The 72,089-nt window shown below is 34.3% G+C and overlaps 1 protein-coding gene and 1 non-coding gene across 3 annotated transcripts; both read left to right on the plus strand.

The window, feature by feature from the left end:
- The first annotated feature begins 27,653 nt into the window (after positions 1–27,653).
- LOC120268234 (probable auxin efflux carrier component 1b) lies at positions 27,654–30,817 on the plus strand. 2 transcript variants are annotated; one of them, XM_039275672.1, is made up of 7 exons: positions 27,654–28,999; positions 29,477–29,762; positions 29,835–29,920; positions 30,003–30,160; positions 30,258–30,334; positions 30,480–30,562; positions 30,642–30,817. In XM_039275672.1, exons 1-6 carry the CDS (start codon positions 27,895–27,897, stop codon positions 30,544–30,546), a joined length of 1,779 nt encoding a protein of 592 aa, XP_039131606.1. In that variant the 5' UTR covers positions 27,654–27,894; the 3' UTR covers positions 30,547–30,562; positions 30,642–30,817. The 2 variants fall into 2 exon arrangements, with proteins under 2 accessions (XP_039131606.1, XP_039131605.1); XM_039275671.1 differs by having other exon boundaries at positions 30,480–30,817.
- Positions 30,818–63,905: 33,088 nt separating this feature from the next.
- LOC120269709 lies at positions 63,906–64,012 on the plus strand. Its single transcript, XR_005539349.1, has one exon. It is a non-coding gene; the product is annotated as a small nucleolar RNA R71 (small nucleolar RNA).
- Positions 64,013–72,089: the final 8,077 nt, after the last annotated feature.

Below are 72,089 nucleotides of genomic sequence, written 5' to 3' on the forward strand. Positions count from 1 at the left end.
TCTCCAACACCAAGCCTAAATTGCCTTTGCTTTGTAATATAATTTTTTTACAATCTTTTTCAGTGTATGTTTAATTTTCATAACCCCCACTTTCAACTGCTAGGGAATGAAAATTTTTGCTTAGGTTTATCCCTGCTTGGTCGTTTAATTCGAGCCTTCTTTTGACATATGCATTAATTTTTTTATTGCACTTTGGAAACGAGCTTTTTGTGGGCTAAGTGCATGATTGTGCTCCAAATGAACACTAGAAATGGTAAATCGCCCATCATTTCCAACAATGACATTAATCTTTGCTGGACAATTTACTTTGGCCGATAATCTTGGGTTGAAGGAGTTTTATGAAGTAGATATTCTTTTGCCACTTTTTGCACATGCTAATGTGTAATATTTCAATTTTCCATCATCATTTAATCTTGTGCTTTTTTTGTTGACGCCAAACCCTTCACGTCGCGCATATTGTACATATAACTTATAAACTTCTTCTTCAGAATCAAGAATCATACCGGCCCTCGGCACAATATTTTCAACAAAATCCAAATCTACCGGTTTTTCTTTGGCATGCATTTCATAACTTGAACATCCAACTTCTACATTATCTTTTTCTTGCTCATTACACCCAAGTACAACTTCTTCCATGTTCTTGCTTTAGGTATATGTCTAAAAACAAATTAGACAAATATTTAAAAAACATGAAGCAAAGTAATGGTTTATAATCTAAATAACTCCAAAAAATCATAAAAAAAATATCCAGATGATGCCTAAATAACTACAATAATAATTTAGATACATTGTGTAATACCCTGAACCTGTGATTAACTGTTGAAAAATATATTCAGGGTATTACTACATGCTGAAGAATTTTTTTCTACGTAGTAACCTTGTGGAGAAACCCCAAGTGGAAATAACAAGGACCTAAGTGTAAAAAGTTTATAAAAGATTTTTGGGTTAAAGAGTAATAGAAAAAGAATTGATATAAAATGTTTCTGCATCCAAGGATCGAAAGGTAAGATGGAAGGGATCTTTTTGAAATGTTGTACTATAATCCAAGGACCATTGGATAATTTAAAAAGGATCTTTTGAGAATACTATTTTTGTAATTCAGGGATCATTCATGAGTTTTTTTCAGGGACTGTTTTGTAAGGAATTATGTTTTGAGGGACTAAATGTAAATTTCGGCTGAAAGTTAAATTTGGAGAAAAAAATCTAGAGCTTGAGTGTTGTTCATCTTCTTCTCCACCATTTTGCTACAGAACCCGAGAGTTATGAAGAAATGGGAAGAAATTTGAGGTTTTAAGGAGAGGACTTGAGCTCGTCGGGAGGATGACTTGACTTGTAGAAAGGCTTCCTCAGATTGCTTTTTGGCAAGTGTATGCATGTATGTATAAATATGTATTTTTGGTTGGATTGGATGAAAAATGATTATGGATTTGAAATGTATATTGATGAGGATGACAAAAGTAATTGTTGTGAAAATAATTTTTGTGTTGAAAAAACCTCAGTATCCACTGATAAATCAAGCTTGAATGGAGATGAGATTTTTCGGGCTTTACTCGTAGCAATTACTCGTAGCAATCGAGATTAGGGTTTGGTTTGGTTAATTAAATTGGTGATGATGATGATTAAGGTGTTAATGATGATGGTTAGATTGGAATTGGTTGAGTTAGCCAAGTTGATTTGGTTGGATCAAACCAAGTTGAAATTGAGTTGGTTGAGTTGGGCTTGATCAAATCAAGTTGAGATGGTTTGGGTTTGGTTCAGTGATTTGGGCTAGGGTTTTGGGCTGAACCAAGTTGGTTCAATGGATTTTTGAATAAGAATTGGGTTGGTTCAAGCTGGTTCAGTGAAATTGAGTTTGGTTCAGTGCAATTAAGCTTGGTTCAGTGCAATTAAGCTTAGTTCAGTGCAATTGAGCTTGGTTCAATGGAATTGAGATTGGTTCAGATTGGTTTAACTGTGTTTAGTCTAAATTGAGTTGGTTTAAGTGCAATTGAAAGCCAGTTGGATTATGCAAGGTCGGATTTTAACCGATTGGAGTGAGTGGGCCCAATAGAGAGTTGATTATTATTTTTGTATTTTCTTTTGAGTTTAAATATATTATTTATTTTTATTATATTATTGTTGTTAGATGTTGTTCTGTCTTGGGAGGGAATTCCGGTGTAGCAAGGAACCCAAGGACACCGGTGAGTTGGTATGCTATTATTTTAAATAATTGTTTAATTATTATTATTTTGAAATAATTATTTAATGGCTAGTATTTTTGAAAAATAATTGTTTAAGTATTTCTTTTTATCATGTTTAATTGGCGTATAATGTTGAGGTATACTGTATATTTATTTGTCGATTGATGTTCCCTCGACAATCGTATTGATACATTAATTTTTGTATAATTATACGTATTTATAAATAGTATAAAAATACATGTATATGTGATTTAATTATTCGGTTCATGAATTTATTTTTTTGGATGGTTATATATGCTTTGATTTGGAATGATTTGTGAAATCATGTGCGTGTATTAAAATGTTTTTACCGACAATATTTGTGGGATCGGTTTTCATTCCCCGGCATAGGAATGGTATTTTGTATTTGGACTTTTACTCGGTATTATGCATGTATCGATCGTGAATGTCCTGGATAAGGACCATGTGATATGATTTATACAGTTTGTATTATTGCTGCATCTACATGTTGGTTTGATGGTCGACGTGCTAAGGCGCCGACTCATCGCAGAGTGGGTTCCCACCGCCGACCTTTAGAGGTGGCGTGCTGGACCTCGGGTGTTGATTTGTCCGGATCAGTGGGAGCGTAGAGCCCCCGATTGATGATACATCGATCCCGAGTCACCACACGGGACCGGTGGGCCAACGTCAAGGTTATGAAGACTCATGGCTCCCAACCCTAGTCGCGACTATGCTAAGCTCTGGGGAGAGTTTTCAAAGCTATGGATTTGAGAATGGTTTTATATTATCGATTATTTTGACATTGATTTATGATGAGTTTATGTTTCAAAAGTTCTTTAAAAAATGTTTTTTTGCTAGAATTCTAGTATTTTTGGAAAAAGTTGGAAAATTATTTAAGCAGTTGGTATTTATATACTTTATATGCACTGTATTTTAGTATTTGAAATTATTAAGCCACTACCGACCAACCGAATGTGCTGAGATGCAGTGGAGCGGGACCCTAGATCGCCTCGATCGAGTATAGAGCTAGTCGGGGTTGAGTCCAGACTCAGTGGGTCCCTCTTTCTTTCTTTCTTGTTATTGGTGTCATGATCTTCAGAGCGGTTGTATCTGCAAATTAGAGTGATTATATTTATTGTATTTATGTATTTGAACATGTACTTGGTGAAAAATTGTAAATTGTGATTTGTAGGTCCGATTTTGTTTAAAAGCAGGTGTCGGCTTCAGTTAAAAGAGAATTTTTAACCGACGGGTGCCACATTTACCCTGTGAGAAGGGTGGTGACATCTTTTGTATCGAGTCGTAGGTCGAGATATCCCCTGGTTAGTAAAGATCACGGGTTGTGATCCGAGCCTAAAGTTTAGAAGTCAAGTCTAAACTTAGAGGGTTAGTAGTGATTAGATAGAAAGTTAAGGGCCCGTGAGAAATTATTGAGACTCTCCAATCGGGTTAAAACCTAAGTTGCATATTGGGAATAAGACTGATAATAGGTTTTGACATTTGAGGCAGAGAGTCGAAAGTGACACTCGTGATCCCGATCACGGGTTGAGATATTTATCGAATTGGTTTTATCCAAAAATAAGTTAACTTAAAGTTGCCAAAGAAGGGTATTTGGCATTCTCTTTGTCGATCGGCACACGTTGATTCTGCAGCTTTGATTTGAAAGATACTTTGGACATACCGTGCTTAAGAATATGAAGATTAGCCCGTGAGTAACTCAGCCTTCTTTATCACCTTCTGTTGATTCTTAAAAGGTGTGTTATGATGTGACATTGATTCGAGTTTGATTTGTCTGGACTTTGGATGAATTATGGCCAGCTCCTCTAAGTGTAGTTTAGTTGTGTTTAAATAGAGGAGAAGATCGACTTGCATTTTTCATCAGTGGAATTTTGAGTGTCTTAAGGATTTTTGAGTAATGGAACCAAGGCATTTGAGACGACTGAGACGAGGACCTCTTCCAAGGTATAATAGAGAAAGAGTAGAGAGATATTTCCTGGAAGAGCAGCAAAGAGAGGAAGAAGAACAGAGAAGAGAAGTGGAGGAACAGAGAAGGAGAGAGGAGGAACGAATGAGGGAAGAAGAGATGGAAACCCATATTACATTATGATGTAAGCCACCATTGTAAAAGTAATCAAAATTTTGATATTTTAACAAGGACCATTTAGGTAGAAAAAAAGATCGCATGAAAAATTTGAGAGTTAAAAATTTTGAAACTTGTTTGAAAGATATTATGAAAATTATTCTAACAATTTCATATGGTGTTTCTATGAATCTTTACTTATTTATTTATGCATAGAGCTTTTTTAATTCTACTATTACTTCGGAAATGAATTTTTAAACATTTGTTTTAAAAAAATTCTTCTAATTTGAAAAAATATGTAACGGGGAGCCTATTGTGGTAATTGAATACTTACAATTTTGAAATTTGGATACTCTTAGTTTACCAAATAAAATTTTGAAGTGTTCGTTTGGTGAGGAATTATTTACGCATGTATTATATTGAAAATTTTCCATGAGAATATATTTAGTACGTTGCTTATTAACTTATCAAGTTCACAAATATTTTGTTAATACTTTTTCAAATCAAAAGTAGTGGTAGCTATTAATTAATTGGTGGATTGAAAATTAACTTCTATATTATTTTTATTGAATGAAAGATTCTTTTGGTTGGCTTTAAATGTTTGATGTATTTCGTTTAATATTGGATTATAGAGAGAAATACAACTTTTATTTCCCATTTGAGGGGAGGAGTTTTGTTTGTTTATTCAAACATCTCAACTTATTTGATATTTCAATATTTTTTTGTATTATTCGTCATATTATATGTAAGTTCGTTTTTTAGGTCCTGAGTCTCATATGCTTGTGAGGTTCGCCCTATAGATATTCAATTATTTGTCATAAGATGGACTTCTAATAATTCGAGTTGGAGGGTAACAAGGCTCACTCTAAATGTGCGTTTGGTTCACTGATTAGGAATGGAAGGGGAATGGGAAAAGTAACGGTAATGATACTGTAGGAATATAAATGGAAATGAAAATTGTGTTTGGTTGAAGAAAGGGAATGGAAAAAATTTAAAAGGAGAATGTGACAAAATTACTTTTACACCCTTGATACACAAAAATCCGAATAATGATAAATAAATTTTTTATCTAAAAAATATTTTGAACATTATTATTAAAATAACTATTATAATTAAATATTCACATTGAATATCTCATTTTAATTAATTATTAGTTTAATGGCCAAAAGTATCATTTTACTTTTATTATTGTAATTATATATAATAATTTTTATTTTAATTATTATTTAATTTAATTATTATATTTACTTATTTAATTTATATAAATTTTATTTAATTAAATATTCAGAAGGGCAAAAGTGTCATTTTAAAGGCTAATACTATTCATTCATACCCAAATAATTCCATTCCTCCCAATTTTGGGGGGAATGCAGATGCCTCTACAGTACCACTATTAATTACTTACACATTCCATTCTCATTCTAACAGTTGTGCATCCAAACATAGGTATAAACTATTATTGACAATAATTCACATTCTAACAGTGTTTATTATCTCCATCCAAACACACCCTAAGCTAGTGAAGTTCAACTTGGCTTTCAAAAAAAAGTTATAATTATAAACCGAAACAAAATTTAAAAATAGCTCAAGCATTAAAATTTACTTATTGATGAAATGTTAAATGTGGAAATACCTAAATCTAAGCTCTTGTCTTCAATAGTCAGGACAATTGTCATAGAAAGTAGCTCACTAATCCTTATTTTCCAGTCGTTACTTTAAATTATTATCTTTCACACTATATATTGCATGTCAGGGATATGTACAACCACTTGTGCCCTTACTTTGTATTAGTTTTGAGATTTAATCTTAAATCCTTCCCGAAATTAGTATCCTACGTAAAAAACCTGATAAATATTTTTAAATATTTTTAAAAAATAAAAAAATAGAAAAGATTTCTACTCTCTATAGAATATCAAGTTTTATTGGAAATTCTTATTGATTTTTTAATGCAAAACTAATTTAATGTCTTTAACAAAATTAATGTCATTGAATTCTTTTTATTAATAACACCACAAAACAAATAAATGGAATTAAACATCCCCCATTACTAATACTAGGCATTCTCCCCGACTTCGCATCAGAGTTTGCATTAATAAATAAATGCAATTAAATATTTTTCAATTATTAATATCATAAGTAATATAAATAAAAACTTAAATATAATAAAAAAATTTAATTTGTTTTTTGAAACTCTCGAAGCAAATTATAAAAATAATATAATTAAACAATGGAACTATTGAATACTTTGGATTTCAAAAGTCTTATGGACATTTATTGTATAAATAAATAATTACAATTAAAGTTTTCTATTATTAATATCATAAGTAATATAAATATAAACTTAAATATAATGAAAAATTAAAATTTATTCCTTCAAACTCTCTGGGAGCAGATTAAAATAATATAATTAAACAACTCATACAATGGAAACTGTTGTATATTTTCAATTTCAAAGGTCTTATAGACAATTATTGCATAAATAAAAAAAGTGTAATTAAAGTTTTTCAATTATTAATATTATAAGTAATATATATTAAAAACTTAAATATAATAAAATAAATTTTAATTTATTTTAGATTTTTCATCTTCTTCTACAATTGTCTATTCATCTTCCCATAAACTAAATCTATATCATTTAATAAAAATGAAACTATTGGTAATTTAAAAAATAAATATAGCTTATGTTGTAATTTAATGTAATACCAAATAAATGTCATTAATTTTTTATTCATTTAATTATAATTTTTTATTAATAACACAATATTTTTTTTATTTTTCATATTTTATGTTATACCAAATAAATGTTGTTTATTATTTTCTAAACCAATAATTCTAAATAAATTCAGCAAAGATTTTCAATTTCCATAGGCCATATGTTTCCATGAGTACGTCTAATTGAATGTTTAATATAAAACTGACTTGATGCCCATGATAAATCAATTTCATTTAATCTTATGTGTTCATAATGAAATGAGGATAAATTTTTAAAAAAGAGTTTAAAAATCTTCTTTTAAACCCTCTCCAATCAGATTAATATATGTTTTCATTAAGAGATCTTATTTAATATAATAATATTATCTATTAGTCTCCTATATGCATTTTTAATATTTAATATAATACCAAATAAATATTTTTTTAAATATTTTTTTAAAACCAAAAAAACTTATGCAAAGGATTAAAACCAATTTAATGGTCATGATGAAATCTATGCCATTTTAAATATATGCAAAAAAAAATAATAATAAAAATCTTTTTTAAAACCCTCTCCAATCATATTACCATCCATTTCCATTACATTAGAACATCCTATTAAATGTCTAATATTAAACCAACTTAATGCTCATGATAAAATCAATGCCTATTATGCAATTAAAATTTTTAATTATTAATACCATATTTAATATAATAAAAATATTAAAATTATTCCTTGAATCACTTTTAGAGCACTTTATACATCTACTTTAATAGTATGTATAAATTATAATTAATACAAATAAAAACTTAAATACAATTGAACAAATTTAAAAAAAATTAAAAATTTTCCTTAGAACCATCTCGAAGCGGATTATACATCTACTTTAAAATATATGTATAGATTATAAGGCTAAGCTCAGCGCAATTCAAACCCAAGGGTTTTTAAGGTAAAAAATCAATTAAGCTCGTTAACACTTAACAGGATCTTTTAAGGCAAAATAAATTTATAATTCAAGCCAAGCCTTAAACTTATTTTAAAACCACGTGCAATATTTTTGTAATACATTATTATTAATAATCTCATAAGCAAAATTATTAATACTATAAACAATTCTATAAATTTTTATAATTACTTTCATAATGATACTATAAATTAAACAATTATATTAATGATTTTAATAAATAAGCTTGTTGGTGATATTATAAATGAACCTCTTAACGATTTTTGAATAAAGTGGATAAACCATGAATTTATTAATGAAGAAAGAAACTGGGAAAAAAAAGTACAAGTGAGAAAAATAATAGCTAGAACAAATAGAGGAAAAAGTAAATGGTTATCCTCACCAGAGATGAGGAAAATAAGGTGCAGAGAAAAAAGAAAAGGAAAAAGGCAGGGAAATCTGAAGCCGGCGAAGTCAGCCATCAGGAGATAGAGGCCAGCTGAGAGCAGCAGTAGCAATTACTCCTGAGTCGAGTTGGACGCCATATCATCGGTGAAGTCAGCGGATCTGGAGCGCAAAAAGTTTAAGGAGCGCTTTATCTTCTGAACACCTTCAGAGGCTTCTTGTTGATGAGATTCAGAATCTGCAAAAATCCAAGAAAAAATCATATAAACAGTTTTAAGAATTATAGCAGAAAAAGGTGCACATTTTTGGTTAAAAATACGATTGTTGCGTTCCGACGATTTTATAAATGAGTTGCTTACGAGTCTTAATGCAACCGACGAGTTTGGTAGTGTTTAAATCTAGCTCATTTATCTTAAGAGCTTAAAAATTGAGTTTGGTAGTCACGCATTTTTTTTAATAAACTAGTCATACTAATTCTTTAATGAGTTGAGTCTTTAATGAACCCAGCTTTGGTGCTTTTAAGTAAAACATAGATTCATTCACAACTCTAATCAGTTCGTTTGTTTTCGGTGAAGTGGAGATTAGAGCCAAACCGTGGTAGGACAAAAAAAAATTAATTTTTTATAAATACATATCAGTAATTACCATTTTCAAAGCATCAGAAAGAAAAGGATGATTTTTTGTTTTTAATTGTTAATAAAGTTGGGAAGAAGACTTACTATTACCCAAGGAACAAAGCAATGCAAAAGATAAATCTTTTTCCGAGAGGAATCAGTAAAAGCAAGAAGGTGTCCCTGGAGACCATTTGCGGGAAGCACGAGGCAGTTGTCGGCCAACCCAAGCCTGGTCTGCCCCACAAACCAAGGAATCTTTTTCTCTTCTTTGCAATATAACTCACAGCAAGGTCTCATCACCACACTTGTCAGACTCATACCAGCAATAAAAGCCATGCGTAGTACTACTATATTTATTTATTTTATACACGATGTACGTTTTATTGTTGAAGAATATATACCATCACATAATTAAAAAAACATTTATACTAATCATTCCATGAACAAATTAAACAAATATCATTAAAAAAGAAATGAATCACTTAAAGATGTATTTCTCAAATGAAGACGGGTCTTATCAGCAGTATTTCAATTATAAAAAATTTTAGATTATAAGTTCAAATTCTATTGAATGTAACGATAGTATTGATTTTTTAGTTATGGGAGCATATTTGCACTATAATTTTGAGTGAAAGTATATGACCAAACGTTTAATTTTTAACCATATATCACGCATTAGTAAAATAAATTAAGTTAAATAAATAGTTTAAATTTAAATAAATATATATATATATATATATATTAAAGAATCTATTTATTAGTGACTTTCATATGTTTTTAAGATATGGACGAGTGACCGACATAAATTTATAATATTTGTATACAACCAATGAAAAATTTTATAAATAAATTTTAATTAATATTAATATAAATTTTGGAAAAAAAATTATTCATCTCTCTTCACTGTAATGAAGTTGCGCATGGTCCTTACTGACTTTAAAATTTATTATTATTATTTTTGTAAGTTTTCTTTCATGTGTCTTTTCTACACATTTCTTTTAATGTTTCTTTCTTGGTTGCAGGCGGCGCGGCGTTGAAAAAGTCGGTGGGAGCATGACCGGTCTCTCTTTTCTTTTATGTTTTTTTTAAATGTAATTGTGATTTTTTAATTTTTTTTTATTCTTTAATTTGAAGGGCATCATCATCATCTTACCTCACTTCACCATCATTTTATGGGAAAAGGCCATCTCAAAGTGAAGCCTTCTTAAATTAAGATGAATTTTTTATATTTGATAGACCTTTAAAAAATTATATTAGTTTTAAAATTCTTCAGAATTTTACCTTTAGGTGTGTTTGTCCCTATATTATTCTATTAAATATTCTCTTAAGTAATTAAATTATGTAAATAAATGAATTTAGAAATTTAATTTTTGTATTGTAGATATGTATTATTAACTCAAAAAGAAAAGAAAAACTTTTTTTCATTTTAAAGAATATTGTTGTTAATGATATCCCAAACCAATCATCGAAATGCTTTATTTTGTATAGGGATAAACAGTTATATCAAAATAGTTAATTTTTAATAATCAAATTAAAACAGTGTTTATTCTTCATTTATTTATATTTATTTGCTATTTTTTTTAATATTTGATTTTTTTAATAAAATTAATATTTTTAAATGTAATAATAATTTGGTTTTATTGAAGTTGGTTTTTCTTACTCTTTGAAATGCTTTCTAATAAGAGTAATACTATATTGAGCGAACAAACCACACGTAACCAGACCCACACAACCCGATGTGGGTCGGTGACGTGGATTCTTTGATTTTTAATTTAAAAATTAAAAACTAAAAAAAGGGGAGAAACACCAACGTGAGTCTCTCTCTCTCTCTCTCTCTCGCTTTGGTTCTCTCTCTCTCTCGCCTGCGCTTCCTTCCCGCCTCGGCCCATCCCGGCCAGGCTTCCCTCCGCTGCCCTCCCCACTGAACCCGGTCACCACCTCCATCCGCCGCTTCCCTCCGCCCGCTCCCTCCCTCGCCTCCCTGGCCCGTCCTGCCGCCATTTCCTCCCTATCTCCCGGTCCTGCCCTCGCCCGCTGCTTTCCCTCCCGTGCTCTGGCGCCTCTCTACTCTGCTTCTTGCCTCCACTATATTAAAGGTATGATTTATTTCATGTATTGTAATAATTTGTTTAGTTTGTTTGAGTTATTTGGCCTTGTTATGGGAGCACAAACGTTTGGGAAAAATCAATTCTTTTGTTTCGTTTGGATTGTGTTTAAAAGCATTGTATACATAGTACATGAATGATTTAATAGTTTGTTGGAATGATTGTGTTTAAAAGCATTGTATACATACTACATGAATGATTTAATAGTTTGTTGGCAATGTGTCACACCCACCCCTTCTACCGAGGTAAATGTGGCACCCATCGCTTAAAAATTCTCTTTTAACTGGAAACCCGACACCTGCTTTTAAACAAAAATCGGATCTACAAATCACAATTTATAATTTTTTTCACCAAGTACATGTTCAAATACATAAATACAATAAATATAATCACTCTAATTTGCGGGTACAACCGCTACAAGATCATGACACCAATAACAAGAAAGAAAGAAAGAGGGACCCACCTGCAGCCTCCCGACTCAACCCCGACTAGCTCTATACTCGATCAGTGATCTAGGGTCCCGCCTCCGCAGCTACAACACATTCTAGCTTGGTCGGTAGTGGCTTAATAATTTCAAATACTAAAAATACAAAAGGCATATAAAGTATATAAATACCAACTCGCTTAAATAATTTTCCAACTTTTCCAAAAATACTAGAATTCTAGCAAAATACATTTTTAAAGAACTTTTTGAAAACATAAACTCATCATAAATCAATGTCAAAATAATCGATAATATAAAACCATTCTCAAATCCATAGCCCCGAAAACTCTCCCCGACTTAGCCTGGGTCGCGACTAGGGTCTGGGAGCCGCCAAGGTCTTCATAACCTCGACGTTGGCCCACCGTCCCTGTGGTGACTCCGGGATCCCGATGTATCATCCAATCAAGGCTCTACGCCTCCCACCGATCCGGACAAATCAACACCCTGTGTCCACCACGCCACCTCTAAAAGGCCGGCCCGTGGGAACCCACTCATCGCAGAGTCGGGCCTTAGCCCGCCGTCACCATCCAAAACCAACATGTAGATGCAAAGAATAATACAAACCAGAGTAAATCATATCACATGGTCCTTATCCAGGACATTCACGAGACGATACATGCATAATACCAGTAAAGTCCAAATACAAAATACCATTCCTATGCCAGGAATGAAAACCAGTCCCACAAATATTGTCGGTAAAACATTTTAATACACGCACATGATTTCACAAATCATTCCAAATCAAAGCATATATAACCATCCAAAAATAAATTCATGAACCGAATAATTAAATCACATATACATGTATTTTATACTATTTATAAATACGTATAATTATACAAAATTAATGTATCAATACGATTGTCAGGAGCATCAACGGCAAATAAATATACGTATACCTCAACATTATACGCCAATTAAACATGATAAAAAGAAATACTTAAACAATTATTTTCAAAATACTAGCCATTAAATAATTATTTCAAAATAATAATAATTAAACAATTATTTAAAATAATAGCCACTACCAACTCACCTGGTGTCCTTGGGTTCCTTGCTACACCTGGAATTCCCTACCAAGACTGAACAACACCTAACAAGAATAATATAATAAAAATAAATAATATATTTAAACTCAAAAGAAAATACAAAAATAATAATCAACTCTCTATTGGGCCCACTCACTCCAATCGGTTAAAATCCGACCTTGCATAATCCAACTGGCTTTCAATTGCACTTAAACCAACTCAATTTAGACTAAACACAGTTAAACCAATCTGAACCAATCACAATTCCATTGAACCAAGCTCAATTGCACTGAACCAAGCTTAATTGCACTGAACCAAACTCAATTTCACTGAACCAGCTTGAACCAACCCAATTCTTATTCAAAAATCCATTGAACCAACTTGGTTCAGCCCAAAACCCTAGCCCAAATCACTGAACCAAACCCAAACCATCTCAACTTGATTTGATCAAGCCCAACTCAACCAACTCAATTTCAACTTGGTTTGATCGAACCAAATCAACTTGGCTAACTCAACCAATTCCAATCTAACCATCATCATTAACACCTTAATCATCATCATCACCAATTTAATTAACCAAACCAAACCCTAATCTCGGTGCTACAGTAATTGCTACAGTAAAACCGAAAATCTTTTATAAACTTTTACACTTAGTCCCTCAAAACATAATTCCTTACAAAACAGTCCCTGAAAAACTCATGAATGATCCCTTAATTACAAAATAGTATTCTCAAAAGATCCTTTTAAATTATCCAATGGTCCTTGGATTATAGTACAACATTTCAAAAAGATCCCTTCCATCTTACCTTTCAGTCCTTGGATGCCAGAAACATTTTATATCAATCCTTTTTCTATTACTCTTTAACCCAAAATCTTTTATAAACTTTTACACTTAGGTCCTTGTTATTTCCACTTGGGGTTTCTCCACAAGGTTACTCTGTAGAAAAATTCTTACTGCAACTGTAGTAATACCCTGAATATATTTTTCAACAGTTAATCACAGGTTCAGGGTATTACAATCCTTCCCCCTTAAGAAAATTTCGTCCTCGAAATTTCCCTAATATACATCAATCTGATATCACTGAAGTTCACTTACTTGTTCCAAATCTGTTCTCTTGTTCCAAATATGCTCAATAGTAAATAACAATACTGTGAAAGGATGTCCAAGTATCTACTGATGATCAAAGTGAAGCTGATTTCTCTTATACGGTGTTATATACAGCATACAACACTCTTCTGCTGTGTTACTCTGGCTTCCTCACTTCCAAAACTCATAAAATAAAATAATCTTGTATTTTCCACAATCCATTGTATGAATACTTCCTTAGAGTGACACTAGGGTTGAGAGTTCTTGTTGGTAACACTTGTGAGTGAGTGACACACCACGGGAGTTAGACAAAGATAGATTGGAGAGGGTTGAGAGGGTGAGTCCAGAGGTAGCGGAGTGTCTCCTTTCCCCTCCGGTGTGATTTATTCTACCTCCATTTTCTCAAGTTCTTTGCGATTATAGTAGAGTGAATGGGCTAAAAGGATGACCTTCCGCTGGGGCTTAGTTGTGGGTGCAACGGAGTGAAGCGTTGATTTTAGCACCTAGGGCTTAATTGTGGCTAGGGACCTTCCACCTGGACCAAAGGGTTAGGTCTACATCTAGGAAAAGTATTTATCACTTGGAATCCCTAGAACTCATTGCAATTCTATACGAAAGCGAGGTTGAGAGGTTATTCAATTTCTCCTCTAGGACATGTATAGAGTTAGCCATGGTTGACCTTAGATTTGGGATCATGTATTTAAGGATCTCCATGACTCATTATTGCATCAGTTAGAAAGTATAATAGAGAGTTCTGGCACTTGGAACGATTATCCTAGGCGGAACAATATCCGGGTACCCCATTTATATCGATTGCCTTTTTCCTCTCAATTATTTTGCCTCTCTCTCTTATTTCTTTTATCTTTTTATATCACTCTCATTCATCATACCATCAATTTATTCTCATCATAGTTAGATAGCAATCGTTGTGTTTCTATTCACTATTCCCTGTGGATACGATACCCTCTCACCTGAGATTTATTACTTCAACACCCGTGCACTTGGGGTTTACACACATATTCGGTCTTGTCAGCACACCCATAAAAAGGAGCCCACAAATCATGCTTATGCTTAAAACACAAGAAACTACAATCCAAAGAATATCATGGGGAGGAAGAACCCATGTGCTTTGCCCGTGCTCTTGCTGAAAAACAGAAAAGTCCCAGATAGAGAAAACCATGGGAGATGGCACGTCCGTGCTCTGCCCGTGCTTGCTTGGACACTTAGAGAAATTGTCTTCTTTGGTTGGTTTTGTTCTTTGATTTCACTCCTTATATGCTATGAGCCCTAAAAGGCTGCAATAGAGACAAACACACCCAGAATAGCATCATTCATAAACAAAAGGTGCTAAAAGATAAGCTAAAGAGTGTATTAGATGTATGCAAAATATGATGTGAAATTCACTCATCAATCAGCCTGAACACAAAAAAGAAATGAATTAAGTACAAGATTTAATCAAATTAGCTTTGAGAATAAGCAAAGATATTCAAATACTGATATAAAAACATGTATAAGCAAATATTTATTATGGGGAGTAAACTCTTGATCACCCCCTCATCATTCTTTTCCGTTTGCTTCACTTCTAGTAGGTTATATTCTTCAACCTTGTTCTTATCTATACCTTAGCCATTCAAATAAAAAATCCTTTTGTACTTTTATCTTTTTATTCACAACTAGATTTATCATATATATTTTTTATATCAAACCTCTTTTCCTTTGGTTAACAAAGTATGTCTTAAATTACAATAAAAATGATGAGTATATTAGCTCCCACAAACTAAGTATTATTTCTCTATAAGTGTTTAGTATTTCTCATATTTGCTTATTGTTGTACATAATTTTATAGTGTTAACATCAATTATTTATTATTCGTGTTTATAGTTTAATATTTTCTATTTTCTTTTAATGACAATCATTTTAGCATATTGACCATCATTTATTTGTTGATGTGCCAAAGTATTATCATTGTTAAGCATCCTAATATGTTATTTGAAATATTTATGTCATAAAATTCCCTAGCTTCTATGGTTATATGTAAAACTCATATTATTAGATTGACATTCAACTTATAACATGAATAAGTAAGGCTACTAATTTTGAATTGTTACATGCAAATTGTCTGGGCCACTTTGCAAATAAACTAAACAAATCATGTTATGATGCAATGTTAGATGTAAGCCAAACATATTGTTTGGCCTCATATCAACTTAAAAGCTTAAGCTGATACGATGAGAAACTCGAGCTTATATATTTAAATCTATATATTTTTTGTAATTAACTGATGTTATGTTATTGATTACTCTAATAAGAATGACTAAGATTTGTTCATAATATAATTTGCTTGTATGAGATGACAACTAGAGTTAAATTTTTCTTGTACAATGGGAACCATAGTTAAATTTTCAATATAAGTTAAATATAGTAGAGGGACACACATTAAAACGGAAGCCAATTAGTTCCTTGGTAGCCTCAAATGACAGCATAAGGATCACCCACTAAAGTTTTAAGGAATGTAGCCAAGTACAAAAGCCACATTTATATATGTATATATACACACATGTTGATTTTATGGAACCATAAATTTATATTGAAATTAAAGTGAAATTATTAAATCAGATTGTCAAAGAGACTTAGGGTGTGTTTGGTTCATTAATTTTTGGGTTAAGTCACCCAAGTGGTAGGTTCTATGCTACTACGGTGTGTTTGGTTCACTGAAGTGGTGATGTGACACTTCCAAAACTTCCGAGTTCAGCTTTTTAACTTTGGGATAAAATTGATTAAAGTGAGACTTTGGTAATTTTTGCTTACGTGAACGAAGTACCACTTCTGGCACATGACTTCATAGCACACCCATGACTCCACTTTCCCAATTTTTCTTCCTAATTTCTCACCTACTAGGGTTATTAGACACCATCATCTACCATCCTTCTGGTTAATAGTCTCCACTATCTTGAGGTGTTGGTTAATTTCCACTTGCTATCACTTTCAATGTCCACGGTTATGATTTTTTTTAAAGCCTTTTGTTTCTTTTCCTTGTTTGTCTCCTTGCCTAACATTTCCTCTTCTTTAATTTTGAAGGTATCTCTCTTATCCCCATCAGTATCTCCTAAATTTTGGGGTTGTGAAGCTTATCTCACCACCTTGCCTTTGCCTAGATGGGTCGCCATATGCTCACTGTGTTGGTGGCATTTAGAGCAGTCAAAACGGGCTGGCGATGCGGGCCGGCCTGCGGCTCACCATTTGGCGGGCGGGCAAAATGCCAACCCGACCCGACCCGTTTTGGGTTGTGGGTTGGGCGGGCGGGCCCGCCAAAAAATCAAAATAATTAATTTATTTTATTTTTATATATGTTGTAATATATGAAACATTGAAACATTCATTATAAATTCATAAAAAAACTAAATTAAAAATTAAAACATACAAACATCCATTATAATATTCAAAACCTAACAAAATCAACAATAATTACAAAATCTCTAAATAAAAACATCTATTACAAAATTACAATCAACAAAATTAAAAAAAAAAAACAACAAAAACTACAAGATAAAACATCTATTACAATTATAACATTCATCCATTACAATCAACAAAAATTTAGCAAAATTAACAAATCACAAAATAAAAACATCCATTACAATCACAAAATTTGAATCCATAACAATATGTCAATATCAATATATATATATATATATAAATTATATAAAATATATTATTTATAAATTAGAAGCGGGCCGCGGGCTGACCCGCCCCAACCCGCGGCCCTGCGCCGGTTGGCCCATTTAGGCCCGCCTCCAGGCGGGCCTATAAAAAATCAACCCGACCCGCCCATTTTTATTGGCGGGGCGGGCTAAGCCCGAATTGACAGCTCTAGTGGCATTGCCTTTTGCTACACTATATAAGCATTCACAACCTCTCTTGCAAGGTAGAAGGCCTTTCTTCTTTTGTTTACATGTGATTTGATGAATTACTCTCTATCCATTGCCACAACATCATTGATAAAACCTTTTTAGCTAGTACATGGCAACCAAGATTTATTTGCAACCCAGCTATTGGCAAAAGAAGGGTAGAATCTTTTTCTCTATTATTTTTAGCTGATTTTTTTTTCAATTATTTAATACTCTGAAATTCTTCTTTGAGCCAATTTAACTGTTTTTATAAAGGAAGTTGGATTCTCTTTACTTTCCATTAGTATCTAAGTTGGCCCTTTTTATGAAAAGTAACTCCCTTCTAATTATTTTGATTTCTTTATGGATATTCTATAATATGTGTCATTCAATAACAAGAACATAATAGAATAGAAGAGCTTTTATTCTATATGTTTATTAAAGGTATTATATATATATATATATATACATACACATATATTTGTGAACAATAATCTTTCTATATGGCCCTATAAAATGTAAGATTTTTTTGCATAGACAAAAGATCATTTTCCCTAGCTAGCTTATAGGAGATATAACTCTATACAAAGATAAAAATAGCATGCATGACAGAGTGGTGGAAAATGCAAAGTTCATGTAAAATAATGAAAGAATTTACCACACATATCACTTAATTTTCTCAATGTCATGTTTGATAATGTTTGAGTTTCTTCACTTTGATAAAATTATTCTGACAAAATAATTTGTGACTATAATTTCTATAGCTCGATAACCTCATTATTTTAACAAAAACACCATCTTTGATTGCATGTAGCATAAATTAAATTTACCAATATTCAAACACTCGTTGAACTTTTCTAGTAACCTTAGAAGGTTTTGTTTAAGGTCTTATGCAAGACATTTTGATCTTCTGATGGTTATAATTTTGTCATGAGAGTAATATGCACATAAGTGTTGTACTTAGAAGCTTAGACAAGGTCTCATTTTAAACTAGCTTTTGTCACCTTTGTTGAAATTCTCTATTTGTGCTCTACTATAGCCTCCATGTATGATGAATGGTCAAGTAAGAATGATGAAAGATCATTTTTTTTCTTTGGCTTTCAAAATTAGCCTAGTCGATACAAGTCTTGGTAGATAGAGATATCTAGGGACATATATGGAAGAGATGGGAAGAGTTGGGTGATTGAGTGGAATTATTGAAGATGCATGACTAGAGTTAGAGGGCCAGATAGTGTGCACTCATATATAAGTTAACAAATACATGAAAAATAAAGAGTGTATGAAAGAAGGTAGTGGGATGATTTTTCTATTAGTTGGTTTATATGTGGTTTGTATTTGACACCAAAGAAAACAATGGCAATAGCATGCATGACAGAATAGTGGCCAATGGTTATAGAGTTCTAAGAAGGAGGAAAATAATGGCAGATTAATTGGGTTTACATTTAGTTTGTACCTATGTTACCTGTATTTAATCCTTTGCTCTTGTGAGAGGTTTTATTTTCTTCTTTATTTTTTGGCTCTTTATGTTGTGTTTATGTGATCATTTAATAAAGTTTTGTTTTATTATTTTGATTTTATAGCAGCTTGAGTTAACTGTTTGTCTCTTCCTTTTTAGCTATTGTTGGTGTGTTGCATGTTTTATAAGCCTAGTTTTTCCTTACTTATATGTTGTGCTTGTGTTACTCTTTCATAATATTGTGTTTTACTATTGTGATTTCACATCCTCTTCAATTGACAAATTGTTGTTCTACTATTCTCTATATGCGCAAGCTACAATTGTTTATTTTATGTATGAATTCAGATGTTCTACTTTGCCTTGTTTGTTTTTTTTTGTTCAACTATTGTGCGCGCTACTAATGACAACGTGAATATTCTTTATTCTATTGGGTCACGATTGTGGAACTATTTTATGTATGAGTTCATGTGTTTTACTTTGCCCTATTAGCCTTTTTTTAGCAACTATTATGCTGGCCATTAACGTTAATTTATGAGTACATCTAATTAAAATTGTTATGTAGAATGTAGGGAATTAAATTTCATGACCCAATACACCAAATCATCACTTGTTCATTGATAAACGTCTAAATGTACATATTTTATACATATTTGTGTGCATGGTTTTTGTATTTTATCCAGGAAATTGATGCCCTTTATATGGTTCAATTGTTCAATTTTGTGTCTCAGGCACAAAGGAAGCCTAGGTGAGCTCAACGATGCAATTTGAGAAGATATCGACATCAAAAACGGTGTTTTAGGGCCCCGGGCACTACTACAACATTGTAGTAGCCTGAAGCATGAAGAACTTGAAGAAATTCTAAGTATGGAAACCCTTACGGGCAACCTCATGGCCGTGAAGTTAACCGTGAGCAATTTAGAGAGCTGCAGTATTACAGCAACTTAATGATTTTTTTGGCCTATTTTCTGAGCAACCTCACGACCAGTATTATGACTGTGAGGCCACATGTAAGCAACCCCGTAGCCATCCTTTAAAGGCATCTTTAGGGATATTCTTTTGAGGGGAGATGACCCTTTTCTTCAAGCTCACCACCACCATCTCAGATCCGAGGTCAAAGAGAGGTTTTGAGGGCATTTCCACGGAGGATTTGGTGAGGAGAGCTCGATTTGGAGTGAGATCTACTCCTAGGGCTTGAATTGAGGAGGTTGAAGACGATGGGAAGCCACCCTTTATGTGGTGTCTTTGGAAGCTTCTCCAGTCTCCATCCTTTGAGAGAGTGTTCTTTTTATGTTTTAGTTTGGTTGTTTGCATGGATTTCTTGTTGTATTTTGTGATTATGAACAACTAAACCCCAACGTCACCGGATGAAGGTAAGCCTTGGGGGTGAACTTGTGTTTGTATGTATGTTTAGTTCTATATGTTGCATTTTGGCTTGTTTGTGATCCATGTTTGGTGTATTTGAATGCCTTGGTATGCATGAGAACTCTGTGTATCAATTCTTAGGTAATGCTAGGTTGCATGACCATTGCCCTAGTGTTAGACTCAGCAAGCTTGGAAGGGATATACATATAAATATACCATGACCATTGGGTATTTATACCCCTCCCTCCAATTCTAGGGTTGAGTACTACCTTGTATTCCAACCCTAGCTTGAGAAAAAAACTTTTCCCATTGCAATCGTAGGAGGATTTGGGCGGAAGAGATTTCCGTATCCAACACTCGTACCGGATTAGGGGTCAATTGCCTTGATCATCGAGTTGACCTAATCTAGGGTTTTCTCCGTCAAACTAGCTAATTGCATGTTAATTCTATCATCCTACACACTTTAGTAGCCCCTGAGGGGATCCTCATCCGTGACCACTTTCTTGCCTTGATTATCCCCCGTATCTCGCCTTCAATGTTAGCATTTTATTTGCATTTACTTTGTTTCTTTGTAGTCTCTCTTTCACATCCAGACTTGTAGGTTAAACAACATTGCGAAGAGGAAGTAAGAGTGGATTCTCGAGCCCTTGGGAATATGACCCTCTCGTGCTCGCATGGGAGGTATTACTTGACGACCCGTATACTTGCGGGATTACACACACAGTCGATCATTCATGCATATGTGTTGATGGATAGTTGGTCACTAGGTAAGCAATGTTAGATCCCTCACTATGACATTCACCATAATTGTCATCATTGTTGCATTCATCATTAAAGAAATGCATTCATCTGGGACTTCAAGATGTGCCGAGCCTTCATTATTTTCAAACCTGACTAGGAAGAAACATATCTGTTGTGTGTGTGTGTGTGTGTGTGAAATCGCAAATAAATGTGTTTAATCTATTTGCAATGCATAGGTTGCTCAAGTTATAAAAGTGTGCATAAAATGTAAGATGTCGATTCCACGAGGAGTGTGAGTACTAGTACTATCTGATTTTATAATATCTAGTCTAAAGATCAATTGTGTTTAATCTAAGGAAGATAAGAGAAATAATCAAGATGTAAAGAGAAAATAAATACTAGAACAACGGTTATGAGGATAATCAAGGTAAAGGGTCCTGAATTGATTCCCCTTAGGAATTCTCAAGTACCTAAACCTTAACTCCAAATTAAATCGAGGTTTGATTAAGCCATAGAGATTCTACAAGTATGTCAATACTCCTCTCGAAACTACTAGTATCTAGATCAATACAAAACAACTAGGGCAAGATCTCTTTCCATATGGAATCTAGCATGAAAGCATTACACTCAATGAATCTCTCCCTGAGGGTAAGTATAAGTCTTCTTATCCAAAGGTGAGTACTTGGCTTCTAACCTAAGGGTTAACCCTACGATGGGAGGAGCAAGATGTTCTATCTTGAGACACACCCTCCATCCCCTATTGTCTATGGAGATCTAATCACATGGATTTCTCAATCACAACATAATAATCAAATATAGATCCTAGCTGTCACTATTAGGAATCTATAACAATCAATACGCATGACAAAAATAAAAAAAATCAAAAACCTTTATTAAGCCCTGAAAGATTAAGATTCAAATACAAGAGTCATCCTAGGGTACCCAATCTTGAAATCTTAGGGAGTTTAGCCACTCATTACAAATATAATCAACAAACAATCAATGAGTGCTAACCTAATGAAAAAACCATTGAAAACACTCCCTCAATCTCCACAATGAAAGATGCAAGAATCCTCCAAGCTTAATGATGACCCAAAGACGTCACTCAATCTCCAAGAATCCCTCTCCTTTTGCTCTAATGGAAGTAGCGGTGGCTTAAACCCTTCTTAGAACTCGTCTACCTTGAAATAAACCACATTTGGGCCTTAAATAGTAATCCTAATCAGACCTAGGCATGGGTTAATCTTAGGGGAGTGTTGAAGCTATGCGAATAGAACATAAATTTTGATGTTATAGAGATTCTGGTCTCAACATTACTTAAGCACCATCCCGGGCATGTAACGTGTAATGGTTTTGGCAAGCTATCCACACCCCATGTATCCCCCATGTGGAGGACGTGTTGATTCCAAATTGGCTAAAATGTTGATTTTCAGCCTCCTTACCAAACCCCCCATGCTAGGGTGTTTTGCTCCAAGAAATTCTTCATTTAAACTTCATTTTTCCCCAAACTTGCACCAAATTCATTCCCCTTGTTTTGTATGCTTTCCAAATGACCTACACAAATGAAATAACCAAAACATGCATTAAAACAATATAATAAAAGTCTTAAAAACAAGCTAAATGCTCCAAATAAAAGGATAAAGCAAGTATAATTGAGCACTTAACAAAAACACATAAATGTATTTTTAAGAAGTCGGCGAGCTACTGTGTAAACTACTTGAGAATGGATGTAAGACCTTTCATACATTTGTCCCAAATAATGAGTGATAGATACCCGCTTATGGATATAAGACATGCATCCATAGAGGAACAACTTGCTATATTCTTGCACATAGTTGGCCATAACACAAAGAATAGAAAAGTGTGGGTGAAGTTCCTTCACTCTAGAGAAACTATTAGTAGGTATTTTAACAACGTCATTTGTGCAATTTATGCGATACGCGATAATTTTGTCTTACCCCTTAGTAATAACTGCTATCCTGATATAGAGAATAACCCGATATGGTGCATCTTTTTCAAAGTAAGTACTAAACTAAATAAATACAAAATTTTTAGTTTTTTATAATCCACTTAGAAAATTTCAATAATGTTTGCTTGCCATGTAAGATTACATTGGGCTACAGGATGGCAAGCATATTTTGGTCGGCTAAGCAAGAAAGGCTCTTAAGTGCGATAAATCATTCAAGCAAGCCATATTTACCCATGCTACGAGTGCTATGAATGCAAAATTCAACATTGCACTACTAAAAATGTGGAGAACCACTATAATACACTAAAAGTACGATACATGAAGATCAAGAATGTGAAGGGTCTAAGTAGGGCAAGGTGGGATGATGAAAACAAAAATGATTACTCTTGATCCAATTGTGGCCTTCATGTACAATGAGGTAAGTGTTATAATTTTATTTAACAGTTCATTTCATGTACATAGCTAAAATTTGCATTATTTTCCACTTGAACCCTTCATCAGCAAGCCCATAGAGAACTATAAAGGGCTTAAGATAATTTATGGCAAGGACAATGCAACGGGCTCCTAAGCGGCATCTTTGTCTTTAGATTTCGTTGACAAATTTAAAAATAAAGAGTTTAGCAATAACAATGTCGAATCAACCTTGAATGAATATGTTGGCAGTGAGGAAAGTAATGGCAACTCTACCCTATCCATTGCTAGCAGCTCTGTCACCTTGTCCACCATTAGGTCCCAATGTTCAAGCAATGGACCTAGAAGCCCTTGTCGAACCTACTTACTGTCATGGGTGAAATGGCCTCCGCGATTAAGAATACAACCCACTTGATGGAGACTTTATATGTGCGGGTTACCGACTTAGAGAAGATTGACAAGGATGAGCTAGTGAAGGTATTTAACTACCTTCAGTTGAGGGAATGTGAAGCTAGCTAGGAGCTTCATGGTGAGAAATATAGTACTGAGACAGGATTAGTTCAGGAAGTTTCTTTCACGGATGGTGTGAACCACCTAATGAATGGTTTCATGCTATTGACTTGTTGGGCTCCTATGGGTTTATTACCATTGTTTCTATCTTTTTTTTTTCCTGCTGCTTGCATTGTATACATTTCATGTCCTATGCGTGAGTGTGTATTTCATTGTTACATGCTATTGAATGGTTTCTTTCCTATAACATGTATGCCTATACAATGTATGGCTTGCGTTGCATGCATGTTGTATTCATGCAACTGTTATCATGTTTTGCTTTTATTCCAGACCAATCTATTGTCATGTGAGGACTGATTAGTGGCTGTTACATAATGATTTTTGGTTTGACTTACATTACATACGGTTTTCCATAATGCTTACTTCAATTGATCACTTGTGAAGCTCGACAATGTTCCATGAGAACAATTATTTTTTTTAATATTTTTGGTTTGACTTACATTACATACGGTTTTCCATAATGCTTACTTCAATTGATCACTTGTGAAGCTTGACAATGTTCCATGAAAACAATTATTTTTTTTAATATTTTTGGTTTGACTTACATTACATACGGTTTTCCATAATGCTTACTTCAATTGATCACTTGTGAAGCTCGACAATGTTCCATGAAAACAATTATTTTTTTTTAAAAAAATAAAGTAATGTACTCTTCTTCCGAGGTATGTATTACATTACTAATATGATAAATTTCATAGTAATTTCATCTTTTGGCAAACAAATTGCTGGAAAAACCTAAATCATTAAGGTAACAAATAGATTAATTTAAATACATAATATAAAAAAATGAGTAACATGAAGTCTAATTTTCACTTTCATTATATTTAAAAAAAAATTAGATAACTAAATTTTTTTTAGATACGTTAAGAAAAAAATACTTGAGTTACCTTCAAATTAGTACCCTAATTGGAAAAATTAACATGTAAATAATTTTAAACCAAACTCTATGTTCTAAGTGATGAGTGGAACCTTATTTCCACCCTTCCAAACACAATAAACTGTTGAAGTCACATTTTTACTAATTTTCATTTTCAACCAATGAAATAAAATAAGTGATTTATGATTTGGCACCTCTCTTTCAACCATACAGAGAACTTCTAACTAAACTTTTTAATTCAACCGAAGCGACGCTTTTACATTTTGGTCATTTCAGTGGACCATTTTCCAACTAGACACATCTTTAGAATAAGGTTATTCTACTAGTTAAGTTTGAAATTAAGCATGCCCTATAAAATTTAGAAACTTAATTTTTGTGTTTGATGTTGTACCAATGGCAACATTAGCATGATTTTTATTATAAAGAAATTTTAATTTATGATTAATGCCGTTTTAATGTACTAAATTTTTCAAAAGAAAAAAAAGCTTTAAATAATATCTTTAATACTTTAATATCGATATTCAAATATTTTTATAATTTATTTAAAATATTTATATTATTTAATTAACGTTTCAAATCGTAGTTGATCCTCTGGCCCTTTACCTGATAAAAACAAATAAAATTATTTTACTACATTCTCTCACCATCATTATAACAATAAAAAAAGAATAAATAGAAAATGATCATGCTTTTTTTCAAAAATCATGCACTCCTGCACTATGTTTCTTTTATACGAATTTATAATAATATAGTTTTGGTAAAATTTTTATTGAATAGCAATAATTTTGCTGGTAAATTGTCAAAAACAACCAATCTTTAATGATTGAGATAGATGATATATCTTTTATTGCAGCATTAATTTAGTAAAATACATAAACAGAGGTAACAGTGGATCACCATGGGGACCAATCAGCCCTTATTTGAATAGTTTTTATTTTAGATGGATTTCAAAAATGGTTCCCAAGACTTGTGGACTATAAAATGGTGATCTGTTTATTGTGAAATAGTGATGATTTAATGATGGATGTTATTATGTTCTTGTAATAAACTTCATACATTGTGCTCAAGTGATATTGTTAAAGCTTAAAGCTAATCACAAAGAATTAAATAAACATGGCACTTTGAAATAATTGAGCGACTGTGAACAGTTGTTTCTAAACTTCAAAAAATACTTTAAAATAAAAATTTAGTACTGTACTTTGTTATGTTTATCCATGTTTTTTATTTTTTATTTTTGACGAGAGGTGTAAAATAAAAATTTAGGATTGTACTTTGTTATGTTTACCCATGTTTTTTATTTTTTATTTTTGACGAGAGGTGTAGCAGTTATAGTGGATTATTTATCTTTTAAAAAAATTGTTTTGCCATGCACCCCTGAAAGGGTGAACTACTATTCCTCCCATAGGAGACCAACACCTTGATTAAGATAAATATGAAAATGCATTAGTTTCTATAGTTTATAAACCTCCTAAGAAAATCTTTCTGTCATGCAATCTTAGAAAGGATGAAACTATTGTTCCATTAATAGTATAATAAACAATACTGCGAGGGAGGAGATTTGAATCCTTGTCTCCATTGCACTCTTATGTCATATCATTGGACTATCAAATGGTTGGAAGAAAAAGGGTTTACCAATGTTTTGTTCTTCCACTTAATTATTTTTTTAATCCAAGAGTTTAGAAAAGAAAAATAAAAGAGGAAATCATGGTTAAATGCAAAAATGATGAGTAGCATTGGGTGAATTATATATTAGCCCTTGTAATTTTGCAATTGACTAATTAGCCCTTTGTAATTTTTTTCATCTTAAGGCTTCTTCTTCAGACATCCTTACATGCCGCATCTTAATAAGATTTTTGTTCAAATCTTACAATTAGCTTTTCTTTTGTTGTAATCCATTAACATATTCTTTGAATTTTTATGCCTAAAAGATTGCATTCTCAAACTTAATAAATAAATAAATAATGAAAAATAACCCACCATAATAAATAAAAATGAAAACAACAATACACAAATTTACATGAAAACTCAAATAAAGAGAAAACAAAATATAGTAGAGAATGAGAAAATAATTCCACTATATTAAAAATTAAATATAATAGTGATTCACAAATTTACTAAAGTTATTTTATCATAATAAAATCTTAAAAATATATTTAAATATGTCTTAGTTTGATTATAAACCGGATTGACCTATATTCAATTTGCACTGTACCCCAACTTTATTACTTTTTCGGTGCAGTTTGATGGTTAAATTCTTGTTAGGTGTTAGCTATCAATCTCATCCCTCTATTACCATCAAAGATCTCTCAAAAAAAATTCTTTTTTCATAATTAAAAAATCATATAAATGAAAACTAAACAAAATTCATGTCCCAAACCCAGCCACATTCTCATTTTTAGTTTTTTAACCTTACCAAGTACTCCTTCCTTTTAATTTTTACAGTTTTAGTAATTTGCATATAGTTCCATCAGTGTGTTTTAGTTCCAGGTAGTATTCTCAGTTATTCACTAATAAAACATTTCTTTACAAGATAAGTCACAACTATAAAAATTTCCATCTTATTGATCGCATCCCATTGTTCAACCTCACTGGTTAATTTTACACAATTAGAACAGGCTTTTCACAAGCTGATTCAATTAACCAACCATTTTTCTTTTTGTATTTTAAAAAAATTAAAATAATTCATATACTGTTGCTTTAAGAAATTTTTATTCCCAAAAAGTTAAGTTCAGATGAACATTTATTTACAAACATCTTCCAACTCACAAATCAAAACCAACTGTGAAAGCAATAAATAAAACAAGCACTAGAACAAAAGAAACAGCAGAAAAGAGAATCCTCTTCCTCTTCCCTCAAACACAAAGCACAAGAACAAACAGTTATATCAACCTCAAACTCTGTCACCATTCTTCTCAACACCACAATTCCAAAAAATTTCTCATCTCCTTCTGCCTTCTCCAACTTCACCACCTTTCTCTTTACTTTCCTTCTAACAACAAGAAGATGATATCTTTAGCAGACCTTTACCATGTCCTCACAGCAGTGGTTCCTCTCTACGTGGCCATGATCCTTGCTTATGGCTCAGTCAAGTGGTGGCACATCTTCAGCCCAGATCAGTGCTCAGGCATCAACCGCTTTGTTGCATTGTTTGCAGTCCCTCTCCTTTCCTTCCACTTCATCTCCACCAACAACCCTTTTGCAATGAACTACCATTTCATAGCTGCAGACACTCTTCAGAAGCTCATTGTCCTTGCTGTCCTCTCCCTCTGGACCAAACTCAGTTCTCGTGGCTGCTTAGAGTGGACTATAACTCTCTTCTCTCTGTCCACTCTTCCTAACACTCTTGTCATGGGGATTCCTCTCCTCAAAGGCATGTATGGCCCTGAGTCTGGTAGTCTCATGGTTCAGATTGTTGTTCTCCAGTGTATCATTTGGTATACTTTGATGTTGTTCTTGTTTGAGTACCGTGGTGCTAGACTTTTGATAATGGAGCAGTTCCCTGACACTGCTGGTTCCATTGTTTCCTTCCGGGTTGATTCTGATGTTATGTCTCTGGATGGGAAGGAACCTCTGCAAACTGAAGCTCAAGTTGGTGATGATGGCAAGCTTCATGTCACAGTGAGGAAATCCACTAGTTCACGTTCAGAAGTTCTTTCAAGGAGGTCACATGGGTTGAACTCTGGTGTCTCACTGACTCCTCGGCCATCTAACTTGACAAATGCTGAGATTTATTCATTGCAATCTTCAAGGAATCCAACACCAAGAGGGTCTAGCTTTAATCACAGTGATTTCTACTCTTTGGTTAATGGGAAGAATGCTGGGAATGGTTTTAGTCCCAGTCATGGTGGTTTTTCTGGTATGGTGTTTGATGAGGAGTCTGGGGGGAATGTAGCTAAGGGTAATGGGATTTTCTCTCCTGTGGCTGCTAAGAAGAGTAAGTTGGCGAATGGAGTGAATCAAGCAGGGGGTGGCAAGGACTTGCATATGTTTGTTTGGAGCTCTAGTGCCTCACCTGTGTCTGAAGGTGGTCTTCATGTGTTTAAAGCAGGAGAGTTTGGAGCAGAGCTCAATGGTGTTTCTCATCCTAGTGATCATCTTGCTCAGAAAGGTGAGACATTTAATGTTTCTTTGTTCTTGTATTCTTGTTATATATGATAATGGTGTTTGTGTTTACAAGAAAATTATATAGTTTGTTCAATGATGATGATGATGATGTTGTTGTTGTTGTTGTTGTTGTGGGTTCATGTTATATTAGACAATTTTATGTGCATTTGAGAGCGGAATACATGGTTTACTTTTGTTGTTGTAGTAATATTATTATTAGGAAAAAATTTGTTGTTCGATTTTTAAAAGAACTGTGGTGTATGTAGGTACGAGTGTTTTTATTGTATGTATAGAGGTTTATTGTAATTTTTTTCTTCTCATGATATCTTTCATTGTAACTGTGTGTCTTTTTGTTAGATATGGGAATTTTATGTGCATCTGTGAGAAAGGCACATGGTCTAGTATTGCCAAGATCTTTTACTTTTACTCTTATCAGTATGCTACTTTTAGATAAGAGAACTAATCTATTACTTTTGTTTAGATGGACAACCATATGGTTATGATGATGAGTTCAGCTTTCGGAATAGACCCATTTCTCGAGCTGTGGATTCCTTTCAAAAAGACAAACCAAGTCTCTCAAAAATTGGATCAAATTCTACCGCAGAGCTGCATCCTAAGACTGAAAGTGAAGACTTGAAGCCAACTTCCATGCCGCCTGCCAGTGTCATGACAAGGCTTATTCTAATTATGGTTTGGCGGAAACTCATCAGAAACCCGAACACTTATTCCAGTCTTATTGGTCTCATCTGGTCTTTGGTCTCCTTTAGGTACTAATTATTCCACCAAGCGATTTCCGGCTATTGTTTATCAGTCTAAATTTTGTTTGTTATGCTTTGTAGGTGGGGAATTGAAATGCCAGCAATAATTGCTAAATCGATCTCAATACTCTCTGACGCAGGTCTTGGAATGGCTATGTTTAGTCTTGGTATGAATACAAATTCTGTCTAGATGTTTGCTGATTGTTCATATTTGTTCATTGTGTTTAATTGTTTTTCTGGCAACTGCAGGTTTGTTTATGGCATTACAGCCAAGGATCATCGCATGTGGCAATTCGACTGCAGCGTTTGCCATGGCTGTCAGATTTCTCGCCGGCCCTGCAGTGATGGCAACCGCCTCAATTGTTGTCGGTCTGCGAGGCATGCTCCTGCATATCGCCATTGTTCAGGTAAACAATAACTAGCTAGATCGAATCACAGAAAATCAGGTATTATTTCAAGTGGCAAAAAAGACACTGACAATAAATTTTATTCTGAAAATTTCAGGCAGCTTTACCACAAGGAATTGTTCCCTTTGTGTTTGCCAAGGAATACAATGTGCATCCTGACATCTTGAGCACAGGGTTTGCATCTTCTCTGCATTTAAACACTACATTCACTTAATTAGCTGAAACTTCTAATACTAACGAATGTTTAATATATTACCATAATCAAATTAAGGCATTTTTATTTTAGTTGATTATCTGAAGTTGTGCTTAATGTTTGCAGGGTCATATTTGGGATGTTAATTGCTCTGCCAATCACACTGGTGTATTACATTTTATTGGGACTTTGAAGGTGACAAGAAAATGGTAAGACCTTGAAGGTGACAATGAATCTTTGACAGCCCATCTTTCATTATTCTGATCAAAATGGGAATATTTTTGGCAGTCATGTGATCAAAAGTTTGTGGGTTCAAACGTAGGGGTCAAAATTAAATCGGACATATGATGATGGTGATGTTGTGGCTTCAAAATCCTTGTACTTCCTAATTTTAGCTCAATATATGATGGTTTAAGAGCACTCTCGGTTCATATCCAATGGCTATTTGTTGGTTCTTGCACTATGAGAAAAAAAAATAATAAAAAATAAATCAGTTTTGTATACATGGATCATCTGTCATTTGCATTGTATACTTTTTTTTTGCGTATAGCTAACGTAGAATAACAGGCCATGTGGTTACTTTTAAAAAAAGTAAAAATAAAATAAAAAGAAAATAAAAAGAAAAATAATAAAAAATTAATGTATTCATTTATTTAAATCTTTCTTGAGTAGTCAACAAGTAATGAAATAAGGGTAAAATGCACATAGTTTTTAATAATAAATAAAATTGTAAAACAAATTCTTCATGGCTAATGTCATGGGGTAATATCTTTGATGGCCACATATGTTTTACAAGTATAATAGTATGGCAACAAATGTTATTTTGTAACATCGTGGCCATGAAACTTTTCTCCAGTCATACTCATGGCCACATTTGCTTATTTGGAGGCTACTTCCGACGAATTTGATGATGTGGCGCCTGACGTGGTTTATTAAATTCATAACCAAGGTAATGTGAACTGCCATTTAATTTTGGATTTTTGGCCAGTAACTTGGCAACGCCATGATAGCACCCACTCAGCGCCTCATCAGCAACCTTTTCTCAACCTTTTCCCTTGTCCTAAGCCCTTGAAGTATGTCAGAAAACCCTTGTCTGAACGCCCCCATTTCCCCTCCCATGCCAGTGTTTCGGATCACTGCCATTGAGCTTGCCTCTTCACGCCGCCGTCTCTTCTCGTCTGTCCCTCGATCTCCATCACCTTCATTTCTGAAAACTATTCAGCTGAATCCCACCCCTACAGAAGGTAGCGTTATCTTTGTTGTTCATGTTTTTATATTTTAGTTTTTCTGTTTTGTAATTAGGTTTATCTTGTTGATTCATTGTGCTTGTGCTTGTGCTTGCGCTTATGCTTGATGCTTTGTCTTATTTTAGTTTCCCCTTCACTCCAGCCCTATTTTAGTTTGTAATGATGCTAATGCTTTGCACGCACAATACACTTGTTCTTTTTCGTTGTTAGTTTATTCTGTTTTAGTTTGTTATTCTGTCGCATGTCTTAAGCAAGGATGGTTTCATATTTTTAGTTTAACCGTGTTACTTAAATTATTTATGTTCTGTAATCCTGAACCTTAAATAAAATCCAGAGATCATAAAATCAAATATGACTGGAGGCCATATTGTAATTTTAATGCCAAATTAGTTTTAGTTAAACTATTCAATTAGTCACCCAATTTTCAAGTAACTACTATTTTAGTCACTATACTTTTAAAAATTTCAATTGGCTACCTGTACTTTAAATTTATGCCTATTTAAGTCATCGGGCCTAACTCCGTCAACGACGTTCCGACATGTCTTGCCACGTCTCACCCAAAAGAAGTTGCTAGTGCCACCTGTAATGACACATGGAGTATTTTAATTTATTTCCTTTCGCGCCAAAGAGCAAACGCCCTATCTCCTTTCACCCTTGTAAAGATTTCTAATAAGTACTTGTGTATAAGTATTACTAAGTATACTTTGTCCTATATTGAGCATCACTTTTATCAGATTTTATATCTCATTCGTGTGTATTTGCGTTCTTTTGTGCATTTAGGGTTGTGGAGACAAGTTTGGAAGAAATGAAGCAAAAATAGATCATGGACGCAATTGTTGAGGAAACTCTTGGAATGAACAAAAATCAAGGCACAAGTTGTACTCATACACATGTGAGTGTGTATCAACCTCCAAAATGTTCAAATGAATACACAAAGTGGAGGGGCACAAAGGTAGTCACACTCATTTATTCCAACTTGTGTAACATTGTCAAGAGGTTCGTCAATGTGTTTGAAAGCAAGATGCGACAAGATCTACCTCATGAATGTGTGCCCAATCATGCGGCCTCGATGAAAAAAATGAAATCGGGAGTATTGTAGAGAAAGTACTGAAGCAGTTTCCTGTAGCAAATCATTGTAGCAAATTATTGTAATAGTTACTGTTCACAGTGCGCAGAAAAATTGAAGCCTAGAAATCCACACACCCTTGTGGAATTTCCACAGGTGCGTGAGGATGCTTGATTCTAGCCCTTTAAATACCGCTTTGAAAGTTTAATTTGGGAAGTTTTTCCCACCTTCTTCCTATCCTTTGGGGACAGTGTCGCTAGGGTTTGGAGAGATTTTTACTGGGTGTTTAGAGAGTTTCTATGGCTTTCGACATCGATTTATTCCGAAGGAGAGTTATTGGGGGAGCTTTAGTCAGCATCGATTCGGCGTGGTATGCCCTAGGCCTGACGGAGGAGTCTTTGGAAAAGACGAGAGGGCTCTTGAAGACCATCAACACAGATGACAAGGGGGTTATCTCTATGGATTGCTTACACTTATTTTTGATTTTATCTTTGACTTTGTATTGCTCCATGGAGAGCTAAACCCTTAGTGGGTGCTTGGACTTGTAAACCCTAGGATGATTTTGTTTCATTGACTTCTATTATGTTCCCTTAATTGATGTTTTAATTGAGTTTCAATTTTGTGTGTTTATTGATTTGATTTTCCCTTAGAGTGACACTAGGGTTGAAAATCTATTTAGGTAATCCTTTTGAATGAGTGACACTTCATTAGGATTAGACTTAGCAAGATTGAAGAGGGTTGAGAGGGTGAATCGAGAGGTAGCGAAACGTTCCCTTTCCCCTTTGACGTGATTTATCCTACCTCCACATTCCATGATTTTTTTACAATCATAATAGAGTGAAGTGCTAAGAGACAAACTCCACTGGGGCTTAGTCGCGCGAGCAACAGAGTGAAGTGTTGAGTAATCCTTAGTGCTGGGGCTTAATCGTGATTAGGGGTCATTCTCCTGGACCAAAGGTTTAGATCTAAATTAAGGAATAGAGTTTATCACTTGGAGTCCCTAGAACCTAAAGCATTCCCACACAGTGTGAGGTATTGAGAGTATCCCTTTCCGCTGGGGCAAAGTATAGCGCGCTCGTCACGGTTGACCTTAGGTTTGGGACCGTGTGACTCTAAATTTCCACGACTCATTAAACTTCAACTAGGAGGCATAATATTAGTCTTGCACTTGAAACAATAGTTCTAGGGTGAGCATTGTCCGAGTACCCCATTTTACCATTGATTGTCCTCTCCGATTACTCTTGCTTGTTCTCTTTTCTCTTTACTTTTCTTTGCATTAATATCTTGAATCAAATCACAAATTTGTTTTCATTCTAGCTAAATAGCAATACTTCTTATTTTTGAACAACTATTCCCTGTGGGGTTCGACTACCCACTTATCGGGGTATTTTATTACTTTGACGATTCGTGCACTTGCGGTACACACACATAAGGGGTGTGTCAATCGCCACCCAAACCATTAGGTTTCTTCTGAGATGTTTCCCTTTTGAGAAGATCGACACCCGGAACATTAGGGTTCTTCTGAGATTTCCCCCTTTTGAGAACCCTTAGCCCTCTAAGAACATTGTTGTAGTGAGCTACATCATCGCCCGATGCTATGGCAACAAATGAGCAAGATCATGTTGATTTTCACTTTCATCCCTTGACATTTGCTTTTCCCTCAGACATATTAGTTATATATTACCATATTTTCATTTCTGAAGTTTTGTTCCTTAATTTGTGGTTGATTTTAGTATGATCTATAGTTTTTTTGGGTACAAAGATGTGGGTTTAGAATTCTTTGGGGTACAAAGATGGATAAGGGTTAGGGATTGGAATTTTTGGTTTATTTTGTAGTTGATCAACAATAAAACTATCTCGGATGTGGGTTTAGATTAAAGTTCTTTCCATATTTTTCATGAAAGTTTCGTTTCATGCATGTTCATGGGTTCAGTTATTTTAGGAATTAATTGTTAGAGGATAATTGATATTTTTCAAAATCTAATGTTGGTGTGCATTCTTTGATCATATAAATCTTGCTAGTAGTTTGTTGTTCAACATAAAGTTAGATGAGTGTCTTTTCATTGGTTGAATGTAAGGTTTTTTCAACAATTGCTCTAAAAGTTTCATGGAATTATCTCTCCATTTGGTGTATTAAAGAGGTTATGAATTGCCTCGGTTGATGCTGGTATTAAGTATGTATGGAGCTAGATCATCAATGTATTGGTGGTGAGCTATATTTATGAGGGTTTGTATGTTTCTTATTTGAAATTCTACATAGTTAACTTAGTGTTGTGAGGTCATAATCATATTCTTGTATTGTATTGGATGAAACAGACAACATCTTTGAATGTATCTTATTTATAACACATTTAAATAACACTGTTACTTTTATAGTTTACATTCTCTTTTCCCCCATTATGATTTTGCTTCAATCCCATTCTATTTCTATTAATGAGTTTCTGACATGGTTTGTGAATATTATGTAGGGTTCTAGTCAAGTTATTCCCTCACAGCAGAATTTTGTCACAAGAGCTATCAATATAAACACACATAAAGTGGCAAAGAGACCTCCTAATAGGCAATTGCCATCAAGGTATATGGCAAGAAGACCACAAGCTGCTAAAAGAAAAAATATTCAGGGTGGAGGCAATTCTTAAAACAATTATAGGAGATGTGAGGGAAAAGGAGGAAAATGTTACAGGGAAGGTTGCTCATATTGTGTGAATTAATCTTATGAAGAGCTAGATGAAATTGTTGTTGAGATGTTAGTTTTGTTGGTAAATGTGGACTAATCAAGCTTGTTTTTGTGAAAGAAATTTCAATTACCATGTCCTTAACCATAACTTTTATTGTTTAAAACAAATGGCAGGATCTTGTGTTGGAATTCTATTTTGTCCATATGTAAATGAATTACTCTGGTTGCAATTGTTTTGAAGGGATTTGAAGATTTTTCAGTTCACTATAGATATGAATCTAAAATAATTTTGTATTTTATGATGAATTTCTCAGGCATGACTTTCTAGAGATGAATTATTTTGGTTACAATTTTGAATTATATGAATTACTCAGCCAGGACTTCCATACTATATATCTATATAGAAAGAGATAGAGAAGATAATTTGTTCTGGAATTCTAATTTCCAAATCAGAGTTTCAAGTTCAGAAAATAGGAACCTGTTCAGCAAAAAGCACAAACATTTGGAAACAAAAGAAATATCAAACTGATATATGCTATTGCAAACATAACAAGCATCCAAATGGAAACATACCAGAATTAGTTTCCCCAACCAATTTCATCTAAATAATAGACAATTCATTTGAATAATAAAGCTTAAGTAACAATAATTAAGCTTCATAAAAAAACCAAAATCCATTACAATGAAATTACAACTCCAAATTGATTTCCCCAACCAATTTCACTTCCCAGCTACATCAAAAAATAAAAAAAATCAAATAGTATCCCAATAAATGCAATTAAACATGCAGTAATGAAGCCTCATAAAAAATTAACAACACCATGTACAATGAAATTACAAGTCCAAATTTGCTTTCCCAACCAATTTCATCTCCCAAATAAAAAAATAAAAGTGGAAAATAAAAACAAGAGCTGAAACACTGTTTAATGGCCATGGAGAGATTAACTGATTGTTGGGAGGAAGGGGAAGGCTTCTTTGCTTGACAGTATCATCACCAAGGTCTTCGTCATCCTTCCCTTCTCAGCCAATTATGATTCTTCTGGGTGATGAGCTTCACAAGGGTGAAAGGAGATGGGACGTTTGCTTTTTTTCACAAAGGATGTTTGCTCTTTGGCGCGAAAGAAATAAATATATAAACTCCTCCACATGTCATTCTAGGTGGCACAAGAAGCTTCTTTTGGGTGAGACATGGTAAGACACGTCGGAATGCTTTTGATGGAGTTAGGCCTGGTAACTTAGATAGGTGTGAATTTAAAGTACAAGTAGCCAATTGAAATTTTTAAAAGTATGGTGACCAAAATAGGAGTTACTCAAAAGTTGGGTGACTAATTGAATAGTTTACCCATTAGTTTTTGTAATCATGAAGCTTGGCTAAGACCTATGATGTTCTTGGTTATGCTGGCATTTGAAGCTATAATTTAAATTATCATGTCAAAAATGAGAAATCTTTGTCCTGCATTCATATTGAGGTTATAATTTAAATTATCATGTGAGTTCATTACTTTTGTCCCATAATAAATATTTATTTAGGCTATCTTCATTCAAATTGAGGTTTTTTTGCATGTGAAGTGGGAAATAGAGTTTGATTGTTGGTTACATGTTGATTACATGTTGATTACATGTTGCATATGAAGTGGGAAGTAGAGTATGATTAGTTTTGTCCCATAATAAATTATCATGTGAGTTACATGGATTTACACTTCTAGTTTGATTGTTGTTACATATTTTCTTCCTTCAACTGTTTTTGTTTTCTTTCTTGTGCTTATGATTGTTGCACACAAAAAAAAAAAAAACATGCAAGTGAATATACAGGTAGTTATCTACATATTTACATTATAATTATGTTTACTTTGTTTTCAATAATGACCTGATTTGCCCTTTTTTCAGGTATTAAAATTCACCAAGTTTGATATGGAAGAGGTGTTTAATAGTAGTGTGCTTGATAGACTTCCAATTGAAGAGGATGAACTCACTGATCTTCACTATGATCTTCCCTACGGTAATGAGGATTATCAGCATGTCATGGATGAACAAAGAGGTAACATTCCAGCTAATATCCCATCTTTCCCTTAAAATAGTAAAAATAGTAGTGTAGCAGAAGGATTTTATGGTGGTGAAGAAAGTGAATTAGATAATGAGAGTTCTGATGAGTCATTCACAGAACTATATTCATATGGTGATGTTTAAACTAGGGTTTCAGAGTTTAATGAAGAGAAGAAACTATATAACCTAAGGTTAAGGGTTGGGTTAATGTTTAGGGATTTTGACCAACTTCAGAAGGCATATAGAAACGGGGGGATTAAGCATAGATTTTAGGTATGGTTCCCACAAAATGTCAAGAAAAGAGTGATTTGTGCATGCCACAACAAACAATCTTCCTATAGGATTTATGTAGCTCACGTGAAGAAAGACAATCCATTAGTTCAAATCAAAAGTGCCAATTTTGATCATAGCTATAAGAGGGTTTTCACCAATTTTCATGTAACTTCAAGGTGGCTTGATACTAAGTATGTTGACAAATTCAGGGTTTATCCACATTGGAGCTTGAATGGGATAATTAAACAAGTTAAAGGATGACCATCATTTCACAATAATTGTTATGAAGGCTTGGAGAACAAAAAAATTGGAAATGAAGTGGGTAAATGGAAATGAGACTAAGTAGTACACAGAGCTTACCAGGTATGCAGTTGAGCTTATGCAAAGCAATCCACGGACTACGGTGATTTTGTGGAGGGATGAAGATGTATTTAAAGGATTTTATGTCTATTTGAAGCCCTTGAAGGATGCATTTTGGTCATGTTATAGGCCATTTATAGGCTTTGATTGATGTTTCTTGAAAGGTCTATATGGTGGGCAAGTTGGGTTAGTAGTAGAGATTGACCCAAATGACTGTATATTTCATCTTGCATATGCAGCAGTTTTGACTGAAAGTAGAGATACATGGACCTGGGTTATGGAGCATTTGAGAGAGGATTTGGATATTTGGAATAGCAAATATGTCACTATAATGAGTGATTGGCAAAAGGTAAGTTTCTATGCTTAAAAATTTTCCTATAGATGCTAATTGTCATTTAATTTTTAGGTTGTAATTTCAAGGCTTAAAAAGGGTTGTTCAAGACATTTTTCTAGATGCTGAACACAGAAACTGTGTTAGGCACATTTACACAAATTTCAAGGAGAAATTCAAAGGAAAAGCCCTAAAGGATTTTATATGGAATGCTGCAAGGGAAACTTATGTGCAAAGGTTTAATTATTGGCTTGGAGAAATAGAGAAGGAGAACCCAGAAGCCAGAAGATGCCTAGATAATGAAGATAGACCTTATGCAAGCTGGACCAGGGCATTGTTCACAACCTCAAGCAAGTGTGATCTTCTTTTGAGCAATCTTGTGAGTGTTTCAATAGGTATATACTTGATGCAAGGGATAAGGGAAGCATCATAATGCTTGAAATGATATAGGGTGAAATTGGTAAGGAGAATAAAAAAGAACAAAGATTAGATGTTGAAGTACAAGGGAAAATTATTCCCAAAGATCCAAAAGAAGCTTGATAAGATGAAGGAAGAAGGACAGTGTTACACACCAGATTTTTTAGGTGGATCCAAGGTCCAAATTATAAGTGTTGGAGGGTCCTTTGTTGTTGACATGGTTAAGAGGACTTGCACCTATAGAAGATGGGAGTTGATAGGGTTGCCCTGCCCTCAACAATCAGTGGCATATGTGGCAATAATCAGCAGCCAGAGGAATTTGTACATGCTTCTTATTTGGTTTCAACATACTTGGAGTTCTATAATCATTATATAAACCCCACCAATAATGAAAAGCTTTGGCCATAAGTCAATGATGAAACAGTGATCCCACCACCAATCGTGAGAAGAAAAAGGGGGAGGAAAGCAACAGTAAGGAGAAAAGAACTTGAAGAGATTGAAAATGCATTGAATGCACCAAAATCCAATTCCAAACCTATTGGGGTAGGCAAACGAAAATTAACAAGAAAAGGGTTTAGCACAAGTATATGTAGTGTATGCCATGCAACAAGCCACAACAAAAGGTATCATGAGAAAATAAATTTTTTGTAATTTATGTTTGTATGTAATGCATATGATGAATTTGAATTAAATTAAGCTGAATGATTTTAAAATCTCATTAGTTAGCTTTTTGTACTTTTATTTATGATGGTAGGAGAATGCGAATACACATGCACTTGCAAGTGTTGGCCAAAAAAGACAGAAAATACCTCCTATAATGTTTTCATATATTTTTTATCTTTTTAAATTATAAAGACTTGCAACTCTACAATAATTTATTTCAATTTTGTTTTCTTCACAGATGAGAAGGAATCAGGCTATAACTCCAAAAAATATCTCAATTGCCAATTCTGCACCTCCCAATGAACCAACATCTTGAGATGGAATAGTTTAATGGCCAAATCACCTCATATTTTACTTATGAACTTTGTTAAGTAATTTTGCGTCAATGTCAATTATGTCAATGAAGATCAATTATGTAATGGCAGTATTGGTAAGTTACTTTATGGCAATGTCAGATTTGTTGTAAACTTTGTTAATGCCCACTTGAGAATTGTGTCAATCTTGTTGGCTTTGTTATGAACTTTGTTGTAAGGACTAAAGTGTTGGTTAGCTTTTATGATGAACTTTGTTGTAGCACTAAAGGGTTTGTTGGCTTTTAAATGCCAATTGTGGACTGTTTTAATTGTTAAATGGCTTTCAAATGTCAAATGGGGATAGTTTCTTTTCACATTTTTGTAACCCATACATAACTGCAGATATAACCTATAATGAAGTAAATCTGTAGATATATTGTGCAGATACGATTTTGGTATTGTAGTCAGATACATCATATGAAGTAAATTAGTTCAGTAATTTTTTACGGCAAACTCACAAAGAAGTAAATCTGCAGATATATTGTAGCCATACAATTTTGGTACCATCTTCATTCAATTCATACAAAGTAAATTAGTTCAGCAATTTTTTTAAGACAAACTCAAGAAGAAGTAAAATAATGAAGTAAATGGAGAAATTTTTTTAATGAAGTAAAATCTCATAATCTTCAGTATAAATCTTCATTTGCTGAAACCAAGCTTAATGAAGACAATATAAATAACTTAGCCATGGATTTATGGCTGTGAACTGAAGCCCAATCATAAATTACAATCTCACAATCTCACAAGCCTTGATGCAAATAAAATTAAATTACAATCATTTCTTTCAATAACGCATACAAACTTAATAATTTTCTAACTCTTTTACAGCCAAGACATTCTCTACCTACAAATCAAGACATAAATTGAATTGGAAGGAGGTGGTTATATCACTCATGATTTGCTCTGGAAAGTTGGCCTGAGGATTTCGAGAGAAGAGAGGGGGAAATTCCGGCTTGAGGAGACGCCTTTAAAAAACTCTCGAACCTTGCACTAATCTGGACTTTCTGTAAGGTTTAGGGTCTCATGAGGTTTATTCATGAGAGAAAGACAACGATGAGTGGGCGTTGGTGTTGCAGTGCCAAGTTGCTGGCTAAAAATCCAAAATTAAATGGTAGTCTACATTACCGCGATTATGAAATTAATAAACGACGTCAGGTACCACGTCATCAAGTTCACCAGAAGTAGCTCCAAATAGGCAAATGTAGCCATGAGTGCAACCATAGAGAAGTTTTGTCGCCACAATTTTACAAAAAAAAAAGAAAGACATTTGTGGTCATACCGTTATACTTATAAAACATATGTGGCAATCAAAGATACTATCCCCTAATGTCATTGAGTGACAATTTAAATTTTTTTTTCAACCAAAATTTCAAAAATGGTTTTTTTTAAATAAATAAATGGGTCTTCTTTCTCTCTAGGACCCTTAATTAAGGAAATGAGGGCTATGCTTCTCAAATGAACTTTAAGAAAAGAGTAATTTATAAGTGCTTGTGTAATAGTAATACGAAGTATTCTGTTCTTAAATTGAGCATTATTTTTCTTAGATTTTATAGCTTATACATGTGTATTTGTGTTCTTTTGTGCATATAGGGTTGTAAAGACAATTATGAAAGAAAGAAACCAAAGGTAGATTGTGGATGCACTTTGTTGATTAAATATTGGAGTGAATAAACGTGAAGACACAAGTTGTGCTCAAAGAACGTGATTGTGTGCCAACCTCTACAGTGCTCAAGTAAATACATGGTTTAGAGGAGCACAAAGGCAGTCACATTCGCGTGTTCCAACTTGTGCAAGGCTAGCAAGATCTTCATCAATGTGATTTTTATTGAAGATGCAACGCGATCTATCGCAAGGATGTGTGCCCATTCATGTAGCCTCGATGAAGAGTGTGGATTCGGGAACATTTTGGCGAAATACTATAGTGGTTCTTACTGCTCATCAAGCTCGCAGAAATTCACAGGGCTTTTCCGAAATTCCACACACCCCGTGTGGATGCTCGATTCCAGCCTATTTAAAGCCGCGACTTATGATGTTTGGGGATCCTTTTTCCGATCTTTTTTCCAATCTTTTCCCCATTTTTGGAGGCGCTCGCAGCTAGGGTTTGGAGAGGCTTTGGCAAGGCTTTTGGAGTGGTTCTACGACCTTCAACACCGCATTCCTTCAAAAGATAGTTATTGGGGGAACTTTCATCGGCATCGATTCGGCGAGGTGTGCCCTAGGCTTGACGAGGGAACCCTTGGAGAAGACGAGGCCACTCCGCAAGACCATCGACACGGAATATGAGGGGATTTTACTTATGGATTGCATGTTTTTACATTCGATTTCATTATTGATTGTATCTTGCTCCATGGAGAGCTAAACCCCTAGTGGGTCCTTGGACTTGTAAACCCTATGATGCTTTTGTTTCATTGATCTTTCATTATGTTTTTTTAATTGATGTCTTTAATTGAGTTCCAATCTTGAATGCTTGTTGAATTGATTTTCCCTTAGAGTGACACTAGGGTTGAGAATCAACATTGAAAATCCTTGTGAGTGAGTGACACACCATGAGGGTTAGACAAAGCAAGATTGGAGAAGGTCGAGAGGGTGAGTCGAGAAGTAGCAGAATGTCCCATTTTCCCTTCGGTGTGATTTATCCTATCTCTGTATTCCAAGAGTTCTTTGGGGTCACAATAGAGTGAAGTGCTAAGAGAGGAACTCCGCTGGGGCTTAGTTACGTGAACAACAGAGTGAAGCGTTGAAGTAATCCTTAGTGTTGGGGCTTAATTATGAGTAGGGGTCTTTCGCCTGGACCAAAGGGTTAGATCTATATTAGGGAATAAGGTTTATCACTTGGAGTCCCTAGAGCTTTAAGTAACCTTATACAGTGTGAGGTGTTGAGACTGAGTAATTTCTCCGTCGGGGCATTGTGTAAGGTTAGTCACGGTTGATCTTAGATTTGGGACCATGTATTTTAAGATTTCTATGACTCATTAAGCATCAGTTAAGAGACATAATGGTTGGTTTTGCACTTGAAACAATAGTCCTAGGGTGAGCAATGTTCGGGTACCCCACTTTCTGTCGATTGCCTCTCCTATCATTTTATTGCATCTCTCTCTTGTTTTTTTTATTTTTATTTGCACTGATATTATTCACACAACTATTGATTCATCTTCACCATAGTTAAATAACAATTCTTATGTTTCTAATTACTATTCCTTGTGGATACGACTACCCACTCATCAGGGTACTTTTATTACTTTGACAACTCATGCACTTGCGGTACACATGCAGAAGTTCGGTGGAGGAGGAGGCGAGTTCCCTAAATCGATTGGTAGAAAGCCAGTTGCCAGTTATGTTGTCAGTAATGTTATATGTACTCACTATCTATCCTGAATGCCCATCAACGCCATCAATCCATATGGATGCCACATCATATATATATATATATGAAATAATCTCCAAATCTACCCACCTTCTTATCCCTCTTTACCTTTAAGCATATCCATCTTCGCTGCCATGCAGTTTCATTAACATCGCCTCCGCCTTCTCTCCGCCTCGCTCCCCTTCTTCTCTTCTACCTTTCCTTTGCCTTGAAAACCTTATCTTACTTTGCCTTTATGCTCTTTGAAGCCCTTTGTTCTCATTATGATAACTTTCTTTGTTTCTTTCTCTTCCATCCAATTCGATCCTTATCGTCATCGCCTTCACCGACCTTCACCTTCTCAAGCCTCGATTTTATCGTCTTTACTCTCCTTGCACTTACATTGGTTGCCCTTGGTCTCATCATCGTCACAAGTGCCTCTAGAAATTAGATTTTGTTCTATCACAATTTAGTTGCTTGTAAAATATCAACAAAATTTAAGGTTCTGAATTAATGTTTCTAGTGGTTTTTTAGATTTATTGTATATTCAGTTATTAAATATTTTAGTATCATATGATTATTGTTTTAAAATTCAAAATTAACTCACTTAAATTATTTTTAAATAGGCTGTTAATTAACTCAGAGTATCTTGCCATCTCATCTATAAACCACAATTATTGAATGTTGATATTTTGTTCAGCCCAGACTAAGACAATACCATATTCTCCTTGTATAAAAAAGGTATTCTTTATAATGTATCTCACTTGTCCAAATACCTGATCAGGTGTTCTTTTTTTATTTTGATTACTAGTAGTTTTGTGTGTGTGTGTGTGTGTGTGTGTGTGTGTGTGTGAAAAGACTGCATTTTGTTTAGCTATTCTTCATTTGCTATGGTTCTCAAATTACCTTTTAGATTGCGAATGCTATGAACCTCATTATATTATTATTTGTGCAACATAAAATTAGCCATGTATATTGATCATGACAACAAGTTATGCGGGTTAGTTTTGAATTGAACAATATTGCCATGAGTTTAATGTTACTAGCAAAGTTGGCAAGGCCATTTATTTGAACCGCTTGAATTGTCATCAACAACTTTTAAATTAAAGGAGATGTAAGTAGAGATCTTTTCCTGAGTTAGTTTCATATTCAAACTTCTTGATTACAAGAATGGCGTCTGGTTGGAAATGATCTAACTTGAAAGAGTCTTGAGACACATTCTTCATATTATGATTCTCTAGTTGCTTTCAAACTAATGCTACAATAAGAAATAAAAGGGCATTCATTATTCAAGCTTCTTAAACCGAATATTTTATTCCTACGAAGATCTAGACTGCAATCTAGTATGTTCCTACTACTAATGGTGCTCAACGTCTTTTAACCTTATTCCAGATGTGATCTTTATCCCTTTCTTAATTAGTTGTATAAATGAGGTGCTCTTTCATAAAATAACAAATGTCATTTAAGACATCTTCTTCCTGTATTTATTATGTAGTCTTGTCAATTTTTTTTCCCTTATATTTCTATTTTTGAGGGGGGTGATTTCACTCATGGCCACAATGTTTGCACTTTATAATGCTGTGGTCACAAAAAAAATTTTTGCAACACAAAAATCACTCAACTTTTTTCCTGTTGCATGTGAGGCCATAATGGTCTATTTTAAGGTGATTTCCGGTGAGTGTGCTGATGTGGTGTTGGCGTGGCACTGACATGGCACCAAAAACCACCTTAAAATAGACCATTATGGCCTCACGTATAATTGGAGAAAAGTTAAGTGGCTTTTATGTTACAAAAAAAAAGTTGTGTGGCCAAAGCATTATAAAGTGCAAACATTGGTGGCTATGAGTAAAATAAACCCGCTTTTGAGCGTAAATAGTGGGTTTTAAATGGTCTATTAAGTTATATACTAAAATGTTTTCTTTATGAGAAGATATGCAATATAAGATCGATATAGAACACTCAATTCTAGTTGGATAGATTTGTATTTGATCTTTCCTTGTAAAGTTGCAATCACTACCACTAAGCATTCTTCTTGTTAAAAGAAGACTTTTGCATATCGACTTATCATTTTCTCACAATGCACACATTATATAGGTTGTTCACAAGACATTGAATTCCCAGTGGAACCAACTTTATAGTTTCCTTATATGTGTAAATCATTGGTTCTTCATGTGAAAGACCACATTGTTTTACTACCAATATCAAGTTTTGGTGATTGTGTTGTTGAATATGAAGGGTTACCTCCAAATCAAACAACTGGCAAGTGGATTCCTCTACAAGGATTAAAGAGTGTTGAGATATATCTAAAGGTAACAAGAGAAGTGTCAAAGCTACAAAAGAATAGGAGTTTCAACACACATATATATCACTCTTAAGAAAAGTGAATAAATATCTAGGCAGGTAAGTTGAAACAAATACATTTCTTACTTTGTTGGAAACTTGTTTTTAATTAATTTAAGTTTGATTAACTTTTGAATAATGCAAGTCAAGGAACTTCTGAAGAAACTTCATTGCATGACTGATGATGGAGATTATGAAAACTTGTCAATAGCTCTATGTAAGGTAGAGCATCTAAAAGGGGCAAGTCAAGTATATGTTACAACTTGAGAAGGAGAAAACATTCCTGATTGCAAAAATGCCACTCTAGTAACCAATATTGCTAAGCTGAGCAAAAGGATAATTGGGTTGAGTGATAAGGCTTGTGTTGGCATAAATGTTGCTAAAAGTGTTGACAATGTCACACCCGTCCCTTTGACTGCGGTAAATGTGGCACCCATAAGTTAAAAATCCTTTTTAACTGGAAAATTGATACCCCTTGAAAACAAAAACATACTTACAGAACATGATTGACAACTTTTACACCAACTATAGGTTCAAATACACAAATACAACAAATATAATTACTTCAATTATTGGGTACACCCGCTACAGAATCACAACACCAACAAATATAATGAAATGGGACCCACTATAATCTTAGACTCAACCTTGACTGGCTCTATACTCGCATAGGCAATCTAATAGAGTCCTGGTCCTACAACTGTAACATACTTCAGTTGGTTGATAGTGGCTCAATAATTTCAAATAATTAAATATAAAGTATATAAAATATATAAAGATCAATTTCTCAAATAATTTCTCAACTTTCACAAATACTAGAATTTTGGCAAAATATAAGTTTTAAGAGCTTTTAAAACATAAACTCATCATAAATCATCATCAAATCAATTTTCCAAGGAAATATAAATTTTTGTGAGAGATTGCCCTCCTAAGAGCAAAAGCTGGGCTTTACCTCCTCATCACAATCCAAAATAACATGTTTTGCACGACTGAACTGTAAAACTGTTCTCAAATCATTGGCCTAAAAACACTCTTTCACTTAGCCGTCGTCGCGATTAGGTTGAGAGCCATCAAGGTCTTCATAACCTTGACGTTAGCAATTGAGATCCTCATGTGGTGACCCTGGGTTTCTCACATAAATAAACTCTATCAATGGCTCTACGCAAATCTTGACTAGTGGTAAACTCAGGGTTAACCACGCCGTCTCCCATCAGGTCGGACTATGGAACCCCCACTATAGTGTCAGACTAAAGTCTGTAGTCATCATTAAAATCTTGTGGAAGCTCTATAGTATAATACATACATAATACCCATAAAAGTCCATATCAAGGACACCATCCCTATACTAGGAATGAAAACAGATTCCACAAGCATTGACGTTAATTCATTTTAATATGCACATATGGTTTCACAAATCATTCAAATTCAAGATATACATATTATTAAAATAAATACATGAAATGAATAATTAAATCATATATACATGTATTTTCCACTATTAAAACTATGTATAATTATACAAAACTAAATGTATTAATATGATTGCTATGGCACAACAAACTGCAAATAAATATAAGTGTTCTTCAACAATATAAATAATTAAACATAATGAAATGAAATAATTAAACAATTATTTCCAACTAGTAGCCATTAAGCACTTGTTTCAAAATAGTACCAATTAACCAATTATTTCAAAATAGTAGCCACTACCAACTCACCTGGTCTCCCTTCGGTTTTCTGCTAGACATGGGACTCCCTCCTAAGCCTGAACAACACCTAACAGAGAAAATAGAATAAAATAAATTAATACGACAAACTAAAGGCATAACTGAACCCAAAAAAAAATACAAGAAAAAATAACACTCTCTAGTTAGGCCCACTCACTCCAACCGCTTCAAACCCGATCTTACATAAACAAACTAGCCTCCAGCTTGCACTTATACCAACTCAATTTGAGCTAAATCATCTTGAACCAATGTGAACTAACCTCAATTTCACTGAACCAAGTTCAATTTAACCAACCAGCCTTGAATCAATTTCAATTCTTATAGAAAATCTCTTGATTGAACCAGCTTGGTTCAACTGAACCCAATTCTCCTTGAATTGATTCACCCCAAAATCATTGGCTCAAAACCTGAACCAAGCCCAAATCAATATAAACCAACTTAACTTAGCCAAAACAATTCAAGCCAAACCACAACTTATCTTGATTCGATCAAACATAGACCAAATCAATTCAATTGAACCCAACCACATCAACTCTCATCCAAACCCAACTCAAATCCATTTTAATGAATTTTACTGAACCATTTCAAACCCACTTTACTTGATTTGATCAAGCCCAACTCAACAAAATCAATTAAAGTTAACCAACATATTTCCACCCATGATCATCACCATCTTCATCAATTTAATTAACCAAAATAGACCCTAATTTTGGTTGCTACAATAATATACAGTAAATCCAAGGATTCCTCCATCGTTCCAAGCAAGATCCATCTTAAATACAAAGATTTTTTCAAATAAAATCATCTAATAACCACCACTCCATCCACTCCATCAACATTTCTTAAGAAATCCACCTTTTTCTCCAACAAAACACCCACACACATACACACATCCACACATCTCAACCAAAACAAAATTATTTAAAATCCTTATCAAAGAAGCTCCACTCCAGCGAACTACCGCAAGCGATCTCCAAGCCCAACTCTACAAAACCTCTCATTTTCTTCTCCTTTTTTTTTCACTGGTTTAGAAGGCCATTAATTGAGAAGAAAGCTTCAGCTTATCCAATCCACCCTTCTTTTCTCTTTAATTTAATTTCTGTTAAAATTCACTTTCAGTCCCTGAAAATAAATTTATTATAAAAAGGTCCCTTAAAAGTCACGAATGCTCTCAGAATCATAAAAGAGTTTTTCAAAAAAGTCCCTGCCAACTTACCTCTCAGTCCTTGGTCTCCGGAAATATTTCAGATCAAATCCTTTTATTACTTGTGAACCCAAAATCTTCTATAAACTTTCACACTTAGGTCCTTAAGATTTCCACTTGGGTTTTTCCAATAGAACTGCTCTGTAGGATAATTTGACTGCAACTATGATAATACCCTGAATATAATCTGTTATGTGTATCCAAAGGTTCAGGATATTACAAACAAAATGTACCTAGTTTCAGAGATAACTAAGAAAACATAAAACTTAACCACTATAAATTGTAAATGATCAAATATGCTACATAGTTTTGTTCTATGATCTACTTGTAATGTTGTAATACTTGTTTGAATGATTAAAAACAGAGAACATAATGTTAAAATTTTCTTCATCCTTTTCTTCGTTTTCTCTCATTCTAAAACACATTGTGATATATATTCTACTGAACTCCGACGTACAAGACACACACATACACACACATATTCAATGAATAATTATGAGTTATTAAGTAAGTAATCATCTAGCATACAATATGCGTAATTTTTTCATAATGATGTTGCAACATATTTAGAAGTTGCTACTTAGAGAAAGTAAATAGTCAAAATTAAACATTATAATTTTAATAATCAAACATTACAAGTTGCATACTCATTAGTCTCCCTTAGCCATTTATCAAATTGCATCTCTTCATGATTGAACAACATTGCCTAAATAAGATTTATTAACAATTTAAAGGCCAATTATACTAAGTGTACATGTGAAACAACATTTATTTATGAGTGTCAAAGATTGAAGTTACACCAATAAACTAATAGCTTTATGATGAGTGTACAATTGTTCATTAGTTTATATCATTTCTGTATACACATTAGGCCTGCATTAGTAATAATATGGAATTTGATGTTAAACAAGGCATATTATGTATTCTCAGACTTTGGGCAGTACTTAAGGATGAGAGAAAAAAACGCATTCTAGAGCTAAATTGATGAAGATGGAGCTCTCTCGGTTTCAACCAGTGAAGAATAGGCCAAACAAACTCACTTACAGGTCTCTTACAACCGTTCTTATGGTCATAAGCCTCTTCTAGAGAACTTTGCGGACATACTTATACCTGTAAAGAGGAGCATAAGGATAGTCAGAGGGACTTACGAGTAAGACTTACGCCCCTAAGTCAAATCGTAAAGACTGTTCAAAGGAGCTTATGAGAACCACATATGCTTGTAAGGGTGGTCATAAGGGCTATCTAGAGAAGCTTATGGTCTAGGACTTGTGGCTGTTAGCTGAACTGTAACACCATACAAAAGACCTTACAGATGAGACTTATAGCCATAGATGATTGTATAATTAAGGCTCATGACTAATCATCCTAAGCTTCTTATGACTTTGTTTTTACACCCATAAGCAACTCATAAGTGGTGAAGTATAATTATTCATGATGAGGGTTTCTAGGGTATCTTTAGTTCTATTCGAAGGTGAGGTGATTCTAGAGGGAGATTCAACCCACCTATCTTGGGGAAGGAGGATTGTAGCCATCAAGATTATGTTGGTGGCATTCGTGGAAGATCATTAGGCGCTCTTCGGCAATCATCTTGCGACACAATTGAGAAGGGAGTTTTCATGTCTTTTTTTTTATTTTCATTGTGTCTTGTTGTTTGGATGCTTGCACTCCATTAATGGAGAGCTAATTTTGTAGATGTTCAGGTATATTTGAACTCTAGGATTTTATTCTATTTTAACATTGATTATGGATTTTGTTGCTTTAATTGTTTCTTAATTGCAATCCATATTATTTGAATCCAATTGCGTGTTGTGTATGACTTGATAGCTAACTAAGTGAAAGCCCTAGTTCTCATGTATGATGTGCTTTGTGACGAGCAGAAATACACACTTAGCATAGACATACCGCGATTAGAAGGGATTGTGTGTAAGCCTAGCAATAGGGTACTTTGGAGTCAAGAGTTCTCCTCCCTTAATTCTCACGAGTGAATTAACAAATAATTTCCATGCTCATTTCAATTGTAGGGAATAGATTTTAGGAGAAATCGCATTTTTATTCTGTATGAGATTAGGGATAATCTCTTCACAAGAAGAATTATCTATTTTAGAAATTCTTGTTAGTTTACATTGAGATTTCACAGAGTGCAAAGTGATTGTGCGGGTGTCTGAACTTGACAAATCCTATTGGGATACTAATCACCCTTACAAGAGTTGTTTAGTATATTTTTGGATTTCTCTCGGTTAAAATAGGAATATATACTTATACAACCTTTGTTCTGAACTTGACAAACTCTAAAGGGATACTATGCCAGGGCATCCCATTTCTCCATTGTTTCTCAACCACTTTTGTTTCTATACTCTTATTTACTTTTCTCTTATTTCTTTGATTGCTTACACACATCACAACCTTTGTTTAGGCTAGTTTCTGAGATTAGTACTAGTACCAGTACTCTCAATCTTCCATGTGGATTGATACACCACTTTTGAGCACTTTATTACATGATCGACATGTACACTTGCGTCCCTATCACTTTAGTAGCCCAAACTATTAACTACTTTAGCTAGGGATGCAACATCAACAACATACTTGACCATGCCAATTCTTACATATACCTAGTCGCATGAGAGATCATGATGTGGTATATTATTAATTTGATTATATACACATTTAAAATATATCTACCATGTGTTACTGAATTAAATATCAGTTTTTGCATTCATATCAACCATACTCTTTGAATTTCTTCATGGAGGAAACAAATAAACTTATTTGCAACCAAACATGAGAAAAGACTGTTATAGTTACACCTATATGAAAATAGCTTGCACAAAATCCAAATAAAAACTGAATAAGATATGAAAAACATAATATACCACTACTTCCTATATACAAGTAAAACTTGAATTTACCTTAGTCATAATGTTACATGTGTGACAATGTCTTCACTGCTTAGACTTGTCAACCCTCATAGAAGAACTAGGATTTTGTGTACTTTATCAGCTTCTATCAGATAATTTGATGGTTTATTCTGTTGCAAATAGTCCAAACTTCAAAGGTTATGGTTTGACAAGTGTTGCAAACTTGGAACATACTTTGGTGCAGTTGAAAGGTGTCTCTTATTTGGAAAACTTTGCGACGCTTTTTGCAACATGTTCAAGTGAATATTACAAATAGGGCATGTAATTTGATTAGCAACATAGATAGTGACACATTATTTTAAACAATCTCTGTGTCAAAAAATGCGTCGTAAAGTTTAACAATAAAAAAATAATATTTCTCCCAATCAATCGCTTTTAAATGACTAGTCCCAATGGTAATTGTTGGTTACAATTTCTAGCTTTTTATTGTGAATGTTCACTGTGCATCATTACTTTTATTAAAGAAAAAAATGTGTCTTTCATATAATGTCTTTACATATATACATGTTGGAAATATCAAGATGCGCATATGTCTTCTAATTAATTAATCAATTTGGTTGAGATGTAAAAATAGTTTTTTTTTCTTTATTGAAAGGCTGAATCTAACACCTATATAATGAAAGATATTAAAAAGGGCTTTTACAAAAAAATTTATTTCTTTTAAATGTTAACCCCTTCCCTTCCTAATGCTTAGCGGAGCCTGTGAAGAAGAGATTAATTGAGGAGTGCCGTGAACCACCTCGAACTTCTTCTTTGATCTTGTCAGAGACCTCCCCGTGTAGAGCACTATCACTCTGGTGAGTACATAAACTCTTTCACTTGTTTTGTGATGATGTTGCATGTACTCTTATGGTGGTGCCATTTTCATTAAACATTCAACCACGGTTTATGATGATGTGGGAATTAATGGATTGAAATTCCGAACTTGTGGTTATTCAAGTGAATTTAAATTTGGTTAGAGTACAAATTTGAAATTTTGTTCTTTTATTATCCTTGTAAGTGGTTTGTTATTGATGAGGTCTTTAAATCCTTGTTATGTATTCGTGCCCTTATAAACTTCTATAATGATTTGAAACTGATGGTGTTATGCTCCAAGAATTCTAGGTGGGGATTAGTAAAGTGCTGATATTATCATTAGTAGTTATCTGAATTCATTATGATCCTCATAGCTAAATTTGTCAAGCTTGGAGTAGTGCCTAAACTTGTGCAAATTATGTGAATACCTTAACTTCCTTTTTTTTATCATTAGGTCTTGAGGTCTTGCATGCTATATTATGCATTTCTAATTCAAGAAAATAAATTTATAATAATCATACGGTAAGCTAAAACTGTTATTGTTGTTGCTTTTGAACTAAAGTTCTTCATCCAACTGTTTGTTTTTGTTATTTTACATTGCTGGATATTGTATGCTATAAAAGATATTTTATCTAATGTATCTCGTCATCATCTTTATTTCTTAGTTTTATTCTATTGTTGTTGTTATTGTTGTTGTATGCATATAATGATGCTAGATGTAATTTAGACTTTCCTTATTCACATATTTGTAATTTTGTATGTTGATAATGGCAGTTGTACACACACACACACATACACATATATATAATGTTTGTATTTATGGCACTTATTAAAATTGAATATATCACCTTACATAATTGGTGCAAATCTTTTATGTGCTTTTTCTATTTTTCTATGGCTATTTGTTTTTTCTTTTGGTAATAGTGAATCTATTTTAACTTTAAAGACTAAACTGACATACACATCATAGACTCTGTTACAGAAGTTGAAGTCACTAGACTCAAAATCTCGAAGGGATTCCACTTGACCGCATCATTCCAAATAATATAGCTTAACACTGGTTCAGTTGAAGTTGCACAAGCAAAGCTTGCATTTTTCTTCATATTTTTTTTTTTGTGATAAATGAATTCAATGTTTAATTGATAGACACAACTTCTTTCTAAAACTGATTTACACTATTTCATAAATTTTCATTTGTGTTGCCTAAAAGTTCAAAAAAGTTTTTCTTAGAACATTATGTGTTTTGCCTAGATGTGCATAAACTTATTGTTATATGAGCTTTGGTGGAGGGTTTGGTTTTGAGTAAATCTAATTTAATTGATTGCAAGCATTTTTTTAATTTACTCTTTTCTTATTTGAAAGCTTTGTAAATTTGTTCATCTGCCAAATTATTTTCATTATATTATCTAATCTTATTTCAACTATATGATGAGTTGCCATGCTAATCTTTAAAGTTCCTCCTTCGCACTATCTCATGAACATGGAATTATTCATTAACATATATTAAATAATATGAATGTAATAATTGTTAGGATTATGCCCTTGAATGCCAACGAGGATACTTGTATTAGGGAAATTCATTTGTATTATACATTATTATTTTTATGATTATTATTATTATTATTAGATATTTTGATGTTCATATAAATCTTGTGATGCCAATTTTAATTAGTTTTGAACATCATACTCCATGTGTATTAAGTTAAACCTTCTACTCTTTATAGTATAAAGAGGAGAGCACTAGAAGGGTTTAGTACTTATATACTTAAATAGTTCATAAATAAGAGAATCTTTAATTGGGTGTTTAAGATTCATAAGGATTTGTATGGCATATACTTTGCCAAAGAGTTCTAGTTGAACGCTATGATATAGTAGGAGCATTTGTCATAAATACATCACTGGGATTTGTGGATTCAAACATGACTCGCAACAATCCAATCACATGGGTTTTACTCTTTGACAGTCAATGATTGGGATTGTTGGTTATGATCATATGAGTGAACTTTAGACCAAAGGTATCATGATCATAATGTGCTTGTGATGTTTAGTTTGTTACTATAGTTATTAGGCTTAGTTTACCTTTTGGTAAGGCCGACCTTAAAGTGCGCTATGTTAGGCCAGTAGCAGTTGTGAGTAATCACCAAAAAGAACTTCCTTCTCTCAGAAGTAAATGAGTTAGTATCCTATGTGATTATAAGTATATGAGATTAAAAGACCTTGGCCAAGGCAGTTAAACTAATCGTGTGGGACACGAAAGGTAGTCTGGTAGTCTTACTACACTATGGTTATTTCCATATGATCGAGTTTAGTGAGTTTGAAAATTATCATGGTTCTCACTCATTTTGGATGAAAGAACGAAGGCTTTATACACATATGATAATCATAATCAGAAAGGTTCATAATGATCTACTCATTCTTGTTCAATTAGACTACTACGTGGGGCCCTGGGGCTAGCTAAGTGTTACCCACGTCCTTTAGTATCCTCCCATTGCCAATCACGACTAACCTAGAGAGTCATACAAAAGGAATTAAAAATCATTCTCGTTTTGAGTGCAATGGTAAAATTATCAATTTGCAATTTTACTTCATGGGATGAGTGAAATTGTAAATTGGTGTAGGGTTTTTTTTGTCTTAAGTTTAAATTTTGATTAAAATTTGATGGAGTCAAATAAGTAATCAAAATTATAAGGACTTAAAGTCAAAAATGATTTAAGTCACATTAGGATTTATATTTCGAAATATAACTTCATATGATAATATTTATCATGTTATGAAGTTTCATTTTTCTAATAGGACTTCATAATTGAATAATATTTATCATGTTTTATGAATTCTCTAAATATGGCTTCTTTCTGACCCTAGAGGAAATCAATTGATTCTCTGGTGAGAAAAATCCCCAATCTCTCTATCCCTTTCTAACCCTAGCCGCTATTTGGAGAAGAAGAGACTGTTTCCCAATTTCAGCGTGTAATCTAGAGGTGTTGGATTTTCCTTCAGAGCTAGAAGATCTACAACAATCCTAGAAACAAATTCAGCACATCAAAGGAAAGGTTTTCGAATATGCAGAGGTAATTTTTTAGATCTTTCAATTAAATTACGGTGTTCATTAAAACAATTATATCGTATCGCAATTTTATTATTGCTTCTGCATACCTCTGATGGTGTTTTTTTACTTTTGTTATATTTCCTAACAATGATCATTTGTTGATTTTTTTCCACATAATGGGGGTTAAAAACTCCACCGAGTTATTTAGTGAAGACTATGCAGAGAAGCAAAAGGACAAAAACATTGATAATGCGCGGGTGCTGCTAGGCATGTATAGCAACCTCTTTAGCTAATATATTGATCAATCATTTATTCCTCCTTTGAGCACACCACTGCAATATATATGGTTAGTACATTCATTATAAAACAATTGCTATGCTTTTAAATGAATTCGTAATATTCATACCTTACTTTCTTGGCGATTTGATGCTTTGACAACCATTCAAATTATGTTCTTTTTTTTAGGTTGAATATTAAGAGCTCTAATGCTGTTAATGGTTAGAAATTCAAATTTTTAGAGAAAGCATACGAGTAGAAGCAGTAGAACTAGTACATTCTTTCTCTCTTAGAATCTCAATATATTCAAGTAAACTTTGAGACAACTCCTTGTACTTCACTTACTACTACTAGGATTGAGGAGTCTATCTTCCATGTCCCTCATCCTTCAGAAGATGTTGAATAGATTCAGCCTTCAACCCAACATCAAGATGAATATGTTGATGAAATTGCAAAAAAATAAATGTGATATTTTAGATTATTATATTAGATACTTTTTTATCTTTCTATTGTCATATTAGATGTTTTGACTATTATATTTTATATTAAATTATCATATTATATGTTTGGAAAATTATAATTTGTATTGGATTGTTGTATTAGATACTTTTATATTGGAATGTTTGTTTTTACAAAATATTATAAAAGTTGTTGCAATGTGTTACAGAGTATCATAAATTTGGAATTACAAAAAGCTTGCAAAAACCATTCTAAAATTGTTGCAAATAATCTCAAACCATGTCGCTATTTGAAATCTCATGAATAATTAATTTGTGACACAATTTGCAACAATCAAAATGTGTCACAAAGTGACACACCCCTTGAGTATGTGTACTGCAAGTGCACAGGTTGTCGAAGTAATAAAGTATCCCGGTGAGTGGATAGTCGTATCCACAGGGAATAGTGCTCAGAAACACAAGAATTGCTATTTAACTATAGTGAAAATGATTGAGGAGTTGTTTGAACAATATCAATGTAAATAAAAGTAAAGAAAAGAAAAGAAGCGCAATAAGGATAAGGAGAGGTAATCGATAAAGAGATGGGGTACCCGGACATTGCTTACCCTAGGACTATTATTTCAAGTGCAAGACTAATCATTATGCCTCCTAACTGATGCTTAATGAATCGTGGACATCCAAAGACACACGGTCCCAAACCTAAGGTCAATCGTGACTAAACCTACACTATACCTCGGCAAAAAGGGATACTCTCGATGCCTCACACTGTGTGGGTTTGCAAAAAGCTCTAGGGAATCCAAGGGGTAAACCATATTCCCTAAAATGGATCTAACCTTTTGGTCCAAGCGAAAGACCCCTAGTCACCATTAAGCCCTAGTACTAAGGATTACTTCAACACTTCACTCTATTGTTTGCACAACTAATCCCCAGTAGAGTTTGTCTCTTAGCAGTTCACTCTATCATGACCGCAAAAAACTCTTGGAACGTGGAGGTAGGATAAACCACATCGGAAGGGAAAGGGGATGTTTCGCTACCTCTCGACTCACCCTCTCAACCCTCTCCAACTTTGTTTTGTCTAATCCTAATGGAGTGTCACTCATCCACAAGGATTACCAAGATGGATTCTCAACCTTAGTGTCACTCTAAGGGAAAATCAATACAACAACCATTCAAGGATGGAACTCAATTAAAACATCAATTAAAAAAGCATAATCAAGGTTAATGAAACAAAATCATCATAGAGTTTACAAGTCCAAGAACCCACTAAGGGTTTAACTCTCCATGGAGTAATACACAATCAACAATGAAATCAATAGTAAAAACATACAATCCATAGATAAAACCCCTTGTAGTCCGTATCGATGGTCTTGTGGAGCAGCCTCGTCTTCTCCAAAGGTTCTCTTGTCAAGCCTAGGGCACACCTCACCGAATTGGTGCCGACGAAAGCTTCCCCAATAACTATCTTTCAAAGGAACACGATGTCGAAGGCCATAGAACTGCTCTAAAAGCCTAGGCAAAGCCTCTCCAAACCCTAGCCGTGAGTGCCTCCAAAGATGGATAAAAGATTGGGAAAAGATATTTCAATAACTCTCAAAACGCGGTATTTATAAGGGCTGGAATCGAGCATCCACACGGGCTTGTGGAAATTCCACACACCCGTGTGAATTTCCAAGTCTTCATTTCCTGCATGCTGTGAATGATAACTGTTACAGTAATTTTGCTACAGTGTTTTGCTATAGTAAATTACTACAGTACTTCGACTAAATGCTCCCTAATCCACTCTTTTCATCGAGGCCACATGAATGGGCACACATCCATGCGGTAGATCACGTTGCGCCTTCAATGAAACCACATTGACGAAGCTCTTGCTAATGTTTACACAAGTCGGAACATATGAGTGTGACTGCCTTTGTGCCCCTCCACTTTGTGTATTCCCTTGAGCACAATGGAGATTGGCACACACCCACATGGTTTTGAGCACAACTTGTATCTTCACCTTTGTTCAACCCAAGAACTTCATCAACAATTGCATCCACAATCTACTTTTGCTTTCTTTCATTCAACTTTGTCTCCACAACCCTACATGCACAAAAGAACACAAATACACATGAATAGACGATAAAATCTGATAAAAGTGATTCTTAAAATAAGAAAAGAATACTTCGTATTATTTATACACAAGCACTTATCAAACCTTCTCCACACTTAAGCTTTTGCTTATCCTCAACAAAAATAAAACATTAAAGCATCTAAGAAGGAAATTTGAAAGTGCTTGGCCTTACGTTCACCAAAAGCATGCAAAAGAAGCATTCTACAAGTAAGGAAAAATTCCAACACCGAATAAGAGAAATCAATGCTCTAGTTAAAAACTTGCATAAAAAAGGACAACAAAACCGAAATTGTGTAGTATGTGTAAACTCACTCAAGTCAACCCAACATGTAATCCTTAAAGCTCTAATTGAGAGGGACTTATTTATGTACAAAAAGAAAAGAGAAGGTAGTAGCTTCACACATCCTCTAAGGTAGCCATTTCCTAGGCGGCCGCCAAGGTGGCTTTCACACTTTCGAGGTGGTAGCTCTTTCTACCGGGGTAGTAGCTTTCACTCATCCCATGAGATAGCTCTTTCTCTCATTAGGGCATAACTAGTATCCGACTTATGAGAGTAGCTTCATATTTCATAGGTGGTAGCTCTTTCCACCCCTTAATGCACAAACAAACAAACACATATTTATTTTCTTTTTCCCTTTTTTCACAGAAATTAAAACAAGAAATAAACTAAAAATAGTCCCTTAAACATCGAACTTGAGTTTCCACAAGGTTTAATGAATGAGTAGTGCAAAAAGTGTTAATCAGGCAAAAATTCCGAAAAATTCAAGTAAAAACTAGAGCATAATAGTATTCAATGTTAAAAATTCTCCTAAACTTAAGAATGCAATATATTGCAACTAAGGTGAGCTGCTATTGGCTACATGAGCAAGAACAATGAAAGCATAAGTGTAAAACACGTGTAATGTGAACTCCCCCCACACTTAAGATGTGCATTACCCTCAATGTATGCATGTAAGAACACTAAATAAGTATAACAATCAGAAAACCTCTGTGGAGATGGGCAATTGAAACAATACTCCCTTGAACTCCTAATGGTACATTTGATGGAGCTAATTTCATTGAGAGTTGAGTTCCAATGGGTTGTGGAGCACACACGGCCATGTGAATACCACATTGACCGTGTCTATGACTATTCCTCACATTCCAGACTCACAAGACCATCTGTACGTATACACAAGGGGGTTTAGTGAAGCTCAATAAAAATAAAATAAACTTGAGTCTATAAGATATGGAAATGAAATACAACTCGAAACAACTAAATATAAAAGATAAACTTAGAAGGTAGATCCTTTCTGAGTAATACAAGTCCAAAATAAAATGCAAAAATAAAATACAAAAACATAAAAATAAATAAAAGTAAAGACGCCTAAAGCGCCGGTGTCAACTGCTGCTGGTGTGTCTGCTGGTGCTACTGCTGATGATGATGCCGGTGCTGTCGGAGGAGTCGGTGGAGCACTGGGTCTCATAACAAAGGGCGAGGTCACGTCTCGCTCGAGTAACTGCTGTAAAATGTTGAGACGCACCATCACCTCAGCTAAATCTGACTGTAGCACCCCCACAGCATTCTCAAGCCTCTCTAAATGATCATAGGTTCGAGAATGAGAAAAGATACTCACTGGAGGTGGCTCCTGTGTTGTAGGGGGTACATCTATCTCCATAGGCTCTGGCTGTGGCTCGGGAGCTGGCTGAGACCCTTCTGCTGCATCTCCCTCACCCTCAGCTGTCTCTGGCTGGGGCATGATCATAATATACACTCCATTCCTGTACCTATGGATCATGCCTATAAGTCTCATCGTCTCCAAACCGAGGGGAGATGACACTATTGTCTTCTCGAACCCCCTAATCGTGTCTAATAGATCTATTCTGATAACGAGTTTAGTAATGTACGAGCCTAAGAAGAGGACTCCGACCCTAGCATACTGACCATGGTGCCTCAGATACTCGGCCAAGATGTGTCTCAAGTGAATAGGCTCGCTCTGCACCATGGAATACAAATAGAGTAGCTCCTGTTGACTGAGGAGTCCAGTGCTATCACCACATCTTTTTCATTGACCTGCTTAAAACGACGTGGATGTACCAGTATGATGGCTGAGAAAAGGCACGTGGCCTTAGAGACCCCCGACTCATATTGATCCTGGCCACACAATGTCCTATAAGTGCGCTGAGGAGTCAAATTACCTAGGTAATCAGTCAGTAACTGCTCATACTCCTCAGTATCTGTGTAGGCCTTGTCGTACAAGCCAAGTCTAACTGAGAATTGTGTGACGCTCATACTGTGGTACTAACTGAATGCACAGTACTGAATAACATCAATACTCGAGAAACTGCTGTACGAACGGTCGAATTCGAAAGATGCGAACACCTCTAATATGAGCATACGGATAGCCAGCTCTGGATGGACAATAATCTATACCAACTACCCACCGCAAGTAACTCCACAACCTCATCTGCCATCTCGCCCCCTAACTAGATCTCTCTAAGTGCGCTTAAGTCCAGGAAACCTAACCGACCAAACTTGAGCTTCGATAACCGCTCAAACTGGACCTGGTGTTCACGGATCCCAAACTCCATATGCTCATACTCAGGAAAAGGCTCACGGGGATGCTTATCAGCCGCTTTCTTTGATTGGGGAGCCATTCCTGCAAAAATTGAAAAAAAAACCAATCAAATCAAACTTGAAACCCTAGGTCTGCAGGAATCCACACAATCATGTGAAAATTCCACACGCCAGTGTGGATCTAGGGGCATGAAAGCCGCACGACCAAGTTACCAAAATCCTTCAAATACATCGTAAATTCACTCTAAAATAGTTCTAAAAGCATTCACTAACCAGTTAAACATGAAATCGAAGCAACATTGACCAATTAAAGCAAAAGAAATGAAGATTGGCAAAGAGAAAGGGAAAATGAGGCTTACCGATGAAATGAAACTCAAAAACTTTGAATGCGGCCGGAAAACTCACTCAAACCTCTATAAATAGACGGAGAAGGGCTGGGAAAGTGAAGAGAGACGTTCTCTGAGTGTTTGGGAGTTATAGAATGAAGAAATGCCAGTGAGTTTTAATGAAAAATCGCACTCTTGGAGTTTTGTGCATCTACATGGGCGTGTGGAAATTACATGCCCATGCGACTCCCTATAAGGCCTCTCACAGGGGCAGACACATGCCTCTGTGTGCTCTCGGGATAGCCCTAACTACCTCTGAACATATCCACATGGGTGTGTGAAATTCCCCCATGCCAGTGTACCCGACCCACAGGGACACCTACACGCCACTGTGGCCTCTCTGTCCTCCCGAGAAAATGACTAATTGTTCCACACGCCCCTGTAGAAATTCCATACCGGCGTGTTGATGCTCACAGAGGTACTCACAGGGGTCCCTCACACACCCCTGTGTGCTCTCTCAATGGAGAAGAAGTCTCTGAAAAGTTTCACAGGGGCGTGTGGAAATTACCCACGACCATGTGTCATTCACAGGGGCATTCACACACCCCTATGTCTTCTCGGGATGGAGTTTGAACACTCTGCAGAGATCCACACGCCCGTGTGGAAAATTACCCACGGCCATGTGACCGTTACAAGGTCGCTCACAGGGGCATTCACAAGCCCCTATGTCCTCTCGGGATGAGCTCTGAATGGAAACACATGCCCGTGTGGAAATTTCACATGCAGTGTGTCTTCTCTGGATGACTCAAAACAATTATAGACTCTGCAGAAAAATTTCTGCAATACTTATACACATATGGAGACTGCCTATACATTGAAAAACAATCCAGAGAATCATGAAAACACACTGAAACGACCAAGAAACTTTGCCAATTATAATTAAGCACACCAAAACACCAACGATCCACGAGAAAAACACAACAATAGCATGTACAAAACAAGACACCAACACTAAAGCTCTTATTCATGGAAATACTAAACTAAAACCTAGAAAAATAGTAAACGCTTGGGTTGCCTCCCAAGAAGTGCTTGTTTAATGTCACTTAGCTTGATGTACCGGACCTTACCTCACAGGGGCTCATAAATGAAGATTGCCCTCTTATATAAACCCTGAAAGCATGATACACACAATTGTTTGAAGGTAAAGAGAGAGTTATCGAGTTTGTTACCACATAAGGGTCCGTCACCCTTACTCTGTGAATACACATACCCATTAGTATTGGGACACTTCTTGTGACATCTCTTTGCTCTTTTCAACTTTTGGATCATCCTTGTCATAACTCCCATTGTAGGTTGCAACTTGTCCTCTAGACCAAGTGATAGGACTTCTTCATTCTCCACTTATTGATCTGGCAACCCCTCAAATAGGTCCGGACACATCATTTCCTACACATATTTCATCAATTAACTCATTAGTGGTGTCAAGGAAATACAAGGTATCATCAAAATCAAGAGAATGTCGCATGGCTTCGGCGAGGCGATATGTCAACTTGTCATCACCAACTCTTAATGTCAACTCCCCACCGTCCATGTCAATGAGAGCTTTGGAAGTACGTAAGAACAGCCTCCCAAGTATCAATGGAACCTTGGCATTCTCATCAACATCCAACACCCCAAAGTCCACAGGAAATATGTACTTGTTAACTTTTGCAAGTACATCTTCAATGATGCCCCTCGGATGTTTAACTGTTCGGTCGGCCAATTGAAGTGTCATCCAAGTGGGCCTAGGCTCTCCTAAGCCTAACTTCTGAAAGAATGTGTAAGGCATGACATTAATGGTAGTCCCTGAATCTGCCATACCTTCTCTTTACCCAAGTTACCAATGTTACATGGAATGATAAAGCTTCCGGGGTCTTTCTTCTTGTTCGGCATATTCTTCTGAAAAACCACCGAACATGAAGCATCTAAGATCACAGATGCACTCTCCTCCAAATTCCTCTTGTTGGTTAAGAGGTCTTTAAGAAATTTTACGTAGTGAGGCATTTGGGACAAAAACTGCTTGAATAGACCCAAAAACTTCTTCTATTGCTCATTATTTTGGTTATTCTTCAACCTTGAAGGATTAGAGATTCTTGGCTTGTAAGGTGGGGGTGCCACCTCCTTCTCTTTAGCTCTCTCCTCAACCTCCATAACCTCGGGTGACTTAACATTTGTCTTATCACTAGGGAGTCTACTCTTAACTTCACGACCACTTCTCAAAGTGATCACTTTCACATGTTCTCTTGGATTAGTCTCCGTATTGCTAGGCAAACTCTCTTGAGGTCCTTTTGAGAGTGACTTCACAATTTGTCCTACTTGGTTCTCCAAGTTTTGTAATGATGCGTTGTGGATGCGAAGTGTGGCTTCAACTGATTAAAATCTTTTATCCGACGATTGAATAAACTGGTCAAAGCTTTCTCTAAATCAGTCACCCGGTTCTCCAACCCTGAAACTTGATTCTCTATATTTGGGGCTTATTGTTGTTGTTGTTGGAAACCTGGTGGTGCTATAGCCTTCTGTTGCCCTTGATTACTCCAAGAAAGGTTTGGGTGGCTCCTCTACCCTAGTTGTAGGTGGTGTTATACGGATTTCCTTGACCTGTCATTGCATTACCTACAAAATCAGCCTGTTCCATGGAAATGCTACTACCAATAGAAATCGGGTAATTAGATGGAGCATGTCCTCCCCCACACGCAGTACAACTCATCACTGCTGCCCCTCTAGGAGAAGTTAGAGTGTCTAACTTTTTGCTCAATGATTTAACTTGGGCCGCTAATGATGTGACTACATCAATCTCATGAAGTCTGGCTACCTTCTTTCTATCTCGTGTGTTCCATTGATACTATTCATAGTCATTTCTTCAATAAGATGTCAGGCTTCTTTGGGGGTCTTGCTTCCTAAGGTACCTCTTGCTGTAGCATCAAGTAATTGCTTTATGCTTGGGTTCAAACCATTATAAAAATTTTAGATGATCATCCACTCGAGGAAACCATGCTAAGGACATTTCCTCAGGAGATCCTTCAACCTATCCCAAGTCTCAAAAAGCTACTCCAATTCTGTTTGCACAAAAGAATATATCTTATTCTTAAGCTTCGCAGATTTTCTGGGAGGGAAATATCGGGCAAGAAAAGCTTCTACCATCTCGTCCCATGCAGTGATCGATGCTCTAGGTAATGAATGTAGCCATTGCTTTGCTCTCCCTTTCAAGGAAAATGGGAAGACCCTTAACTTGATAGCATCATCTGTAACACCAATAATCTTAAGCATGTCGCACACTTCTAAGAAGTTCTCAATGTGATTGTTTAGATCCTCATCAGCCAAACCATTAAATGGTGCCAACAGTTGTAACATCTGGATAAAGCCTGGCTTAAGTTCAAAACTCTGAGCTGTGATCGGTGGCCACCCAATACTGGATTACGTGCCAAGAACTGTGGGTCTGGCATAATCTGAGAGTATCCTCTGCTGCTCATGATGTTCTACCATATTATCAAACCCTTCACCTTCTATCTCAGCTTGATTTGACTATTCTTGTACAAGTTCCTTTCCCCGTCTATGAATCTTTTTCCAATACTCGGATCACCTTCAACCAATATCGAAGGGTTTTCTCGGGTTATATAACCTGGAGTTATAACCAAAGAAAGAAAAACAAATCAAAACGATGGAAGAATAAGGTGTGAAATAGAACAAGGGATGAATAGCTGAAATAGTAAAGTGCAAAATGCTCTGAAAACGCCTATTCCCTGGTAACAGCTAAAACACCTATTTCCCGGCAACGGCACCAAAAGCTTGACAAACCCCATGCACGTGTGCACCATAAGTGTACGGTTGTCGAAGTAATAAAGTACCCTAGTGAATGTGTAGTCGTATCCATAGGGAATAGTGCTCAGAAACACAAGAGTTGCTATCTAACTATGGTAAAGATGATTCAAGAGTGGTGTGAACAATATCAATGTAAATAGAAATATAGAAAATAAGAAAGAGACGGAAGAGAATAGTAGGAGAGGCAGTTGATAGAAGATGGGGTACCCGAACATTGCTCACCTTAGGAGTATTATTTCAAGTGCAAAACCAATCATTATGTCTCCTAACTGATGTTAACCTAAGGTCAACCGTAAATAATCCTACACTATGCACAGTGGAAAAGGAATACTCTCAACGCCTCACACTGTGTGGGGTTGCATAAAGCTTTGGGAACTCCAAGTGATAAACCTATTCCCTACTATAGATCTAACCCTTTGGTCTAGGCGTAAAACCCCTAGTCACAATTAAGCCCCAAGACTAAGGATTACTTCAACGCTTCACTCTGTCTCTTGTGCAACTAAGCCCCAACGGAGTTTGTCTCTTATCACTTCACTCTATCATGACCGCAAAGAACTCTTGGAACATGGAGGTAGGATAAATCGCGTCGGAAGGGAAAGGGGATGTTCCGCTACCTCTCAACTCACCTTCTGGACCCTCTCCAACTTTGCTTTGTCTAACCCTTATGGTGTGTCACTCATCCACAAAGATTACCAAGATAGATTTTCAACCCTAGTGTCACTCTAAGGGAAAATCAATACAATAAACATTCAAGGTTGAAACTTAATTATAACATCAATTAAAGAAACAAAACAAGAGTCAATGAAATAAAACCATCCTAGGGTTTACAAGTCCAAGCACCCACTAGGAGTTTAGCTCTCCATGGAGCAAGATACAATCAACAATGAAATCGAAAGTAAAAAGCATGCTATCCATAGATAAAACCCCCTTGTAGTCCGTATCGATGGTCTTGTGGAGTTGCTTCGTCTTCTCCAAGAATTCCCTCGTCAAGCCTAGGGCACACTTCACCGAATCGATGCCCACAAAAGCTCCCCCAATAACTATCTTCCGAAGGAACACGATGTTGAAGGCCGTAGAACCACTCCATAGACATAGCCAAAGCTTCTCTAAACCCTAGCCATGTGCACCTCCCAAGATAGGGAAAAGATGGGAAAAGGATAGGAAAAGGATAGGAAAAGAATCCCCAAAAAGGCCTTAAATTATGGTATTTATAGGGCTGGAATCGGGTATCTACACAGGAGTGTGGAATTTCCACAGGGCCGAGTGGATTTGCAGACTTAAGTTTTTCCGCGCGTTGTGAACAGTAACTGCTACATTGATTTACAACAGTAAACTACTATAGTAACTACTACAGTACTTCGCCGAAATGCTCCCGAATCCATTCTTTTCATCGAGGCCACATGAATGGGCACACATCCATGCAGTAGATTGCTTCGCATCATCAATAAAATCACATTGATGAAGATCTTGCTAGTATTCCACAAGTCGAAACACATGAGTGTAACTGCCTTTGTGCCCCTCCAAAGTATGTATTTGCTTGAGCACAATGGAGGTTGGCACACACGCACATGTCTTTAAGCACAACTTGTGTCTTCATGTTTCTTCACTCCAAGACTTCATTAACAAATGCATCCAAGATCTACTTTTGGTTTCTTTCTTCCACAATTGTCTCCACAACCCTGAATACACAAAAGAACACAAATACACATGCATAAGTGATAAAAACTGATAAAATTAATGCTCAATGTAAGAAAAGAATATTTCGTATTACTTATACACAAGCACTTATCACCAATGATTATGGTTTTATTATTTTTCAAATTGTGTTACAAAATAGAAGAAAAGAGAGCTAATCCACCTTAATTGCAAGCCTAGAATCAATTTGTTACTCTAGACTTTCATTGGAAACAAAAGAATCCAATTTGTAGAAATTAAGAGAGCTAAGCCACCTTACATCAGTATTTACATCAATCAAATATTTTTAAATGATATAACACCAAATTAATTTTCTAATTATACTGATATTTGAAGTCATTAGTGAGCACATGAATGTCAATGAGAAGTACACAAACATGATAATGGATTTTAGAAATACCATATTCAAAGTGATATTGTTTAAAAAAAAAGAACATCCTAATAAGATATGAGGGCAAGTGAGATACATTACAAAAAATAACTTTTTTTTATAAGGGAGAATACGATATTGTCTTAGTTTGGGTTGAAAAAAATATCAAAATTCAATGTGGGAGGTTTATAGATGAGATGTCAAGATACTTTGAGTTGATTAAAGGCCTGTTAAAAAAATTATTAAAGTGAGTTAACTTTGAAGTTTAAAACAATAATCATCTCAAATTCAAAGATTTAGGAACTAAATTTATAATAAAACTATAAAAATACTTGTAACACCAATTCAAAACCTTAAATTTTTGTTGATATTTTACAAGAAACTAAATTAGGATAGAACAAAACATAATTTCTAAAAAAAAAAGAGATGCGGCTAAGAAGACAGAGAAGAAGTGCTACAACAAATTGTATTTTTAGTGATAACAAAAGTTGTCACTAAAAGCAATAATTTTAAGCACAATTAGTAATAGTAGCAAATTTTAGAAGTCATTACCTCCCATCACAAATACATCCGATGCTAATATAAAAGTAACAATTTTAGACAAATGGTCACAATTACTCCATATTTTTGTGACCAATTTCATGACACTAACAAATTTAATATATGTGGCAAAGCAATGTGGCTACAATAACCTTATTTATTTATGTCACTATTCTTGACATAAAAAAATTTTGAATTGTGACGAATAAAGTGCTCACAATAATTTGTTCTGTTGTGTCAATTTTGTTGACACAAGAAAAATGCTAAATTGTGACGAATAAGCCTTCACAATAATCTATTTTATTGTGACAATATTGTTGACATAGAAAAAAATACACTAGTAACAAAATGATTTTGTCAATAGTAATATTTTTATTAGTGACCAATACTTCGTCACTAATGTTACTTTGAGATATTGTTATATGTTTATTATTGTCACAAATAAAATTATTAATATAAAAATAATATTTTCAATAAAATAAAAATTATGTTATGCTAATTTTGTCACTAATATAATAAATTATTTTTTATAAATATAGAGTTTATTTTAGATATTTTTGTCAAGACAAATTTTTAATAGCAAAAATAATGTCACACAAACAAATAAATTATTTAATATTATATAAAATAAATAAATAAATATCATCAAAATATACAAAATTCTAATATTGAATTTATAAAATTGGAAATTTTATTATCCAAAATACAATTATAAAATTCTCCTTATAAAAAAAAAAAAAATACTATAAAATTATCCTAAATTTGGAGATGAAATACTCTTTTATGCATTTGATTCTTCATTTTTGCTTTTAAGCCTCAACTTCTGCTAGAATTTGACTCTTTTATTGGGATTTTAATATTATTTTCTTTCCTTGATGCTTATTCTGCACATTTAGAAAAAAATAAGAATCTAATGAAATAGTTTTAAATTTTAAAATAATTACAACTTTCATACCATTATTTCTTCTCAATTGAGACTAGTTCCATGTTGCATTTGGCTTTGTGATTTTCAATAGATAAAAAATCATTAAAAAAATTCACATAATCAAAATCTAAATAACATATTCCTATGATGAACCTGAACCTATGATTCAAAGTATTGAAAAAGAGAACACTAATAACCGGTTAATCATCATTGAAAAGTCAATAAACATAACTTTGAAGATTAAAAAAGATAAATCAAAAAAATAATTATCTCTTATCCATTGCAAAAACTAAGCAAAAGAATTTAAGAAAAGAAAAATAAACAAATCTTTTGACCATCAATAACATGTACCTTTACATCAAGTGAAGCCGAACTGTTGCCATTGATCTCCATAGGCACGTAATTACGCGAGACTTTACTCTTTTTATATGTTAAGTTCATTAAGGATATATATCTTTTTAAATTTTATTTTTTTTAAAAAAATTTATATTATCTAGATTTTGGTTTGTGAGATTTGGTAAATCTCTATTTAATTTTAATTTTTAAAACTTTCTCTAATACTATAAACCCTAGGTATAATCTAAATTAAAACCTTGTTTCCTTTCCATTAAAATATCAATTTTGAGGATTGGGTAAACAATAACAACTTGCAAATCAATGAATTTGGAGAATATTTTTTTAAATCGATTTTTTATCTCATATTTTTATAAATATTCATATAATTTGAATAGATTCTCTTTTAAAAAATGTATATATATATATAGACACACACATATCGAATTTGATCATAAAATATGTTAAACATACTTTAGGGTTTTTGGTCACAACATTTAGTAGTACTAATAGTTGAATTTTTTTGTGACAAAAAATGTGATCACAAAAAACATAAAGTGACCAGTGGCGAAGAACACTTCGTTAAAACAAATGAAAATATTATTTACGACATTACAGATATATTAATATTGACAACGTAATTGTGGGAGATCCTAAATCGTCACAATTATAATAATTTTAGTGACAAAAAAATTATCACAATTAACTTAAACAATAGTGTTAATTAATTTTTTTTTACCACAAAAAATTCATATTTGTGACAAAATGATTGATAGTTACAAAAAAAAAATTCATAATGTCATAATTCTTGTAGTACAAGCATAATTAATTGTGTATATTAAAACTAGATTGAAGAAAGCTAGGCCTATATTTTTACTATTTTTTAATATTTTTTAGGATACATTTGGTATTTTTATGTGAAAAATAGTTGTTTATTTGGTAAATGATTGATGAATATATATATATATATATAAATGGAAAATTCTTCAACGCATTGTAAATACGTATTTGAATTTTTTGTATCTAAAATTATTGACATAAAAGATAAGTTGTACAATTGTGATGGATACTAAATTGTCACAATTGAAATTGTAATAGTAACAAAATAATTAGATGTCACAACTAATCCGAACTATTGTGTTAATTAACTTTTTTAGTATAAAAAACCCAATAACATGGTTAAGAAATTTATTTTCTATAGCAATATTTAGTGAACACTAAATCGTATAATTTTTTGTGACAAAATTGTTGTAATAAAAAATATATGTTGAGTGACGGAGAACAAAAAATTATAGTGACGATAATATTTCTTGTCACAATTACACATCATTCTCATCAAAAAGATTTTGACATAAAATCTTTCATGTTTTTAGTAATGAATATTGGATACAAAATTTTTTTGCCACTGTTAATATATTAATAGTGACAATTTAGTTGTGGCATATACTAAATCGTCACAATTATCATTATAATAGTGATAAAAACATAAGTTATCACAATTAAGTTAAACAATAGTGTCTATTACCTTTTTTGACATACAAAACCTAATATTTGTGGCAAAATTGTCAGGTTACACAAAAAAGTTGTCACTAAAAATCTTAACTCTTGTAGTGAAGGATGGCGGAGGTGAGTTCGACAAAAGTGAAAACAATAAAGTTGAGGCTTGGGTAGGTGAAGTGATGGAGGCGAGGACCATGATCGAGTTAGATGGAAGAGAAAGTAACAAAGAAGGATATCATAATAAGAACTGAGGGATTCATAGAGAGTGAATACGGTGCAGACGAGGCCATCAAGGTAGAGAAGGCAAAGGATGGTGCAAAGGAGATGAAGGTGGAGGCGACATCGATGAACTATGAGGCAACTGAGATGGGTGTGCATAAAGTTAAATAAGGATAAGAAGATGGGAAGATTTTGAGGTTATTAAATATATATATATATCTAATGTGGCATCCATGTGGGTTAAAGACATGGATGACACTTCATTCGGGATAGGAATTCAAGATAGATCATCCGTACAAATAGCATTACTCTTAAAAAAATTTGCCACTGAAGACCAAGAGAAACCCACTATCTCTAGTAACATGAGGTCACATCCTGGACTCCTATCAACTTTCCATTCTCTATTGTGTACTCTTATTGTCTTTCTTCCTACTAGTGTGATAAATATGTCATTGATTCCAATTTGAAGTTGCTTGTTACTTTTAGAATTAGGTTTTTATTGAAGGATTTTTAAAATTAGACAAAAAAGATGGTTTATAAAGAGAAACTTCATCATTGTTTGCTAACACCTACTACGAGTCTGGATAGGACACTATCAAACTTGTTTGATAATAGTAGCACAAAAAAGATGTTAAATTTTATAGTTGATAGTAGAATAGGAAAGGTGTATACTGCATATGATAAAGTTCATGGAGCATATAAAACTCCATCTATTGTAAAATTGGGTCGAGATAGGGAACCTACAACCAAAGAAGAAAAGTTGTAATTAAAGGTGATTTCTGTTCATATCCAACTAATGGTGGTAGTAAAAGTGATATATCTAAATATTCAAGTAATATAAGACTACTATAAGACTCTTGAAGTTGTAATAATAATGAGCATTGTGATATTATAAATAAGTTTAAGACAGAGAAGAAAAGTGAAGATGTGGATGTGACAAGGTAAAGAGGATCCATTAATTCTAATAACTTAATGGATTAGTTTGGACAACATGAAGATGATACTAACCTAATGAAGTTAGTTCATTGAAATCAACAAATAGATATATTAAAAAAGTTGAATATGGAAAAAAATGAAAAACAACTACTTGTGCTTTATGACCTAAACACAGGTAAGACTTGATTTCACTAGATATACTTTTTGAAAGTAAGCTCCTATCAAGCATTCTATCACTTCTAGGAGGGAAGTCCTTTTAAAGAAGAATGATTAGTCAAGGCTTTTAGTACATTACAAAGATATTTATTGAAAATGGACTGCCCATACTTCTAAAGAGTTAGGAATGGAGAATTTTAAAATGAAGACCTATTTTCTTGACCATAATTGTAATTGGTGGTCGATATTAGGTCGGTTAACATAAGAGTTATTGTTGAATATTTAGAGAAAACAAGGCAAAGAGTTACTAATTAACTGAACCAATTTGAGATCACAAAGATGGCAAGGAAAGGGTTAATGGCGGCTTGATCCAAGTACAAAAAAATGTAAGAAGGTTAAATTAGACATGCCTACAGTTCAGGAACAGCCGGTTACGGTTCCTGAACCACCGGTTCCGGTTCCAAAAAACTTTGAACTGGAATTGAACCGCCTAGGCAAGGTTCTTGGCGGTTCGGTTCCGGTTCTGGCGGTTCGGTTCAACGGTTCTAGTTTGACGGTTCAAACGGTTCGGGCTATTTTTTTTTAGGCTTTGTCTTTCACCTCCACAGTCTGATGAGCGAAGAAAGTCACAGCAATTCCATCCAACCTCAGAAAGAACTCCTTAGAAATCATAATGA

The sequence above is a fragment of the Dioscorea cayenensis genome, chromosome 9 (genome assembly GCF_009730915.1).
Source record: "Dioscorea cayenensis subsp. rotundata cultivar TDr96_F1 chromosome 9, TDr96_F1_v2_PseudoChromosome.rev07_lg8_w22 25.fasta, whole genome shotgun sequence".
In the NCBI taxonomy this organism is placed as follows: Eukaryota; Viridiplantae; Streptophyta; class Magnoliopsida; order Dioscoreales; family Dioscoreaceae; genus Dioscorea; species Dioscorea cayenensis.

Excerpts from the sequence above, each read along its gene's own strand:
- LOC120268234 (XM_039275671.1), top strand. The coding sequence starts at position 27,895 with ATGATATCTTTAGCAGACCTTTACCATGTCCTCACAGCAGTGGTTCCT. Across the intron at positions 29,000-29,476 it reads TGATCATCTTGCTCAGAAAG|ATGGACAACCATATGGTTAT; the intron begins GTGAGACATTTA and ends ACTTTTGTTTAG. Across the intron at positions 29,921-30,002 it reads AATGGCTATGTTTAGTCTTG|GTTTGTTTATGGCATTACAG; the intron begins GTATGAATACAA and ends TGGCAACTGCAG.